This window comes from Myxocyprinus asiaticus, chromosome 14, assembly GCF_019703515.2.
Source record: "Myxocyprinus asiaticus isolate MX2 ecotype Aquarium Trade chromosome 14, UBuf_Myxa_2, whole genome shotgun sequence".
In the NCBI taxonomy this organism is placed as follows: Eukaryota; Metazoa; Chordata; class Actinopteri; order Cypriniformes; family Catostomidae; genus Myxocyprinus; species Myxocyprinus asiaticus.
The window spans coordinates 44,350,332-44,408,352 of record NC_059357.1 but is presented as its reverse complement, the minus strand read 5'-3'; the positions used below and the strand labels follow the sequence as shown (position 1 = coordinate 44,408,352).

The window sequence follows — 58,021 nt, the reverse complement described above, 5'->3', positions numbered from 1 at the left end:
ATAAGTGTCTTGATTAAAGGGATAGTTCACCCTAAAATGAAAATTCAATCATTGTTTACTCACTTCTCTGTTGTTATAACCCTTTATGACTTTCTTTCTTTTTCTCAACACAAAGGGAGAAATTGTGAAAATATGTTGTGCTCAGTGATGTCATACAATGGCAGTTTATAGTGACTACCTCTTCAAGCTTCAAAAGAACACAAAAGTATAATTCAGAAGTCTAATAAATTATTCCATGAGACTCATGATTGTTATGAAAGTATACAATAAGGTTTGGTGAGAAACAAACCAAAATCAAATGTATTATTTAGTGAAAATGTTCACTGACCGTTGATCTCCTGTGCGCATTCATGATAGGGCATGAGAGCAACAGTTCACGCAGCCTCCTCGCAACATTGGGCCGTTCAAGCGAAAACTTGTTTTGTTTATCTAAAAACAGGTTCACCACAGAGAAAGCGACAACAGAACACAACACAGTTGCACACAAAACAGAGAACAGAACTTACTTAACATGTCTGAAGAGTTTGTAGTCGAAGAATTGATGCATTTCTATGCCCAGCCTTATTTTTTTGAAAGTTTTTGGACCGCGTGATGACGAAAATGAAAACAAGTGATCGATAGAATGTACCGTCACTCATCACTGCTGGTTAGGACAAAAACTCTGATTAACATAGAAAAGATACCTTTTATCGCATGTCGTTTGCCGTCAGGTTAGTACACCGTGTGACTATAGCCTCATCTATGTTTCTGTTTGATTTCCAAGTACTCTGTTCCAAAAAAATAAGTATGGGCATAAAAATGCATCAATTGTTCAACTATAAACTCTTCAGATATGTTTGATAAGTCCTATTCTCTGTTTTGTGTGCAGCTATGTTGTGTTCTGTTGTCGCTATCACTGTGGAGGACCTGTTTTTAGATAAACAAAATGAGGTTTCACTTGAATGCCCTATTGGTTGCTCTTGTGCCCTATCATGAATGTGCACAGGAGATCAACGGTCAGTGAACATTTTACTAAATAATACATTTGATTTCAGTTTGTTTCTCACCAAATCTTATTGTATGCTTTCATAACAATCATGAGTCTCATGGAATAATTTATTAGACTTCTGAATTATACTTTTGTGTTCTTTTGAAGCTTGAAGAGGTAGTCACTATAAACTGCCATTGTATGACATCACTGAGCACAACATATTTTTCACAATTTCTCCCTTTGTGTTGAGAAAAAGAAAGAAAGTAATTTAGGGTTATAACAACACAGGGGTGAGTAAACAATGACTAAATTTTCATTTTAGGTTGAACTATCCCTTTAAGGAGACAGTGAAAGTTAAAGGATTAACTCTTGTAGTATTTGAATTATGGCTGGGCAATGCTGAATACTCACAAGATATTCATGGTAATTTTGCTGGCGATATAAAATTTAGCAACATTGTGAATAAAATCATGTATTTCATGTGCTTTTTGATGTTTAATAGAATCTCAGATTTACACTTTAGTAGCAAAAGAGTGTTGTTATAAGTTAAATTCATTTCCATGAATCCATTCAAACTGTCAATTTTAATGATTCGAGACAAAATTTGGGGTCAACAAAAAATGTCTCTGTGTGGTATTTTGCATATATTAAAATGTTTAAGCAAAAATATATGTAGGTAAATATTGCTGTTTATTACTACATAATTTATTGGTGCATATTACTATGTGTTATATTAGTGCATTTATCTTCCTTGTGTTCATTTAGTGAAAAACTGTGGAAAACATCCATCCATCCATTTTTGTTATAACAGTACAAGATGGTGAAATCGTATGAGTTGACCTATTCAAAGACTTTTACTCCTATAGAGAAAAATAAAACAAACAAATTAACTATTTTATTATGATTTTACCCAAACCTAAACCTAACCATAAAGTGTAACCCCTCACCCAAAGCCTAAACCTAATCATGATTTTAATAGGAAAACAGCTTTTGTGTACCAAAGATGAAAAAGAAACACCGAGGTTTGGAACAAGACAAGGGTAACATCATTTGTATTCAGTCATTTGTATTGCATAAATAAATATGGATTGAGTAACCAAATTTGTTCAGAGACGTTTCCTTCTTAAAATAAAATGTTGGATAGGAAGCTTGCTAAAATTTGATGACTATATTTGTATCGATTTGAAATTCGGATGTTCTTTGGCTGGTCTTTATGGGAATAAAGTCATAACTTTCTGAACTGGCCAAGTCGTATGAGACTATGGTAGGATCACGGGTGTGGAAAACATTTTTACATAGATTTTTACTGTATTTGACTTCTTGTTTTAAACATTTTGAATGTAATTGGCAACAATAGGTGTTTGATTGAATGATGGTTACTCTGTTTGAAAAAACAAAAACAATCATCAGAGTAAATACATAAATATGATGTATTTTAAATATTGTCAAAAGACTGAAAAATATCACAATATAATGTTTTGCTGTATTGCCCAGCCTTAATTTGACCCTACAACCTTTCAGCAGATTTTATGGCAATGCCACTCCACCTTAGATTCAATAATCACCATATCTGAATATATGATCTTTGGTCCTAGATCTGAGTTGGACTGAAAGCTAGAGAATGATTCAGGTTCATGATTTAGTGCAACTTTGAAATATTAACCTACGAAGCTGCTGGTGACATTTCAGTCTTAGACTGTGACTTGCAGCAGCAAACTGCAAGTATACATGTTTTAAAATATTACTATTTAGTACTTAGATTAGGTTTAATTTATTTAGTTTTTTTTTATTTTTTATTTTTTCATCTAAGATCGGGTGTTATGTCTACAGCCCATGTTTTTTTTATTTTGGGATAAATAAGAAAAGTGACTTAATTTATGTCTCCCAAGTTTTTTTTATTTTTTATTATTATTTTACTTTATTCCTAATGGATAGCATTGTTTGCCCATGGTCTTCCATAACTGAAGAGTATTTATGAACGTACTTCCTGAATTTCAGTCAGAATCTAAATGTACATTGTATAAGAAGTGCTTTGTCCATTCTAGCTTGCATAGTATGCTAAATATTAAAATTTGTATTCATATTTATTCTCATGGTTATACAGTATATTTCATTCAGTTTACCCAGCCTTTTGTCTCTACCTCAGCAAGGAAGTTCAAAGAATATTTATATATTTATAATGAGAAACAGGTTTTGAAAGTATAAAAAGAATGAAACATATTAATACTCAGACAGACAGATATACAGATAGGTACATTCTGTTGGTAGTGAGACAGACAGAAAAACAAAAAAGCCCGGTTACAATATGCCCGACAACACCTTGACACGCCTCACAGCTTCTGGCACACTGTAATTTGGAGTGACGAGACCAAAATAGAGCTTTATGGTCACAACCATAAGCGCTATGTTTGGAGAGGTATCAGTAAGTATTGTGCTCCTTGAAACAACCACACTGTCTTTTTCCAGAGCAGCCTGTGTTTCTCCTGAGGTTACCTGTGGGTTTTTCTTTGTATCCCGAACAATTCTTCTGGCAGTTGTGGCTGAAATCTTTCTTGGTCTACCTGACCTTGGCTTGGTATCAAGAGATCCCTGAATTTTCCACTTCTTAATAAGTGATTGAACAGTACTGACTGGCATTTTCAAGGCTTTGGATATCTTTTTATATCCTTTTCCATCTTTATAAAGTTCCATTACCTTGTTACGCAGGTCTTTTGACAGTTCTTTTCTGCTCCCCATAGCTCAGTATCTAGCCTGCTCAGTGCATCCACGTGAGAGCTAACAAACTCATTGACTATTTATATACAGACACTTATTCCAATTTTAAAAGCCACAGGTGTGGGAAATTAACCTTTAATTGCCATTTAAACCTGTGCGTGTCACCTTGTGTGTCTGTAACAAGGCCAAACATTCAAGGGTATGTAAACTTTTGATCAGGGCCATTTGGGTGATTTCTGTTATCATTATGATTTAAAAAGGAGCCAAACAACTTTGTGATAATAAATGGCTTCATATGATCACTATCCTTAAAAGACAGTTTTTTTGCATGATCAGTCATATTTTCAAAATCAATGCCAAAATTTCACAATTTCTGCCAGGGTATGCAAACTTTTGAGCACAGCTGTATATATGGACGCCAAAAATTCACATAGAGTGAAAATATGAGCAGTTAATCTGGAAAATAACCAAACCATCCTATCTGCAAAGATCTCTGCTCTCTAAGAGGCATGTGTTTATTCTTTACATTTGTTTACAAATATATATTTCGAGGTGTTGTGTTTATAGGCCCTATTTAAAATATGTAATTTTATTGCTGTAGTTACCTGATTTTCCCTGATGTTTTAACTTCTATTCACTTCTGCTTTTGTTTTCAATTATTTTGTTGCTCTAAATAAAAATTTACACTTATGTGGGTAGTTGAAATTGAATTTCAAGCATTGTCAGCAGTGTCATATACTATTAAAACTTTCTAAAACTATTTTATACAGCATTTTCTTATTTTATTTACTTTAATGGGTAACACCTGTGGTTGTATTTGTTAACATTAGTTAACTACATTAGTTAACATGAACTAACAATGAACAATACTTAATCTTAGTTAATGTTAATTTCTACATATACTAGTCCATTTGTAACATTAAAATTGTATAAATTAACATTAGTTAATACAATATGAACTAACACAAACAATAAACAATTGTATTTTTATAAGTTGACATTAACCAAGATTAATGAATGCTGTAAAATTGTGTTATAAATTGTTAATGATACCCAATGCAAACCTTGTAAAATGTTACCCAGTAATTATCATACTTGCAGTTTCCATGGCCTCATATTAACTGAGACATTAGTTTATTTGTACTTCTAGAAAAAGGTTGAAAGGTGATCAAAATAAGGTGATAATATGGTGACTTGTCACAGCACCTACACATATACCAAATACACATATTCACATATTATTATGCATGCATGCACATTTTAACCTAACATCTTAATGTTGGGAAAAAAAAATAAAAATCTATTGGACACGTTATTTGTCATCTGCCGAACTATACAGTATAGTGCTTCTTTTTTTAGTTCTTTCTATTAAAAAATCTGCTCATCACGTTTGCAGTGGTTCTATGGATGTTTTAAAGTTATGACAATTTTCACACCGTGGGGCCCATTTTCATGATTTCGCCTAGGGCCTCACAAACCCAAGGGCTGGTCCTGTTCAAAGCTCATTTTATACTGGATATATTGTTTTTAGTTTTCACCATCATTGTAATTTGTATGTTAAATGATCAGGTCTACGCACGTTGCAAGTTCTCCTGAGTGTGTGCGCAGTAGAAACCATTGGACTGTGGAGAATTTCAAAATAAAAGTCATAAATGTTTCTTAATCTTATGACTTGTTCATTTACTTTGCATGTGTTCGCACCTTTGCGGGCCCCCGGTATTCTTCTGTCATTTCATAGCATTGTTTACAGATCTCTGTCTCTGGTATCACTTGATGGGCCCCATATGAACTGTGATGGTGTGTGTTGTGGGAATGAATGAGTTCGAGTGTGTATTTGTATGTCCAAAAGTATTACATTTGTGTCATATGTGTTCAACATATTTATTGAAACACAAGCAACATAAACTCAGATTATATATACATGTAATATACAGTACAATGTGTAAGTTAAAAAAAATGTTGACTATGAAAGTGAGACATTTCCCCCAGTCCCTATAAAGTTTAAAGCAAGTATAAAACATTTTTGCATTTGAAGCATTTAGGCAGTGAATGTATTTCATGAATGCCAGTTAAATGTTTTGTATGTCAAAATTGTTCTTGTAACAGCAAGAGTAGACTGATATAATCTTGGATTTTGCTATGTACTTCATTTAATAGTTCTACTTTTATGTAGTCTTTATGACTTTGCACAACTCTGTGAAACTAAGTTTTTCCGTAAATTGTATCTCTTAGGTTTATGACATGTCATGTAAGATAAAACTGTGACTTAGACAAGTGTTCAACAGTTATAAATAAGATAATAAAATGTGCAGTGAATCCTCTTGGTCAGACTGCTATTAATTTCCTGATCTGTAGTGATCTACCTCATCTACATCTGCCAATCAACAAGGGTCCACACATCAATAAAAATAAAGCAGGACGTCATGTGAAAATGTTATTTTTTAAAACCATTTTAATTAAATCGTAAAGGTGCTGAAAGTGTTTTTTTAAATTATTTGTTTATTGTTTTTTTTTTTTTTTGTTTTGTTTTTTTTATAAATGACAGGTTCATGAAAACCTCAATTTCGAGCCCTGCACACCATTTAATGGTCTCCAGTTAAACCCCCTTTACTCTGTTACAAAAATCGTGAATTTTACTTATGTTGCCCATTGCTAATTACCATTAATACAGTTCAGCTGAACACATTGATGTGGAGTTTAAAGATATCTCCCCATTAAAATGTTGCAGTTTTTACTTAATACGCATTTTTTAATTTATTTTTTTATCTTGTTGCAAAAATCTACGAGCAACACTGTACATTTACCTTGCAAATCATGCTTATTTAGAACATACTGGTGGATGTGAAAACTTGTAGTCGTGCCACTCCTCTGAACAGGATTTAACATGTTTTGTGCCAATCAGTGTTTTGACTATTTGATTGAATGATTGAGTGTGGCGAGACATTTTATTTTATTTTAGCTGTACAAATTAAGGAATGGAACTTAATTTTATATTTTTTAAAACCCGCCAAAAATCATCCCAAGCCAGCCCAAATTTTGTCCACCTGCCAAAGAATATTTGCCTCCACCCAATTAAATTAAAACCAGCCCAACTGGGCAGAAACCAACCTTATCTGGCAACACTGAGGATGCTTTTAATGCTGTCCAGGTCAAATCTTTTATTTATTCTGTATAGTCAATTAATTTAAATGTTAAACACACATCTTTTTGTCTGAATAACTTTTGATGGCATATTAAAAAATTCTGGAGTGTGAATCAGCGTAATGTTAAAACCATGATTCAGTGTGAACAGACTAAACATGAGCTAGTAAAACACGCTCTGTACACATGACAAGGAACAATAGACACTCTGAACCAGCAACTCATTTTGACTGTTGACTGCCCCGTTCTTTTTGCCTTTTTAACATCTCTATATATGATTATAGTTTACAGGAATATCTGAATACATAGTTTAGCTGATTCAGTTTCTGAGTGCTTAAAAACCATCAGATCCTGCTAGAAGACGGTAATGGCAGGAGATAGGAGCTTACCCATACAGCAGGTGGTGGTGGGGGGTGAAAATAAACAATGGCATAACGAGAGATGGACAGCTGTGTGGAGCTTTTAAAAATTATGATTGGATGAGATGCCTGAATTGAATGAATGATGTAATGCTACTATGAGTCTTCCTGACAGAAGTACTGCTTACACTTTCATTTCTACCATAAATAATAAATAAGAATTATCATGAATATGTGATAGAATAGTTTCCTTTGGCGTAAGCTTTCAGATTATCACTCGAACGTCAAATCCTGGCAGAAGATGTTGACGGCAGGGGAGAGGAGTTTACCCCAAAGAAAACTGAACCTAATATAAAACATATACCTCAAAAAAACAAACAAAAAAAAAAAAAAATTAATTCAACTCAGAACAACAAATCATGGATTCAGAAGGAGAGGAACAAATCTGAAAGAAACAGAAATAAAATATGAATGATACAAACACAACCCTGTATATGACTGTACAAGCATATTACCCATTCAAAATGTGCACAGAAATGTGCCATACCATGCAGAAGGGTAGACTAGCTTTTGTGAAATGTTGAACCCTTGCTAAATTTGAGCATTTTTTGTGCAATATCTTTGCAGAGTGTAAACAATGCTTTGTAATGCATCCGGGCCCTTGCAGAAGGGTGAGCATCATTTGTGCAATACCCTTACAAAAAGATAAACAATGCTTAGTGATGTATGAAAACTTGTAGAAGGGTAAACATTGTTTGTGTAATACCCTTGCGGAAGGATAAACAATGCTATGCAATGCGTCCAGCCTTTGCAGAAGAGTGAGCATTGTTTGAATTATCTAAAAGGAAAAGAGCTTTCTCAATTTATGACACCTTTGACCCTTATCGGTTGACCAACTTGATGTTTTAAAAATATAATCTTTGAATGATTGCATACACGTATTTGAACAGAACACCGTGTTTGGATGTTTCTAGAATTATCTGTACTGTTCACCTATCAAAACTCTGAACTTGTGAGAGATGATGTCAATTAATTTGGATATGACTTTAATTACTTTTGTTTGAGTAATCTGAGTTAGTTTGAGGTTAGATCCTCACCTCATTTTCTGTTTCTCTCTTTTGCTTTTGGAAATACAGAGAAATTTGTCTTCAGTTAACTCTCAACTGATTGAAACTCAACTTTGACTCATTGTTCATACTGGTCTCTCTAATGGGTCAAGCTGTTTTTACTTACAAAACAAAGCAAAGGGAAAACTGAAGCCTGTCTGAGTTATTGCTGCAGCATGAAGATCAGGGTACACAAGACTCTCAGATTATATTGCAGAGTGAGTGTATCTGTGCTAAGAGCAGGATATTTAAGACCCTTTGACAAGATGAATATATCAATGCTCAAATAGGATTCAAGAGACCTCTGCTGGAGTGAGTATATCTGAGGGATGGAATGCCACCCACCTCTCAGTTAGAGTCCGAGTTGTAAGGTAACTGGGAAACTAGGATACCAGTGAAGGATTCATGTCAGATTTAGAATTTCTACCTCAGTGCCACCCCTTCTACATTCTGTGACTATTACTATTTATGGATTGTGCATTTAAATTCACATAGTTTTACAGAGTTTATATTTTATTTATTCAAATAAATGTGATATTATCACACTACTTTATCTCTTTGTCTGATTAAGAGTGAGCAGAACTCCAGATCTGATGATCCGTAGATAAACTTAACTGCTATTTTTATTCTTCTAGTCGAAATTTGCACTTAAAAAAAAAAAAAAAAATCAATGATTAAAATTATTAAAAAAATAACACACAGTTACATGAATGTCAAAACAAAGTGCTAAGAATTTGTGTGTGTCTGCCTTGTGACTTTAACTTTTAACTACGACTTGCTCTAGATGAACTACACACAAAGTCACATGGAAATTTCAAGCATAGTTTAATTAAGCGTTGAGGTAAGCTCGAACAGAAAATGTATAAATGTAGCAAATAATATTGCTCAAATACAAGAAACCTTGGTTTAGTAATTTTTTTTTTTTTTTTGCTGGCAAGTATACACTTATATACTTATAAGTAACAACTAGCCCCAGTCTCCCCTATTGCTAATATTTATTTCTCTTAACTGGCTATCTCATAATGAAATAAAGACAGAACATATTTAATGATTCATCCATCCAGCTTTATTTATTGGTTATTTTGTTTTAACAAAGAAAAATCATATTATTACATACACAGATCACTGATTTTCAAATAGGCAGTGGTCTAGGCTGTGGATTTTCTGAGGAAGAACCATGAAAATTCAGCACCAGTTATTATCAGATTATGCATTTCTTCACTAAGTATATTACATTTTATCATCTGCAGCCAATGATAGTAATAAATAATGTAGAAAACTATGAATGAACTCTGATTCCAGGGTAAAAAATATTTAAGTGTAGCCTAAACAATCAACACAGGACGGATGAGGTAACAAATTCAATTTGTACATTCACAAACCAATATAAAATAGGATATTTCTGTGATTGTTACAAATAATTGATTGTTTTACCAGTGAGATATTCTGATGATAATCATTTACTAAGATATTTGGACTGCATCTAAGACTGAAATTTTTCAGTTGACTTTTTCTTTTTTGTTTTATAAACACTGCTGAACTGAAACTTCAAAATTATGTTTTACCTTGAGCAAAAGAGCTATATTTTTCTGCCATACACTAATCTAACATTTGATCATGCACATTGTAGCCCTCTAACACAGCACTGGCCAAGAAGCACTTTTTCATTCTGCAAAAAAGGGCATAAAACAAAAAAAAGGAATTTATGCTGGAAAAACAAAAATGTTTAGCTCACGAATGGCTGTAATACAGTAGCACCGCTTACCTCAAAACTAAAGCAATAATATCAAAACACCATGATATACAGGTATTTTACCCCCCCACATCACGACCAACTGACATACCAACTATAACATTTTCCAATGGCAAATACTTTTTCTCTAACTTTCCCAAACATCTATGCAATACCTTGATCCAAAATTGTCTGCTTACTGTAATCTCCAACTCAAGGCATGAGCATTGAACAGCTTCAAAAACATTGAATTATGTTGTGGTTTTAAGTATAAAGTAGCACATGGTGTTTTATGAAATACAACAGTTATCGAACACTGAAACTGACAATAATTGTGTATTGTTAGATTAGCTGTTACACTACATTAACCAGAGAACTACTTACAAATTACATAACACATTTTAAAATGCTCTACATTGTGCTGTAACATTTAGATAACACAATACAAGCAACTCACTTCTAAGCAATAGTCATCTATCTTTAAACATAACACCTTAAGAACCAATCCAGTCAATATATTTTCAACACATAGAAATACATTTTTTCATGTCCATCAAGATATCATTAACATTCTAGTGCTGACCTAAACACAGCGGTGTAAAACTGAAAGAAAAAACAAACAGAATTTTGATACAGTGAATGAACACCAAATGAGAAAATAAAATAAATAAAATTTCTTTACATCATGGAATGAAAATAATAATAAAAAAATAAAAAACAAAACTGACCATAGGTCTGCCTAAAGTGCATAGTTTCACAGTTACATGAATGTCAAAACAAAGTGCTAAGAATTCGTGTGTGTCTGCCTCGTGATTTGAACGTTTAACTACGACTTGCTCTAGATGAACTATACACAAAGTCACATGGAAATTTCAAGCATAGTTTAATTAAGCGTTGAGGTAAGCTTGAACAGAAATGTATAAATGTAGCAAACAATATTGCTCAAATACAAGAAACCTTGGTTTAGTAATTTCTTCAAAATTACATGCAGCTTTGTCTTTTAAATCGAGCAAAAAAGCTTTTATATTGCTTCTGCAATTTCTAGACACTCAGAATATATGGCTACGCTATTGGCTACAAAGAACATACAGTCCTACTGAATTCCATAGTTAATTTTTTTTTTTCAGTCTTTTGTTTTTAAAGTTTATTAGGTGAGTATCACCCCCCGCTTCCTAAAAACAAACAAAAAAGTCATACAGGTATTTTGCATGAAGAAAATGAAGCATATTTTTAATACTATTAACATTTGATTGCATTTTCTCAGACAGAAAATACTGTACTTCACAATTTAAATAATATATTATTATTTATTTCACATTAAAAAGTCAAGAATAATTATTATTTTATTTGTATATTTGTTTTTCTTTTTTTTTTTTCATTACAATAATGAACATTTTGGGGAATGTGCTTAGTTGTCATGAAAACAACCACAAAATGCGAATGGTCCTAAAATAGGCTTCATTTCTTTGAGAATGGTTTTTTATTTATTTATTTATTTTTTTAAATGTGACCTGGACATGTTATAATTTATCAAGTTACTTCCTAAGCCGTGTAAGTTGTTAATAACAATAATTTAATCTACCCTCAGAGCAATAAATTTGACTTTTTTTCTCCTACAAACACTTGGTTCAATGGATTTAAGATGCAATCGTGTATGGCTATATCTTAAAGGCCCACACATTTCATATGTAGCAATCAAAAGAATAAGACCTATTAAAGTTCAGTACAAAATAATTAATTTCAGACCTACGGCCCGTTTACATTTGCATTAAGTGGTTTTGAATGTGGACGGTCTGGTGTTGCATAGGCAGAGGTGTTATAGTGCAATCAACACAAATAGCAGCACCTTTAAAATGTCTAATACGTCAGTCTTAGTCTTTCAGCATGTCCGTCATCCAATTACATTAGTAAAAGATCTAGACTGAATATGTATATTACTGCCATCCAAAATTCCAATGAGATTTAAAAGGAGTAGTTCACCAAACAAGAAAACTTTGTCATCATCCTCTCAATTTGTTCCAAACACATATGACATTCTCTCTCCCGTGGAACACAAATGGTGAAATTTTTAAGAATATCCGGTCTGCTTTTTTCCATTTAATGAAAATAAAAAAAACTCCTTTTGTACTCCATGGAAGAAAGAAAGACATACAGGGTTGGAATGACACCAGGGCAAATAAATGGTGACAGAATCTTCATTTTTGGATGATCTATTCCATTAAACTCAATGTGACTGATCCTGCCCAGCCCTGTTCTCACTCAGGTCCTCTTTGGTTTTCTGAATGCAGGTGAAGATCTCTTTAAACAGGGCTTTGTATTCTGGCTGATGGAGCTCATCTGCAGGGCAGATGGACTCGGTTGTTGTTGCTGTTGCGGTTGCGGTTGATATCAGACTCCGGCGGCGTTGCGCGTGGAAGGTGGCCGTCTGCACACCCTTGTGGCTGAGGCTGTCCGCCCCCAGCTGGCAGCGACGGAGCAGCTCGTTGTACTTCACTTGCAGCGCGCTATACTGCGCATCCACCTCATTCAGCAAGGAGATTCCACGCTGCTTCACCGCCTGAGCTCGCCGGATACATGTACGCTCATGTCCGCGCCTGATATCCTCTGCTCCAACTCCTCGTACATAGCTGTCGCTGCTGCAGCGACGCCTCCCCTGCGGAACCTCCGCCTCTAGCCCCTCCTCTTTCTCTGGCCCCACCCTTTCCTCTGCGGAAAAGAAAACGTTGTCGGGAAGCAGAGTGTCTGTTGGTCTTGCACTGGATGACTCGGAGCGCCAGAGCTGCCGTAGCTCCTCCACCTCGGCCTCCAGCTCCGCCTGCCGATGGCGCGCCACCTCCAGCAGAATCAGCCGCTGCTCCAGCGCACTGTTTTCTTGCACCGTCAGCTCCGTCTCCCGCTCTGCCTCCACACGTCGGGCACGTTCTGCCGACAGCTGTGCCTTCAGGGTGTGGAGGGTGTGTTGCAGGGTGGAGTTCTCCTCTTCCACCCATCTGTCATCCAGCGCAGGGCAGGACTTCTCCTCGCGCAGGTTCTCCAAGCTCAGATACCTACAAGAAAACAGAAGCTTGAGTTACAAGAAGGTTTAAAATACCTGGAAAGAGCATTAGCTTTCCATTCATCTCAATGGCAGTTTCTTAGCTGGCGCATGAAGCGCTGGAAAAATGTGACCTGCTAGTTCCGTGACTGATTGCAGGAGAATTTTGTGATTTATATGTTGCTTTCAAGAAAATACATTTTGTCAGAATAAACAGCTTCTTTTGAAAGCCCGTCAATAAAGATAATGCTGCGCACGTTCAGTGCTCGAGCACTCAGCTTATGTCGAGATTTGCGTCAGGCATCCTGTATGTGGATGCTCAGCATTTGCGTCTGATTGAAGTATACTTTGAGCTTTACTCATCGTCAGTGCTTGGCACACATCAAAAATTTGAATGCAAAGTTTTTTGCATTCAAATGTAAATTATCATATTTTCGACAAATACTCTTATTTTAATTTGACAGCCTTAAATGGCAGACAGTGGATATATTTGTGAAAGCAGTTTGAAAACAATTTTTATTTTTGCAATTCTGTTTGGTGACGTGAGTGACGCATACATTTCACACTTAAGCTTTCACTGCTTAAGATGACTAGCAAAACCTTGACCACCTGGTGTTTCAACAAACTGATTCTTAGTAAGTTGTTTAACATTCAAAGTGGCAAAACTTTATAATTAGATCAAATTGTGAGTAAACACTCCCATAATGCCTTGAACTTTAAACCTCAGATTTATTAGCTCAATCAACACTTAATTGTATTTGCCATCCAAACAGCTTTCTAGATCAGATCAGAATCAGAATGAGCTTTATTGCCAAGTATGCTTACACATACAAGGAATTTGTCTTGGTGACAGGAGCTTCCAGTGCACAACCATACAAAAACAGCAGCAAGACATAGATAATAAAAAAATATAAAAAATAATTATACACTTAGGTACAGACACACACATACATACACATGGGTAGTGCAAATATAATACAATCTGTTATGTACAGTGTAAATACAAATCTGTTATGTACAGTGTAAATACAAATCTGTTATGTACAGTGCAAATGTTTTTTTTTTTTTCTTTCCCTGAGGAATGAAATGGCAGAAGAGTTTGGATGTCTTGGATAAATATAAGAAAGACTAAACTGTGTATTGCACATAGTTACTGCTCAATGGGGCAATTTATCTGTTCATGAGATGGATAGCCTGAGGGAAAAAACTGTTCCTGTGCCTGACGGTTCTGGTGCTCAGGGCTCTGAAGCGTCGGCCAGAAGGCAACAGTTCAAAAAGGTAGTGGGCAGGGTGAGTGGGGTCTAGAGTGATTTTTCCAGCCCTTTTCCTCACTCTGGAAGTGTATAGTTCTTGAAGGGGGGCAGGGGGCAACCAATAATCCTCTCAGCAGTCTGAACTGTCCTTTGTAGTTTTCAGATGTCTGATTTCGTAGCTGAACCAAACCAGACAGTTATTGAAATGCAGAGGACAGACTCAATGACTGCTGAGTTAAACTGTATCAGCAGCGCCTGTGGCAGGTTGAAGTTCCACAGCTGGCGAAGGAAGTACAACCTCTGCTGGGCCTTTTTCCACAATGGAGTCAATGTGGGCCTCCCGCTTCAGGTCCTGTGAGATGGTAGTGCCCAGGAACCTGAATGACTCCACTGCTGCCACAGTGCTGTTTAGAATGGTGAGGGGGTTCAGTGATGGGGTGTTCCTCCTAAAGTCCACAATCATCTCCACCGTTTTGTGCGTGTTCAGCTCAAGGTTATTTTGACTGCACCAGACAGCCAGCTGTTTAGCCTCCCTTCTGTATGCAGACTCATCATCATCTCGGATGAGGCCGATGACAGTGGGGTCATCTGCAAACTTCAGGAGCTTGACAGAGGGGCCCATGGCGATGCAGTCATTGGTGTAGAGGGAGAAGAGTAGTGGGGAGAGCACACATCCCTGGGGAGCACCAGTGCTGATTGTACAGGTGCTGGAAGTGAGTTTCCCTGTCTCACAAGCTGCTGCCTGTCCGTCAGAAAGCTGGTAATCCACTGACAGATAGACTAGGGAACAGAGAGTTGGTGTAATTTATTCTGGAGTATAGCTGGGATGATGGTGTTGAAAGCCGAACTGAAGTCCACAAAAAGGATCCTTGCATATGTCCCTGGTCTGTCCAGATGTTGCAGGATATGATGCAATCCCATGTTGACTGCATCATCCACAGACCTGTTTGCTCAATAAGCAAATTGAAGGGGATCTAGAAAGGGTCCAGTGATGTTCTTCAGGTGGGCCAACACCAGTCTCTCAAATGATTTCATGACCACAGACATTAGGGCGACAGGTCTGTAGTCATTAAGTCCTGTGATGTTTGGTTTCTTTGGGAGGGGGATGATAGTGGAACATTTGAAGCAGCATGGGACTTCACACTGCTCCAGTGATCTATTGAAGATCTGTGTGAAGATGGGGGCCAGCTGGTTAGCACAGGATCTAAGTCATGCAGGTGAAACACCATCTGGGCCCTGTGCTTTCCTTATCCTTTGCTGTCGAAAGACGCGGCTCACATCATCTTCATAGATCTTAAGTGCAGGTTGAGTAGCAGGAGGGGGGAGGAGGGGGGTTGCAGGAGGTGTTGGTGTTTGTGTGAAGTGAAGGTCAGAGTGGGTGTGGGGTGTGAGATTGGGCCTTTCAAATCTACAGTAGAACACATTCAGGTTGTCAGCCAGTTGTTGGTCCACCACAGGGTTGGGGGCAGGAGTCCTGTAATTCGTAAGTTGTTTCATGCCACTCCACACTGATGCAGGGTCGTTAGCTGAAAACTTGTTTTTCAGCTTCTCAGAGTATCTTCTTTTAGTCACTCTGATTTCCCTGTTCAGTGTGTTCCTGGCCTGATTGTACAAGACATTATCCCCACCCCTGTAAGCATCCTCTTTGGCCTGAAGAAGCTGCCTGAGCTCTGCTGTAAACTATGGTTTGTCGTTGTTAAATAAGTCCTAGTAGGAATGCACATGTCCTCACAAAAACTGATACATGATGTAACAGTATCTGTGAGCTCGTCCAGATTGGTGTCTGCAGCCTCAAAAACACTCCAATCAATGCAGTCAAAGCAGGCTTGTAGTTCCAGCTCTGCTTCATTGGTCCATCTCTTTACAGTCCTTAATACAGGTTTAGCAGATTTTAATTTCTGTCTGTAGGTTGGATGCGAATTTAAATGTGTTTATATGTATGTTAATCTATGTAACTAACATCATACAACCAATACATTCATGATTTTGCATAAATGGGACAGCTAAATCATTTATTGGACTTAACAGTGAACCCACAACCTGTGAGAGTGTAAACTAATTTCACATTCAAAGAGGATATTTATATGGAAGTCTTATGGCTGAAAAATACTTTACGCAAGTACACTTCTAGCTACGCAAGCTCAATTTCCTGCATTGTTGCATTCCAAAATTTGTCAGACAGCTATTCATAACACAGCACAAGTATGCGTTGCATTCTCAACATTACCACAAAGAGCCCTATAGCAAACATTAGTATGAACTGTCCGCTTGCGGTGAGTTTTCTCTTTCAAGCCAGCTTTCATGCTGTTAGCTGTCATGGCGGAGCAACAGTTTGAAGAGAATATTGCAGAGTAAATAAGGTAAAGTCCATATTTTTATAACTTATCTGATTAATAAAGCATCCAGTTTAAAGGAAGTTTGAAGGAAACTCTATCACCCCCTTGAGTATTGGGGTTTGTTACCACCACAGTAGTGCATAAAACATGTTATGCATGTTCAACCAGACCGCACATTGGAAATGCACTGGCCAAGTTCTCGCATCTGCATATGCGTATCTGAGTAAAGTATGTTTCTGGCTTTAAATGCAGAGCAACAAAAAACAGTCCATTTCATTATAAGGGTCAGAGAGAAGTTTGATAATGGTCATGAAAAAATAAAATATGACAAAAACTAACATTATAAGTGGACATCAGGGAAAAATATCATATGAATACACTTTAAATACACTTTATTTGCTTTTCTGAGATGCATGCAAAGGACTATGTTGTATCATTAGGCCTGTTGCACACTGTTTACTTGTAGTTCCATGTTTGCCTCTCCAACAGAGATGGATTAGAGCCAGGATTATTGGATTATGGTTGAAAGGCCAAGGCAGATTATGATGTCTGGCTTTGAAGGACCACAAAATGTCCAGTCAACACGTACTGCAGGTGGGGCAAATACACAGATCAGAGAGGTCACCCACAAGCTGGACGTCATGGGGGATTCACTTAAATTAGTGCAGTCACAGACCTCTAACATAATCACTACTGCTAACTCAAAGTCCCTGAAAATGGTTTGACAAAAAACATCCCATCCTTTGTGAAAGTAGCACTGTATTTATACTCGAAATCCCTAACCCTAGGTATTAAACTTCTGCAATTAATTCAGCCCCAATGGCTTAACATAATACTGTACATTAAAACTTTGTTGTATTATAATGTTATACACATTTAGGTGGACCAAGTAATCGAACCAAGTGTGAAAACAGCCCAAAAGCCACAAAACCCAAAATTTGATTTCACAGGTCTTTAAAGACAACATGAAATGGCTTGACAAGTTCCTGTGTTAATGTATTTCCTACTTAAACCAAAGGTTTGAGTAGGACATCTCCAAGGGCTCATCCCTTTGTATTAAATAGCCAGAATACTTTCATTATACCACAGCTACGAACAATGATTTGCGAGCTGCTTGCAGGTGGTATTAGGGGGAGGGACATTCTCATTCTATAGAGCATTTGATTGGACAAAAACCTGTGTAGTGCAAGATGACTCATCGATTCATTTACTCTCCATATCTTGATTACAAACTTTTTCTAAAAGACCTTTTGCACAAAGTAGGTCAAACAAACAAGCATAAATCTGCAAAACAAGATGGTGGTTCTAGAAAGAAGCCCTTGCTCTTTCTGAGAAATAAATGAAAATACAACTTTCAAGAGTATCGAAACAACAAGAAGAAATGGAGGAAATCAAGAAATCCTTGAACTTTATGTCGGAGCAGAAAAGTAAAGTCGCCAAAAAACAGACCAAACTTATTGAACATTGTCAATAATACACTTCAATAGTAAAAGTCTTTATAGAACTTTTACAAGAATTAAGGACTATTTAAGACAATTCACTATGTTTAATGTAATTGCTATATCAGAGACTTGGCTCAGTAAAGAGAAGGGAGCTGATGTGGAACTTGAGGGCAATGAGCTATTTACAATCAATAGATCAAACAAAAAGGGAGGAGGAGTTGCCCTGTTTCTGAATAATAAGCTTAACTGCAAAAAAGTAGAATGTCAACAACAATAAAAAAATATCATGGAATGTGTTTCTGTAGAAATAAATGTGGAGAAATCTAAGAATATAATAATAAGTTGTGTATACAGGACTCCAGGATCCTGTCTTGACATATTCAATGATAAAATGGTTGATATGTATAAGATGAATAACAAAAAGATGGTCTTTGTATGTGGGGATTTTAACGCAGATTTGCTAAACCCAAATTAACACAAAAAGAAGAGACTTTATGGACACGATGTATAGTAGAAGTCTACTTCCCACTATCTTAAAATCAACCAGAATAAGTGCTACATTAATAGATAACATTTTTATCAATAAAAATGGGTAAGTGGACTGCTTCTTAATGACCACCTTCCTGTTTTTGCAACCTTACAAAACTTTATGACAAAAACTCATAGAAATTCTTATAAATCAATATGACACAGAACACCAGAAGCCATAGGGGCTCTTAAGGAGGACTTAAGGAAGCAAAGCTGGAATGAGGTTTATTTAAATAATGATCCAAACAAAGCTTATGATTAATTTCTGTCTACGTTTAATACCTTATACAACTATCACTGTCCTATATGAACACAAAGGAAACACAAATATGAAGACAAGCCCTGGATCACTAGTGGAATAGAAAATGCCTGTAAAAAAACAATTATATAAGCAGTACTTAAAATATAGAACAAAAGAAGCAGAACAAATATAAAAAATATAAAAATAAATAAGTATAATGGGTCACACTTTATAGTAGGTTGTCTACATACAAGACTATGTATTTACTGTGTAACTACACGCTGTTCTGCAAAATGCCCACATTTGCCGCTACTGAGGTTGAGGTATGGATAGGTTTAGGAGTACGGTTAGGGTTAGGGAATAGAGTTAGGTTTTGGGGTAAGGGTTAGGGGTAAAGTTAACAGTGTAACTACAAATGTAATTGAATGCAAGTACTTTAAATGTAATTACAATGTAACAACATGTATATACATAAGTACATTGTATCAAATGTTTAAGTACATAGTAGTTAAGGCCACCTAATAGGTTTTTTATATATATATACCATATAATGAGATTCAATAAGAAGGATCATTACAACAAACTATTGGAACAGCATAGAAGTAATACACAAGGTACATGGAAAGTGCTTAAAAGCATAATTAATAAGGGTACAGGAAAATTAGATTATCCAAATTATTTCATTAATGACAATCAACCTAACATAACCAAATCAAAAGAGATTACTAATGAATTTAATGATTACTTTGTGAATGTTGGTTATAATTTAGCAAATGATATTGTGGACCCAGTAATGAAGGAGGGTGTAGATGTCGATATTATTGATATGAATACCAACACCATCTTTCTGAAGAAAATTGTAGAGAAGGAACTAATTAATGTGGTAAATCACTTAATTTTCTAATCTTAATTTTCCAATAAAATGAAAACAGCAAAGGTCACTCCCATCTACAAAAATGGAGATAGGCACTCTTTTTCAAATTATAGACCAATTTCTCTCTTTTCTCAGGTCAAAAACTTTTTGTTCAAAGGCTAGATCAATTTATAGAAAAACAAAAACTTTTGAGTGATCATCAATATGGTTTTAGATGTAATCGATCCACTGCAAAGGCAGTAATGGAACTGACAGAGGAAATATCCACAGCCATAGAAAATAAGGAATATATTTTAGGGGTATTCATAGATTTAAAAAAAGGCATTCGACACTATTGATCATACATTATTAATGAGGAAACATGAAAGATATGGTATTAGACGGGTAGCATACTCATGGATTAGCAACTATCTTGATAACAGATATCAGTATGTGCAAATAAACAATGAACAATCTGAATTGCTGAGGGTCACATGTGGTGTACCACAAGGTTCAGTTTTGGGTCCAAAGTTGTTTATTTTGTACATGAATGATATTTGTAACTTGTCCAAGTTGCTAAATTTTGTTTTGTTTGCAGATGATACAAATTAATTTTGTTCTGGTAAAGATTTTGAGCAGCTTCTGGATACAGTGGAAACCAAATTAAAAACTTTAAAACAATAGTTTGATATTAACTAATTGTCAAACAAAATTTATCATATTTGGAAATTGAAAAAAATCAATAAGCAGGTACAAATTATGATAGAAAATGTTGAACTACAAAGAGTTTATGAAAATAAATTTTTGGGGGTTGTTATTGACCACAACTATGCTGGAAACCACATATAAATCATGTAAAGACAAAAATGTCCATTGCAATATTGTACAACAACAACAACAACAAAAAAAGACATTATAAATCCAAATTCGTTACATATAATGTACCATTCCTTAATAGTTTTTTGGGGACACACATACAAAACAAATCACAAATCCAATTTTTATACTACAGAAAAGAGCAATAAGAATTACAAATAGAGCTGATTATCATGAATCAACAATTTATTTATATACTCACATGCTCTCAAATTTAGAGATTTAATGGAGTTCAAAACTGCACAAATAATGTATAAAGTAAAAAATAAGATGCTTCCAGACTGTGTCCAGAGCAGTGGGGGCCGTGCATTTAAAGTCTAGGCCTTCAGTGTGATTCATGCCATTAAGAAAACACAGTTTCACAATGAGTAAGACACCCTATGCCTTTGGGCATCATACATTATGTCGCAGCTAACTAGTAATACCAACTGACATTTTAAAAACACGTCAACGCATAAAAGCCAGAACTTGAAACGACATTTAATGCTCAAGCAAGCCTAATTTTAACTGCAGCATGACTGTTTTGTGAAATGAACGTCTTCCGAACAGACATTCAAAAATCATAATTTTTTATATGAATCTACCAAGGAGGTCTATAATACACGGAAAAATCTATCTAATAATATTTGCGATTTAAATGTTGCTTGCAATACATTTTGTTTCGTCAGGGTACACGGTTATGCTGCGTTCCATTCAAGTTAGATGTGGGATATTCCATTTAACATTTAACTCTCATTAGAGATGTCTCCTAGCAACACAACTGATAAACAATGCTGCAGCGCTAGCATTTGTGCTTCAGGTGTACGATTATCAAAAGAGATTATAATGTTTTATACACAGGCGTTTGTTAAACAAGCTTTAATATCATTGATCGATATTACTTAATAAAGTGAATGTTTATCACTTACTTTGTATATCTCCCTGAATGTCGACATGTTTGTGCGACATCATGCCCCTGCATCTTGGCGAAATCGGAGTTGAGAATTTCTGCACAAGCCTACAAGTTGTAATTCTGACTTCAAGATTTTTCCTAGTAGGAAGTTGTAAAATCCGTCTTTCCGAGTTGAATGGAACACAGCAATACTTTTCAAAACTTTACTCTTAGAAAACTCCTGATGTTGCTATAACAATGCAAAAAGCACTTACCAATTTACTTGAAGTGAAAATCAGTCCTCCTTTCCTGTTTAATAAATTAAGCAATCACACAGTCATGCAAAACATCTCGTGTTTTTAAATCCATAAGGATCTCTTTCTCAATGGCGATAGAGGCAGTAATGACAGTCGACTCATCAGCAAGATCTCACGCTCTTCGCTCTTGAATTACGTACATCACTTAAAGCGTGATTATGTCACTCAAGACATATCCTAAAGATCACACCCACCAAGAACAAATCAATCAATCTGATTGGCTGATGAATCTGACAATCTGACTTTAGTTGCTCATTCATTTGCACTGTTGAGGGATTCTGAAGAAATTCTGTAGGCCTGAGGGGGTGGAGCTCAGACTCACGCACTGCTTTGGGCATGCGATTTGTGAAACAATTGTCACACTTTGCTTGTAAACATCAAGGAATAAATTCTGACTGGATAAACTTTTCGTTTTTTTCTCTATTTGTTTGTAGATTAATTAAGAGTGGAAAGTGATTAAAAATACATAGGCAAAAAGGTGATTGAGAATGAAAGGATGAAAAATATTTATTTATTTGGCATGATAGGCCAGCAGAAAAGGCTTTGCTGGCCCTGAGAATTCACCACTGGTCCAGAGGTTGTTTCAAATAAGAGTGAGTCAGTATGAACTAAGAGGAATTTGCATGTTTCAAAAACAAAGATCAGAACAAATGCAAAACAAAGATGTATATCAGTTAAAGGAGATAATTTGTGGAATAGCTTTGAAAAATAAATGAAAATGTTTAAAACAATAAACAGATTAAAAATATATATTTAAAAATAAGATGATTAACAAATATAAAACTGAGGTATGGTATTCGAGGAAGACTAAACTATTTTATTCTCTGTTGCTTCGCTTTATTTCCAGAAATTCCAGAGTTGTTGCGGAATTACGCTTCAATAGTGGGGTTTCCCTTTACGTAAAACTCCAGGATTCCCTCAATATATGAGCGCATATATGCGAACATGAGAGACCCTCTATATTTTACAGTAATGTTTATAAATGGGTATAGTTTATATAGTGTATGTACTTTTCCCACTGTACTCCCAGAAATGTTTTCTTGACTTGTTATTTGGCTCCGTTCTATGAGGTTTGTTATTCAGTCTGTTCCACGCATATGCGCACTCTTCAAAAACCTGTTAGAGCGTCGCGTATGCATTTACATGGCCACATAAGCAGCTTTCTCCGGGAGAAACCTAGGTGTGTTAAACTGCTTTCTCTTAATCCCTTAAACAGCGTAAGGAAATCAGCATTCTCGTTTACATGATGTTTCAGAATGCCGCTTTCATGACGTTTCAGAATGCCGCTTTCTGCAAAAACACTGGAATACCCTGGAATAGAAAGCGTTCTTAAGTGCATGTAAACGTGGTCATTGTTTACTCCAGACTCACTTGACTCGCTGAAGGTCATGTATTTCTTTCAGGCACGACATGCTCTGGGCTCCAAGACTGCGGCGTGCTTCTGCGAGATCTCTCATTGACTGGGACATCTTCAGATCGTCCACCTGCTTCTGCAGACCCTCCATATGAGTCTGTAATCCATCTACGGTCTCAGTCAGACTGCAGATCAAGATAAATAAAAAGATGCATGTTTCAACACGTTGTCCTTGCCAACAGCTCGCTTCTGTTGCATGGAAAACTGGACTTGGCCAAGGTTATTATAAAACCTCAAATTAAAGAGAACATGACTTTCGTTTTCGTATTTTAAATCATTGCGGGGACTTCTGACTTTGTGCATTCTGTCAAATGGAACCACACATTTAGACAGAATATTGACATGTAAACAACCATGCACTGTTTCCTTGTTGCATATTCTGATTAAATGTCACTATAGACAGACAGAACAATTTGTGATGATAAATCTAAAATACATAAAATAATAATAAAAACTAATGACATTTTCAAAAACCCCAGACTTAACCTCCTCACCTCTGGATTCTTTGCTGGGCTGTGCGGTTCTCCAGCACCAGTCTTTGGTTGCTTTTCTCCAGGTCTCGAGCGGCCAGGTCCAGCTGCTCATAAACTTTGGCATGCTGGTCATTCATCTGCCGCTGGAGATCCACCTGCTTTGTCAGGTACTAATAGAGGCAATACAGACAGCAATACAATGCATTCAGAAGCGATTACAATATATTCAAAGAAATAATTACCGTAACCACCATAGACATTGAGGAGGACATGTCCCCCTCCAGGGCTGGGTGCTAAAATATTCACAATGTTTTTTCTGGCAAGACGAAATTAAGCAACATTGTGAATACCGCAGTTTATTTTAAAAACGCTTTTTATCTGGTCTGTAATTTTCCATCCTAAAGGACTGTTTTTAGACTAATTTTGTAACACTTTCTTAGTCTAACATTCTAACATTGTTTTTTCATAAATGAACATTAACCAAGTTTAATAAATGCTGTATTAAAATATTGTTCATTGTTAGCTCATGACAGGGACTAAAAATGGTTCAAGGAATGAAAACGAACAAAAATGTTTTTTTGCAGAATGTAACCGAAAACAGGAACAAAGTGATTTTCAATTGTTCCGGAGTGAAAACTTTCTTTTTAAATGCTGGTAATCGGTTATAACTGGTTAATTTTATTCCTATAATTTTTCAGGAAACTAAAGGCCAAAGGGTTTATTCACAGTACATTTTTGGAACTACACCACTTCATGTTGGCCGAAAAAATGAAATAAATGCTTTGATCCTGAAGGAAACTGCTGCATCACACATTTCTTTGCCGAATTGTCCATTGTGGATGTCACATTCTGTGAATGAAGACCTTTTTATCAACTATGTATAATTACTACATATACATGCACAGCTAATCCAGATACAAGGAAAATATTATTAGAGGTATAAAGTACATTTCTCAGTTGTTTCCAAGTCTTCACTGAATTATTGTTAGATATGGTGCATTAATACAGATTTAATGCAGCCAAGTTTTGACTAAGAAGCAATTCTGTAAATAAAATTATACATAACTTAATGAACTGCTTATTATTATTTCTATGCCGATAAATCTACCACACACAAAAAAGTAATTGCTTATTTTCACTTATTTTGGTGAGGCAAGTGGCTCATTTTGGGCTTGTTTTTCCAGACCATGTTGCTTGTTTCCTCTTGCGAGATCTGGCAACAGTGCAATTGGTATTTCACCCACCCCCAGAGTACTGTCATTTTAAAAAGAACGTTATTAACCATTCTTTTATTTTGTTCTACCCAGTTACCATTTGGAAAGGAGGCTGCGGAACTTCTGAACCGGAACAAAAAATAGTTTTTGCTCAGAACAAAACTAAATAAAAACATTTCGTTTTTAAGTCCCTGGTTCATGATACCTAATGCATTAGGTTAACAAACAGAACCTTATTGTCAAGTGTTACCAAAACAATGTGGTTCTCTGACTTCTCTGAGTATCCCTGTTATAAAGTATATCACATATATCCTTTAGAGCTAGCCAAGAATGCCAGAAAAGCTCTTAAGATGTTTTACAAACAAACATTGGCCCAAATACTGTGTCACATTTCATAAGTTCTAAGGACATTTCACAACCAACTGTAACTGTGGTTGTGTCAACATAACTATGTTTAGTTAGTTAGTAAGTTCGTTTCAATACAAGCAGCAGAAATGTAACTACATCAAATCATCATGTTGCAATATAAAATAACTTCCTATTGCATTGTTTTTGACAAGACAACAAAGTAGAGACTATTTAAATAATGAAGTATCTTTAAAACCATTTGCATATCACAACATGCAAAGCAGTTATAAAGCCAGTATCTTTTCCATAAAGACACACAGTAAAGCTTCCTGTTAAATCGTAATGATCAAGATTGGATACTAGCTTACTTATTGCGCTCTGCACAGTATATACTGTGTACTGGCTGCAAAAGTTTGTCGAACAGTATGAAATCAACATTTGAAACAGAAGTATGCTACATTGTTGGTGCATGCCCTCAGCACATCGCATGCGAGTTGCATCCAAAACAATTAATAAAACAGTGAAGCTGGCATCTTCCGGAGTCGCTTACCTAGCTACAGGACTAAACAGCTGTCGCTAGTACTCGCAGTTGTACTCATGGTAATGAAGCCAACATACAATGTAATGGGGACAAAGGGAAGGGGGATGAAATTGAATTCGGGTTCAAGACCAATCAAACAAAGTCTTAGATAAAGAATTACATCAGACTGTATAGCTTGCCAGGCCATTAGCCAGTTGAGGCACCATAAACACGTTTAACGTGTTATCTCATGATTGGTCTGACGTCAGACACACGGAGTCAGAAATAGCAGCAGTACTTCTGTGTGGTGTTTTACCCGCCAGGAGGAAAGAGGATCAAACAGGAAATCTTTTTATGCATTTCCCGCCAACAGAAAGATTAGCCGAGTTCATATGAGCTCAGCAAGTGACAGCCAAATTTCTGATACAGTAACCACAGAAAGTATTTGAACACTGAAGTCTGAATGTCATTATATTACATTTGATAAAATATCCAACCAAGTGGTATCTGCTGACTGTTGCTAGATCTTTACTCAGACTTTTCTGAGCCATTTTTCCAATGACTTTTTTGTCGTGCCAACGGGAAAGTGTTCAACAAAACGATGTTTCTGTTGGTGTGTGTGTTGGATGTTTAGCAGCTACGGAGGAAATGTCACCTCAATCTCCTGCAGCTGCTCCTTATTGGTGGAGTACATCTGCTGAAGGCCCTGCTCCAACTCATGGTTCCTGTCCAACAGAGTCTTGCCCAGCTCAGCGGCCAAATGCAGATCTGTCTCAAACACATGCATACACAGAGGGAAGACAAAATGGTAAACATAGTCTAAGTGGGCGCATAGGAACATTCTCTCAACCCAGCGGTAGGAATGCTCAAGACCAGAACCACACGCCCAAACAGAGTCCACATGAGTGAGTAACAGCAGAGCTGCCCACATCAACAAAGTTTCTCACAATGGCCTCATTTTTAGGGAACATTCAAGTGGACTCACATGCAGTTCCTGTAGTTTGACTTGTGCTAGCAAGTAGCAATGCCACACTCATGGGTTCGATTTCAAGGGAAAAAAACATACTGATAAAATGTACTGCTTTAGGCCTCGTCCACACTTAAACGTTTTTCATTTGAAAACATCTTTTTCTCTACGTTTTGGCCTTCCGTCCACACTGAGATGGTGTTTTTATCAAGCAAAAACTGAGCTTTTTCGAAAACACTCCCTCAAGTGGACAAATTTGAAAACGCCATCTTCGCATTGTAGTGCGGACATATCAGCGAATGAGATATTCGAAAACGATGACATATTTTTTGTCATGTGACACATTCATGTAATCCATTCAACCCAAAACAGTCAAGATGGCGGCCAACGTTGTAGCAGCGTTGTTGTGCCTGTTATTCACTTTGATAGCATTGTTAAAGATAAATGTTACTTGGTACAACTTTCACAATACATTCATTGAAAGGCGACGGAACGAGGACAATTGCATTTCAGATGGTACATGGAAAAGGCGTAGGGCCACGCTTCTTCCGTTTTTTTCTTGCATGTGCAGTAAGGAGATTTAAGCTTTTTCAGACGTATCAGTGTGGATGAGCAACTTTTGGGAAACTTTTGAAAATGGCAGTGTGTACGGAGAGCTCTTTGAAAACTAAAACGCTGTTTTCAGTTGTATCCGGATTAATGTGGATGTAGCCTTGGAAAATTTCGATAAAAGCCACTGCCAAATGCAGAAAATTGCAGCCTAAATAAATAAAGTCGAAACTTATTAACTAACTAACTAACATGTAATCAAATTACAGTCAGTGAAGTACAAAAATAGCAAGATTTTTAAAAAATAAACAACAAAATCTAAAATACAGAAGTATGTTCACTATTAAAACAATTTTTTTTACCTACAATTCCAAATTAAAAAAGTTGTAATTCCCCTACATAAACTTCAGGCAGTTAATGACATTTCAAAAACTATAAGATGTTTTATATACTTTATTGGGAAACAATAATGTACATACAAAGGAAACACAGAACAAAGGCTCAGAGTAAATGGGGCCTGTCCATAAACATTAAAATACACACGGTTTCAAAAGTATAGCCACACGACATAAACATTTAACATGTGAATATGATTTTATTGTGATAAAACCCTGTTCTACATTATTTTAGTGTGATAAAAAAGGTTAGTAAATGATTTTATCACACTAATATCATGTTAACACGTATAATGTTTATGTCTTGTGACTGTACTTTTCAAACGGGTTATATTTGAACCTTTGTCTGGCCCCATTCACTTCCATTGTAAGTGCCTCAGTGGAACCGTGAACTGTTTTTATGTATTTATTTTTTAATAAAGGGACGAGTCGAAATTATTTTGAGTGGTAATCAACATTATGCCACAAATGCTGTCGATTGAGCTTAACTTGTACTGAACCAGTAATCTTCCTTTAAAAAACAAAACAAAAAAAAAAACAATAGCTTAATTAACCCAAACGTTAACAAATCAAACAAATAACATCCAATACATTGGAACATATCATAATTATATAACCCAAACAATACACCTTGTAAAGTAAAAAAGGTATCATCAGTTTGACGTCACAGTGCGCGTTTAAAGGGTTTATATGGGCGTGACCTTCAGTTAGACAGCACTGCTGCATTATCACCCTTATTAACATGTCATTTACATATCACTTAACATAATGAAACACTATCGTTTCCTCTTAATATTTCACCTGACCTTCGAGAATGTCACATTATATCCTGTTTAATGCTGGCCAATTTTAGTAAAGTATCTCCACGCCAACGGACTAGGAGTGCACAATATAAATGTATAATATGCTATTTCGTGTATTTGAAATATTATCAAAAGTACACGCATCTACTATCATTTCAGCATGATTATACTGTATATTCGAGCCGAGAGTCTTACCATGTTCCAAATCCTTCCTGCTGTACCACAGTTCATCCTCATTGTGATCAAATTCCTCCTCTACTATCACGTCCGTCAGCATCTTGACTCTAATGAAAGCTTTAGGCCGACAGAAATCGCCCGTTTGGTTTCTATTACCGTTTATCTTAAGACATTTGTCTTTTATCTGAAGGATAAATAATGCTAGTGAGCAGCCTTCCAGGGCGTGCAACGATACAATCCCTAGCGGAGCAAACCGGTGTCTACAGCAACGTGGCAGACTCCGCGCTATTGAGTAGACGGGAGAACAACAAGAACGGACCTCCCCGTTGACCAATGAGAGGAAGGGGGCGGGACTGTGGCAGCGTCTTGTCCAATGATAGCTCACTTGCCGGAATATTTGCGTACTAGTCGCGCCTACTTCGAAATAGCAGGAAGTGAATTTCAGGACGATGTGTATGGGGAAATGTGTTTATATTAATTCACAACTAAGTTTCTTTGTGAAGTGTCTCGCAATACTGTCTGACAAGATGCGGGAAACATTGTTGCTTCTACAAATATCTGCGATTGCATGAGTTTTTAGTTTTGATTATTTAGGTTCATATTGCTTCTATCGTTTGTGGAGAAAATTGTATTTCCAGCAGGTTAAACCTCCGTGTCAGCATCATGAGGCCCTTTGCTCATCCAGCAGCCTTGGCCTACTCCATGACAACACTTGGTGCTGGCATGATGAACAGCATGTTTAGTTTCTATTATGTGAAACTGTTCTTAAACAGGTACAGAATATCAGAAGTAGCCTTCCACCAGTCACAGGTGAGTATTTGCAGGTTTTAATAGATATTCTCACTGCGACAGGATTCATGTTGACATTTTTGACTAAATTAAAGATGCTGTACGTGATTTTTTGAATACTCACACTCATAGACTGTAACTACTACCTCTTATAAATAGTGCAACACACACAAAAAATTGCCAAAATTGCAATAAACAAATAAATAAATTATATAGAGAGTAGAGAGAGAGAGAGAGAGAGAGAGAGATATGACTTAAGTGCAGACTATGTTTATATATTTAAAATCACCACTTTTGCACTTTAATATGCACATTGGGCCATTTAAACATCAGCTTATCCGGTATGGAGGATCAAATGTGACAATAAATAAATAAATAAATAAATAATTTAGTCAAATTATTCATAAATAATATTGTATGTGTTTATAAAAACCTTTTTGTTGTTGTTCTAACTTTGTAAACATTTAATTCTGTTTCTGTTCACTCTACATCACTTTGAAAAGTCTTATTTTATTCCACTAGATGGCAGAAAGCACTAGATTTTTTTTCCGCTATCACATTCCATCACAATATACAGATCTGAAATGTAGGTGGCGCTCTAACGCATTTTAGCCCTCAAAGATGTGCTCGTCCATAGACATTCAGTCTAATTTTCAGTTCATGCACCACCCTCGTTATTTCTTTGAATATCTCGGCCTCTGAGTGGACTAGAAGCTCAATCTAGATGTCATTAGAAAGCTGAGATTCTCTCTTTTTTGATGATATATCAAAATTGATGATTTTATCATCAGTATTTGAAAACATATTTTTCTCATCATTTGTTTAGCATGCTTTTCCAGCTGGATGGCATATTTTGTTCTGGACATCTAAGATATAACATTAGATTATTCACACAAGCAAGCTCACAGACAAGTAAAAATGGCTCATTTTTTAGAAAATGTCCTAAGGTAAAAGCAGCTATAATGTTTTTAGCTATTTGGGGCTTACAGCAGCAGTTATCAATGTATAAAAGAGACGTTTTTATTTGATGACTTACAAAAATCATATTTCACTTTGTGATTCTTTTGAAAATCTTTCAAACTCTGGTATTAGGGCAACAAAATAATTCCTGAGAATGAGAACTTTCATATGATATATAAATTATCCATTTACGTGCTATGTGAAGGACTTTTATTTTCATATAAATATTTCTACCTCATTACCTCTAGAGGGAGCTAATTTTGTTTTGAGGCCTTTGTTATTTTAAGTAACATAAATGCAGAATTGATGGTTATCTCTGAAAAGTTCAGATTCTAAGCTTTCAAATGATACCTCATATGCCTGACTTACGAAGACTTTAACGATTTAAGCGTAAACCTTTTTTCGCGATATAGCGCCCCCCTTTGGACCCACCGGCGGATCCAATAGAGTTTAACATGGAATTCAGAAAAAACAAGATAGCTAAAACAAGATTTGGGAAAAAATAAAATGTTTCATAGGGCCCTACTTGGAAAAAAAAAAAAAAAAAACTTAAAGCAATGTTTAATTACTGTAATTGAAAAACACTTGAAGGAATCATGCAGTTGTTTTAATTTATTATTTACATTGATATTTAAATTGAGATATTCGAAAACGATGATATATTTGTTGTCATGTGACACAGCCATGTGATCCATTCAACTCAAAACATTCAAAGTGGTGGTCCACGTTCTAGCGCGTTGTTGGGCCTGTTCTTCACTTTTGATAGTGTTGTTAAAGATAAATGTTACTTTGTACAACCTTCACATTGCATTCCTTCAAAGGCGACGGGAAGTTTACTCGGAATTGCTGTCCGGCAACAGAACACGAGGACGGTTGAATTTCAGACTGTACATGGAATGGCGATTTTTTTTTTTTTTTTTTTTTTTTTTTTTATTTATTTTTTTTTAAAGAGTTTTCATACGTTTCAGTGTGGATGAGCAACTTTTGGAAAACGGCTGAAAACAGAAGTGTGGAAGTAGAGCGTTTCGAAAATGCAGTTTTCAGATGCATCCAGATTAATGTGGACAGACTTATGATATGCATACATTTTCATGGTAACTAAATAATAATATCACTAGTTAAAAAACATTAGAATCTATATTTTTACGTGAGCATCGATATTCTCAATACAGCGTCAGTATCGAAAGTATTGATACTTTAGGATCGATGCACCCATCCAAAACCTTTTAGATTCGAGATTGCTGCATTGAGAAACTGAAATTATATATGAATTCCTTTTTCTGGGTTTTGACAATATTTGAGTAGTGTTATATACAGGTGCATCTCAATAAATTAGAATGTCGTGGAAAAGTTCATTTATTTCAGTAATTCAATTCAAATTGTGAAACTCGTGTATTAAATAAATTCAATGCACACAGACTGAAGTAGTTTAAGTCTTTGGTTCTTTTAATTGTGATGATTTTGGCTCACATTTAACAAAAACCCACCAATTCACTATCATTTACAATGACAATTGTGCTAGAGTACTGACAGTTGTGTGAAGAGTTTTGTTAACAGTTTTGCAGAACCGGTATATGTTTCTGGCACATTAGCATGAGAAATTGATGAATTGGTGAATTGTTTCAGTTATAGTGTGTATCCAATTGAAGAAATTGTAAGGTATGACTGTGTAATTTGTGTTGTAGGAGTGTCTTCAAGTAATGTTAACCAAAGACCTTATTTTAAATTACTTGATGTAAGAAAGCTACTTAATGTTTAAAATTAAGTAATTAATATTAGTAAGTAACTACCTACTATTAAAGGGACAAATATTAAGTAACTATCTACTTTATACCTATCAAGGTACTATCTCGTTCTATTATTACTTATTTAAAAACTGCTCCTGAAATATTTGAGGGAACCCATAGCTGGAAAACGCTAACTCTCTTCCAGGTTTTAGGAATAAAAATTGAACGGCTATATACACGATATCTGGTGAAACTTGAAATGGTGTTGCGATGTGACATACATTATATGGCCAAAAGTTTGTGGACACCCCCTTCTAATTAATGAATGTGGTTACTCCATTAAATCCAGTAAAGAAAAATCTTAATGTTTCTTTATGTAATGGCTTGGGCTTTGTGTGCTTCCAAATTTGTGGCAACTGTTTGGGGATAGCCCTTTTCTGTTCCAGCATGACAATGCCCCTGTGAACAAAGTGAGGTCCATAAAGAAATGGTTTACTGTGTCTGGCGTGGAAGAAATTGACTGGCCTGCACAAAGCCCAGACCTGAACCCCACTGATCACTTTTGGGGTGAACCGGAACAGCAACTGTAAGTCAGGCCCCATCGACCAACATCAGTTCCTGACCTCACTGATAGCCTTGTGTCTGAATGAGAGCAAATCCCTGCAGCCATGTTACTACATACATTATAGTGGAAAGCCTTCCCAAAAGAGTGGAAGCTGTTATCACAGCAAAGGGGGAAAGTGATGCCTAAGGTTCTGAAATCAAATTTTCATCAGCACATGAAAATGGTGTCCACATACTTTTGGCCATATAGTGTAAAAATTCTCAGCTGCTGTTTGCTATGGTCCTGCACACTTTTATTCACAGAGAACAAGACTTTTAGTGTGAGGGGCTACAATTTCCCCATTGTTACAGTTTTATTTTTCAGCACCATTCTCAGACCGACCTAGTCAAAATTAGGGAAGTCGAATCGGGTCCGACACTGCACTCACATACTTGTACTCGTAAAATGCTCTGATACCAAAAAGCGATACCATCTGACGTATGAATGTTATTACGTAAACATTCAGCACACATATCACGATTTTAATATGTCCTAGTGAGATTATTAAATGACATGCAATTTAATGAAATAAATATACAGTCTTTATGTGCTGCATGCTTCAAAGTGAATGTGTGAAGCCGGCAGCTTAAACACAGAAAACACCACACCATGAGAAATCGCACACGCTCATGTGTAGTAGATGACAGAGTGCAGAGCGTGCATTGAGGGGGTGGCTCCAGAGCAGAGATGAGGTCGGGCAGCTCCAGAAAGCGCATGAGGTTGGGTCGCAGCGGGAAAAGGGGTGTCCAAGAAGGGGGAGCTGGAGTGGAGAGGGCGGGTGTCTCCCAGGAAGCAGCAGCGGAGAGAGCGGGCGCCTCCAGGGGGCTACAGCGGAAAGAGCAGGCGACTCCAGCGGGGCTGGGGCAGAGAGAGCGGGCGCCTCCAGGGGGGCTGCAGCAGTCTTCTTCCAGGATCGCTTGGCATTTGGAGAACCTGAGGGGAGACAGGGCACAGACAAAGATGAGTTGTCAGGTGTGGAGGTCCTTCCCCAGAGCAGGGCCTCCATCTCTATTGGCCGGCAAATGTGGTTCACTACCCCCCAACAGTGCCACAAAAATGACTTTCTGCTGGGTTCAAAGCTGGCTGGATTCTTCTGTCAGGTTTTGAACTAAAGAACCCAAGCGTAAACAGTCAAAAACTCTTCAAGTCTTTATTAAGAGAGAGAGAGAAAAAAAAACCGCACAGACAAAACCAAACAGAAAGTTAACCAAAACTGCCATGAGAGGGCAAAAATAGAAAAAAGAAACAAAAACTTGACCTGACCCAAAAAAAACAGTCTTGGCTATTATCATGTTTTTCTCTGTGAATTTTTAGGTATTTGACCATTTGAGAGCTAATTACTTACTGTTTTGATCATGTATTTTGGTTTCCAGTTGCTAAAAACATAATAAACACACTGTCCTCAAATCATCAGTCTCATGGTATTTTATTTGAAAACTGCAACATTACGAAAAAATAAAACAAAAAACAGGTTTCTTATTGACGAGTACCGACAAGAAAGTATCGGTACTTGTACTTGGTCTCCAAAAAAGGTTATCTGGACATCCCTACTCAGGTTTTCTCTGCCCATGCTAGAACCTCACAAACAAATTAAATGCATGTTGTCTGAAAATACAATTACCAATGTGTTTGGATATTTTTGTATATATTTTAATATCCTGTCATCATACACACTGAACTTTAATTTGAACCAATAAAGAGTCCACCGTTATTGTCTCCACAGGTGGTCTATATGATCTGGAACGCACTGAATGACCCCTTGTTTGGTTATTTGCAAGACAACTCACGTATGGAGTGTTGTTCAAGACGGCGGCTCTCAATTTTATACGGAGCCCCGCTGTACTGTCTGGCTTTCTTGCTGGCGTGGTTCCCATGGAGGGCGTACGAGCCAGGGGATTGGCTGAGTGGCCTACACCTCATGGTGACTCTGTGTGCTTTCGATGGCATGCTAACATTTGTGCTGTTAGCCCAGTGTGCACTATTTGCAGAAATCTCTGGGCAACATCAGAACAGACTGAGACTGATTAAATACAGTCAGGTGGCATCTCTGGTGGGATCTTCTAGTGTGCTCTTCAGCGGTCTCATCTCCAAGAACATGGACGACTTTGCTGCCTTGCAGGGATTCACAGTGCTGGTTGCGGTGCTGGCCTGTGGTTGTATGCTGTACACGGGCTTCCATAGTGAGAGTCGATTTGATAGTAAAAGTTCTGAACAGAGTTCCCCGGGTTCTCAGAAACCTCCGCTCTCCATGTCATCTGTGCTCTCCATGACCTGGCAGATCCTCACCAACCGAGACTTCCTGCTCTTTGTCATCATGAACTTCTTCCAGGTGTTCATGGTGGCTTTCTGCAATAACTTCACCATGATTTTTGCAGAGCACCTCATTCCTTCAAATGTCCTGCCATCGCTTGCCAAGAGCTTTATGTATGGAGCTGGATTCATCTGCCCGCAGGTGCATCATCATTATTACTAAGACATGCATCACTATCACTATTGCTCATACTTCTGGTTAGTGATTTGAACAAACCCCTAAACCTAAGTATTGAACTTCAGTGTGTTACCACCATTTCAATTCTCGGAATATGTTTTAAAGGATTATAATGGATATGACCTACTAGTTAGTAAGTTTGGTTTTGGAGTACTAGATCTGCTTACACTGATGCGTTTTGGTGTCTAATTTTCGGGGCTGTAGTGCATTATGTGTGCACTCCATATGAACTCGCCGACCCACACCATGGACTGCAGCTCTTGAAGACCGTGTGAAGATTAAACACTAGCTGTGATGCATGGTTCACACATCATCTGCGGTCCTGCAGAAGTTTAGCCAAGAATATTGATAGTAAACGCAATAGGATTCCCCCTTGAGCGTCTCGGCTCAATAAATAAAAAAATATGGGACAATAGGCGTATGATACAGAACACTGTCATTTCGGCCAAAATACAGGACGTCCGAGCTTTACAGGACAGTTGACAACCCTATGTGAACCCAGTTGAACATTTGAGCTTTTCGAGCATTTATTTTACAAACATTGAGAAAAGTGAATGGATTACCTCAAATTCACAGTCTATGTGGAAACATTGCAGAAAATATAGCAAATTGCAAGTTACCGTAAATAATTCAGAGTGGTTGAATTTGCATTACGATCGCAAAATCATGTCCAAGACCTTTAAGTATGCCAGACGATTGGCTAACAGATTACATGTCATATAAGCTTGTGTCATGTAGAGTTTCATGACTGAACTGAGTCATTTGTACTATGGACATGAATGATGTATCAATTCATGTGGCTTGTTGAGGTGAGATGTGCTATTACTTTTCTAAGAGACTTTGCAGATGAAGAAAAATCCCATAGTTATATTCAAAAAGCAACCCGAGCCATGTCTAGAGACCAGGATGTCATAGAGACTTTGGGTTAAGGTGTTTTGACTTGTTAAGAAACCACCTAAAACACCCTAGCAACCACCTAGCAAAGCACTAAAAACACTCAGAAAACATTACCAATACACCCTGGCAACCACCCAGAACAGCTTAGCAACTGCATAGCATTTTTATGATACTCGTGATGTAAAACCAACAGCAACATCAAAATTAAACCAATAAATAACACATAAAGGCCTTAAACAAAGTGTGCTCTATGTTTGCTCTACAGTTATTGGTATTGTGCAGCCAGGATCTTCTTCAGAAGTTTGGCTACTACAGGCTCATTCTGATCACCTTCTATGTGGAGGCGGGGGGTGCTGTCATCATGCTTCTGTTGGGTCCAAGAAACTACTATTTCCTTGCATTTTTCCTCACAGTCAACATGTAAGTAACTCAAACAGGAAAGCGCTAGTCAGTTTTTGTACTGGAATAAATACATAAAGATACAATCTACAGGAATAGAAACACTGAAGCAGATGATAGGCAGAACGTGCTCTTTTCCATACAACAAAAGTGAATGGTGACTTTATAGTGCAAAGCTCCAAAAAGACATTAAAGCATCATTGTAGTAGTCCAAGTTTTCTGAAGCCATGCGATAGCTTAGAGTGAGGAACAAAATGGCTACAGCTTTGCCATGTTAAGTGGAGGATACTATACATGTAGAAATGCAAATAGGTATTATAGTATAACCAGGTGAATAATTTTTTTAAAATGTAGGCCAGATCAGAGTATGCTTTCTGCTAAATAGTGTACATGGCAGTCTTTGATACTAGCTGTTCTTACATGTCTTGTTTCCCTGATGGTGAATTAGGGTCTTGGTTCAGGCAGCCTTCAGTCTTTTCAATTTGCCACTGGCTGACATCATTGACTCTGACCTACAGAAATACAAACGCAGGTAAAGCATTTGGACTGTTTTGTTATCTGCAGCATTCTGTTGAATCAGCCTCAGCGTTGTCTCTCCACTCTATTATTCGTCAAAAAAATGTCAAAAATTATATCTAGAAACGTCCAGATACCATTTTTTTTTTAAGAACGGGTACGAGTACCGATACTTCCTTTTCCTTATTTTTATCAAATGAAGTGCTTGTATACAGAACCTCACAGCACAAGCCGAAATACAACATTGGAGTTATTTTTGTCAGATAAAGTGCTGCATAACAGAACACCACAGATATGTGATATTGCTTAAATATAAGATCATTATTATTTATTTATTATTATTATTAGTAGTAGTAGTATTACAGTAAATATATTACATAACTACATACAGTAGTGATATATTTCGTCGTACTTTTTTTCCATTTAAATGGAGGTTTTTATTTTGCCGGAAGCTTTTATTTTGAAGCCCTTTCCGTTTCTGTGTGTTTTTGAGGTTAGCTTCTCATTTCTAGAAAAGCAGGTCGCTATGTGACCCAGTGTGATTTTTAAACCGCGTAAGACTGCTATTTAATAAATATTTAGTCTGTATGTGCTGCACGCTACATAGTGAATTAGCTACAAACAGAGTGTGCCATATTCATGATGGTGCTTTAGTCCTTGGTATCAACAGCCGGCTTCACATGTACATTCATACATCCTTAAAACAAGATCGATTTACTTTGAAGTGTACAACACATGCAAACTATATATTAATCTCATAAATTGCCTTTGCACTAAGACATAATGTGATTTTAATTTGGGCGCTGAATGTTCACGGAATGACATTAGTACGTCAGATGGTATCGGAGCATTTTTACTAGCACGAATTCAAATACGTGAACATCGGACAGAGATTATTTAGCAGAGATGAGCCACTTATGTTAAAATGAATGGGAGAAATTGGAACGCCCAACGGCAGCCAACGGTCAACGGATGTAGAAAGGAAGTCCCACCTTACTGGTAAAAGAGCCAATCACCTTTTAGATTCAGACATCACCTGTCAATCAACTCGACAATGCTCTTGCGCATTAGCTAAACAAGCCGAGAAAATAGTTTTTTAGTGTAATATGAGGTAAAGAAGCACAATTTATCATACAGGTGTTGTCAGATTTCACTGCTGATTTGAAATATGTGCTTTGATCATAATCTTGACCAACCGTTTAGGAGATTTCTGTCTTTTCCCATTCAAGTAGATCAGAGCTGCACTTTCATGACTGGAAATAGCCTCCTGAGAGCATTCCAAAGATGGCCAACAGTGGTCTGACTTGCAAGAAAGACTTTGTATCAGAACTGGGACATCAATAATTCAAAAATCTTTGAGCCTTTTAACATATTGAATTTGCATTTTGGTATTAAAAAAATATAATAATTCCAATCAGGAATCATCATCAGTTGTTGCCATTTGCCATACGGAAGACTTCTGTGAGCATTTTTATGTGACGCAAACAAATCATTGAATCAACGCAATTTTCATGATGTTGCATATTTTTACATCGCTATAAAAATCATTTTGAATATATCAAGAACACTCAATATATCGCTACGCCCTGGTCATGTATCGAAAAGTTTATAGCTATTCTGTTTTTTTATCTCTTAAATCCTGCTTCTTAAGTGGTCATAATCCTTTTAATTTGATTAAAATTACACAAAAAAAGCTTGTAATTTTAACGGAAAAGGAATGTGAATTGGTTGACTGGTACCCTTGTAACATGTTACCCTTGGTTACTGATAACCTTACCATGTACGATGAAAATTATATTTTGTTTAACAAGGCAATAATGTAATTTTATGGTAATATTGGAAGTAAAATGTGATTTATAGTTGAAAATCAATAATTGGGCGTTCCCAAAAGATCCTGCGTGACCCGTTAAATTTCATTACATTTTATTAAAATATTTAGTTTTATATTGATTTAACATTATATAATTTAATGATATTTATGGTAGCGCACTGTAAGATATACAGGCACCAAAATAAGATCCTGTAGTGACTGAAATATGGTCACTGTATTTGTTTTACGATGGATTTCTATTAATGACCATCAACTGAACAGGGTTTTTTTTTTTTTTTTACAATGTGTTTACATGACATTATTCACTGATTTTCTTAATGCCAGTTGGACTTGCACAGACATCACTGATTTTAGAGTTTAAAATATCAATGTTTCCAGCTCTCCTCTCTCGTCTATGGTTTTTGGGACCAATGCTCTTTTCACAAAGCCGGCGCAGTCTCTGGCCCCGATGCTGGTTGTGTCCGTCCTCAACCAGTATGGCTATGAGGAAATAAAAGAGTTTGGGAGAGATGCAGACTCAAGGTAATGCAAATGAAATACTCGAACACATTCATCCAAATTCTTTCATCATAACCTGCTATAAAGCCATAAAATGCTCATTGTTATTTCCAATGTGCTGTCTCCTCCTCGAGTGGTGGAAAAGCAGCATTGCATTCAAGAAAACATTTTCACTCTCTCTCTCTCATTCTAGTGCCCTTCAGTCTCTGCACAGCACCATGTTTTACCTGGTTTGTGTGATACCGATGTGTGTCACAGTCCTACAGGTGCTAGCATGGACACCGTTCTCCATACGGGACAGTCATACATTGGATTCCAAGTACATAGATGGATGAATTATAGCTCATTTTATTTTTTATGTGTGCATTCATGTGCAGCACTTTGTTTTCAGACTACAGAAAGAAAGGAAATATAAGTAAATCAAGTGTCAGGGATCTATTTTTATTGGGGAACAGGGAACATTTTTCATGGTGTTGGTGCTCAGGTAATGTGTATTGTTAAAGTACATATTTAAGTTACAGCAAGAAATCTGTAATAATCTTGGGGATTATTAAATGCTCAGATTTTCTGAAATGTTGGAAAATCGTAATACGGAATACAAAGAAGAGAGTGTTAACGACCGGCCGACTTTACATTTATTTTGCTTATTACAGGACTACCTCCCGAAAAATAAATCGATTAATGGACATGAAGTTTTGATTTGAGTTCAAATGATTTTATTTTATTATGTGAAAAAAAGAATACTGCTTCATATAAGTTTCTTTATATGTAACTCTCTGTACTGTAGCACAATAGTGCCACTTAGCTGTTCTTAAGCTGCTGGGATGATACATATTGATTTGAGATTTTTATAACATAATGTAAAGGACCTATAAAGAGCAGGAAAAGAAGTTGAAAATGGAGTTGATTAAATTAACTGTACATGTGTTTTTAGCAGTATAGTAGTAGTGTTTTACCAAAGAGGTAAATGCATAAATGTTTTGGGGATGTTGGATTTTTTTTTTTACATTAAAAAAAATTTCATATTTTGAATTGTGTGTGTGTGTGTGTGTGTATATATATATATATATATATATATATATATATATATATATATATATATATATATATATATATATATTAGTGTGTGTGTGTCTTTCCTGTTGTCTCCCCTCAGAACACTATTAGATTAGTTTTTAGGTGGTATTTGTTTATTGATTTTTCAGATTGTTATTAATTTTCTATATCAATAAATTTGGCCTTATGGTGAAACCCTGATATTACCGGAATGCATCATAATTATGTGGATTTTATATGTACATTATTTAAAAAATAATTGAATTTGTTTTAAGAAACATAAAGCGAGTGTACAAGGTTATTTAAACATGTCTTAAATTGCAAGCCCAGAATATATCCATGTCTCATCAACCCTAATTATTATTCATTTGTAAGCATGTGACATATGGCAAGGGGCTCTTCAAAACCACACACACCATCATTCATACCAGAGGCTTTCCAATTTTTCAACAAGGCAACTTAGGAGGAACGCACCCATACTGTGCCTATATCGGAAAGTTTAGCACGTAATAAAAACTAAAACTGTTTAAGAGTGAATCATATTTTATATGTGAAAAAAGGGATTTTTTGAAAAAATGTCAGTCTGTTTGAATTTTGATGTTAGTGTCATTTTATGTAATGAATGTTTTAATATATTCATATTATATGTTCACCAATTTTTATGCTCCACCAAAAATTGCCCCTTGGGCTTATAATAAAGCTTGACTTGATATAGACACTATATACACCGATCAGCAACAACATTAAAACCACCTGCCTAATATTGTGTAGATCCTCCTTGTGCCGCCAAAACAGCACCAACCCGTATCTCAGAACAGCATTCTGAGATTATATTCTTCTCACCACAATTGTACAGAGTGGTTACCTGAGTTACCATAGACATTGTTTCAGTGATATTTCGATTTTATTGATTAGCCTAGTTGTTGCAGCCCTCTGGAAAGCTAGCATGTTTTCCATCTAATTTTTCAAATGCTTGCTGTACATCCATAATAATGACTTTCAATGTATTAAATGAAGAAGAAAGGAAAAATGTGTGGCAAATGCAATTCATTTATATATATATATATATATATATAAATTTCACCTGTTAGCTCAACCATGAATCAAATTTGCCTACATTTCACAATAATAATAGTCCAACACATTCTTTGTTGGAAGTGCGTCAATCTCTGCAACAGTCATCGTGCATGCAGAACAGGCACATCTCCAGTGCTGTTAAATAATATAGCACTTACAGTTGAAAAGAACCGTCCGACTCATGGTTCACCGCCGTTCTTTTAAATACAGCATTTAAACGTGAAGTCCCCTCAGCCAAAAATAGTAGGTCATCTGGGTGCCAGATAGCAAGAACCTTTGGGCCAAATGTGGAATTTAGCTCTCACATCTGGCCTAGATCTGGCATGGCTAAACACATGTGGGCCAAACGTTTGCCATATATGTTTAAAGCTAAAGCTTTAGAATTGGAGGGAATTTTCTCTTGGGTTACAAGTGGCATTGAGGGATATGGCCCAGATGACAACACATAGCTGAGAGACTTGTGGCTTGGCTATGGCAAGCCATGGAAAACGTTAACTTGTGGTTAACATTTGGTTTATAAAAAACAGATGTTGGCAGGTGTGGCGGTCCATACCTCAGCCTGTTCAACAATGCCATTGGTTGCTATCGCTGTTGTAGCATCTTCTTTCAATTCCTATTGGTGGATTAGTGAAATTGTCACTGCAGCAGCAAATTAAATACTGGACAGTGGCCGTTTTCCCACTCTTTTCTCTCCTCACAACTGTCGTATACTGACACACCCTTAAATAGCTTCAAGTAAGTGAAGTTTTGGCATTTTAAAATCCTATTACTGATGTATTCAGTAAATTAAAATTAAAAAAAAGAAAATGATCTAATATTGTTTTTGTTTTTTAGCTTAGGACCAAAAGTGTTAGGTGTAGATGATGTGTGTAGTGTTTTTCAGGTTATAAAAAATGTCTGATATGTGCCTAATTCTATTTTCTCCTAACAGGTTGTGAGTGAAAAAGATATTGCCAATGGGTGATATGTTTCTAATATGACTACCAACTTTAATACACTTTTCATGTGCTATGTTTAACATTATCTTAAATGAAAAATAAAAATGATTGTAAGTACGCTCACATCCTGCATTAGACCATTCTAACCACTTCCAATGTTTCTACCAACATCAACACACTTCTGTAATGTTTAACATGTTATTTTCACTTCTAATAAAAAAGAAAATGGGCCACACAAGCTTTACTAATTTGGCTCTCTAGTGGTGGAGTTATGGCACTGTTTTGGTTCAGTTCTGGCAACAAAACAAAATCTGTACCAGATTTGGTTCATCAGACTCTTTCTGAGCTGCAGGGCCACATTTCAGCTATTTATTAGGGGCCAAAGCTGTGCCAAAGGAAATTTGCTGACGGGGGTATTTCTCGCTTATTGTTTTATGAATACTGAGGATTCTGACATACTAATCCATTGGCATACAGTTTTTGGCATACTATGTAGGGAAGTATGGATATTCGGATGCAGCATTCGACTGTCAGTCAACTGGAGAAGAGCATTGTCATTTGCTGGAAAAGCGCAACAATGCCCGCACACTTTTTCAGCTGTTTTGGTTCAGGAAATATTTTTCCCATGCATTTTTGCCTAAGCTTTTCATAAAATCCTCCATGAAAGAATTCTAAGCCACGAACCAAACCAACCAAAAGACAAAGGTACAAACTACAATCCCATGAAGCATTGCAAATAATGTTATTGAATCAAAAATTATGGAAATATATAAAACGAATGATTTTAGGTTGTTGATTATAAGTATAGAGACTATGTATTTTATTTTTATAGACCATGGATGATGTAGTTGTTCACGTGAAATTCTTCAATAAAAAACATTTTTTAAACAATGAAGTTGAAATAACGCAGACTGATGGCTTCAACAGAGGCACATACAATTGATTAACAACCTCTGAGCTCATGATGAATCTGTCTTTAAAGGTTTATAAGTTATCTTTGAAAATCAATTCGTCTTTGGACAAAATGAATGGGATTTTTACTTCCGGGATCATACTGTTGCGCTCTATAGCGTTTTTTAGTTTGATCTGAGCTAAAGAAGCACAATTTATGATACCATTGTTGTAATATTTAACTGCTGTTTTTAAATATGTTCTTTGATCGTAATCTTGAGGTTTCGGTCGTTATCCATCCATATAAAATAGCTGCCCGGGAGCGTTCCACAGGTGGCCGCTGAGTGGACTGACTTGCCTCGAAAGGGACTTGATTGTTTGCGCAAAGCTTTTATTTTGAAAACAGTTACATTGAGTGATGATTTCCGGTCGCCATGTTAACCGGATTCCCACTTCCGAATAAGAGAACTGTCTTGTCTTGCAGTCGCCAGTAATATTAATCTTTTATATAATTGATCCTTAAATGGTTTTTAGACCAAATAAATTTTTATAAGATATTCGTTCCTTTGATAATATGTTCAGTAACTCTGGATAGTTAAAGGACGCTTTATTTCTGTGGTAAGTGTTTTGTAGTTGTAGCTTTAGCTTCAGTGACAGTGAGTCAGCCTGGCTTGACTTCATCAATATCGATCAATAGATCGATCAAAACATGGCAGAATAAAGCTATTCAAATCAATATAAACGGCGTAACCTGCTGTTACAGTGGCTCAAATGGATTAATGCGTGTTCATATAGTGTTACTTCCTGCTGGGTTTGTGTTGAAATCAGTATAATACATTATACATTTGTGAGAAACGCTTGATACACATTTTTTCCTCTTAGTTTGTCAGTATAATTTAAAAAAGATAAATGTATTTGTATTTTCATAATATTTGTCTTTTTTTTATTTTTATTTTTTTTTTGTGATTTTAAAAAATGTTGATAAACACTGTTTACATTTTGGTTGAATCTGGAGAAACCTGTCAAGAACATGTCCGGGTCATATTTCAACCCCTTCCCCCCAACAAGAAAATTAAGAACCTTTTTGAACAATTATGAATTTTTTTTTTTTTTTTTTTTTTTTTTTTACATTTTCAGGACAGTTAAGCAAATTTTTCCCATTACTGTAATAATAATAATAATAAAAAACTTATTCTCAATACAGTTGTGCAGAAATGAAAATAAATCCTGTAAAAATTAAATTCAGTACAACAAATAATTCTGTGATGTATAAATGCTATCCAATTCAAATATTAATTTATACTGTACTATTAGAATATTGAGAATGGGATTTTTTTTTTTTTTAAACAATAATATAAACAAATAATAATAATAATAATAGTACAAATAACTTTAGAAAAAAAAGTACTTAAATTGTTAGCATGCATAATGCATGATATTTATTTATGATGATTGAAAAAATATTAAGAGTATTAAAGTACTCTATTACACTAGTAAGAATCTACTGAGAATCACTATTGAGAGAAAAAAAAAAAAAAAACTAAAAATGAAACCTGTACTGTAATGAGTGCTTTGGGTGAAATGTTCTTAAAGGGATAATTCACCCAAATACTGTGTAATCATTTATTCAGCCTCTTGTTCCTAACCTTCCTTCCTTTTTTTCTTTTTTTTTTTTTTGTTGTTGTAACACAAAAGGAGATGTTAGTCAGAATGTTAGGGGCTAAAAGCCTCAAGGGGGTCGCACAACGGATGCGTCTGGTGGACGACATGGCGCACTCTAAAATTAGAAACAGTTGTTTTCTAAGAATGTACGTACACCGCCGCTTGCCGTCTCTCTACGGGGTCCACCTATGACACCAGAGGCTGCTCTGTTTTCTGCCATGCCTCAGTGCGCAACTTGCATATTTTCCATTAAATTCAGCCCAAATCATTATCAAAGGTTGTGGATTATTTACTCTAGCCTTGTTCATTCTTGAAGAAAGGAAAAACTTTGGTAACTTTTGTGTATACTCTCTGCCACCTGAACTGCATCGACGTGCCCTATGTTTGATACCTGTGCAGTGTTCTAGCCGCAATGCGACATAGCATGGCGCTTCTTGTCCGGTGTGCGACCTTTTTAAAACTGTTAACATATTGTAATATTCCAGAAGATTTAAAGTACCAAGCTGGCCTGTCAGGTCCTCTTATTGACTTGTTAAAATCTTGGTTCTTTCAGTTATGGACCCTCCAAACCAGGTCAGTGTCATGCACCTTCAGGACTCTCATTCATCAGCTCTGGATCTGTCAGTGGGTTGCAGACAGAGTCCTTTAAAGACAAACAACATGGAGGCATTGAACTTGGTCAGGAAGCCCAACTGGTTTGGCATTACCTCAGGGAACAAAGCTGTTAACATGTCAGATTCGCGATCAGGTAGGTACATCACTCAGCCTTGCCAACCGAATCCACCTGCTCACCCAGAACCAGCATCAAAGCATTATGGGACAAGGGCTTGTGGCATGTCCTCCCATGGCCCCTACTCTGTACCTTTACCCCAGATCAATGGACTGCCATCTGTGGCTCAGATACTGTCTCAATGCCCACCTGCAGGCCGGCTGTTTGATGATGATTACCATGTGGAAATAGACGACGTGTTGAGGCGAACGAAAAAACATAAAGCAGATTCCTTGTTGGAAAACAGAATATTAGGAGATAGGATAGCACACAATGGATTTGAGACACTTTCAAAAGAAACATATTTGAGTGACTCTCTGTCGGTCATGTCACAGACTGAGGGCTCAGCCTGTTTACATCAGGACGCCAATGCTGCTGCATACACACTATGTTCCACCAGCTCTGCAGCTGAGCAAACTGTGGTTGAAACTCTTGCATCAGGATGTACCGAAGCCAACGAAACATCTCCACGCTCAGATGAATACATCTCTAGTGACAATGAGAGTGACATTGTTGAGGTGCCGATAACCAACTCCAAATGCAAGACGCCTCCACATTGTCGCTCCCAATCTAGGAGTGTTATAGTTCATGAGATAAGCAACGAAGCAGGAAGTTCTTCCTCCGCAAGGCAGGAAGTTGACTGGGATAGTCAAATGGGCCCCTCTCCTGAAAATGTGAATAATTTCCATGTCCTAGATGAACCTTCTTTTGAAGCCCATGATGTTAGTAATGATTCTAAATCCAAATCCTTGCTGTCATGGATGGAATCGGTCTCAATACCACTTCTTCCGCAAGACAGTGATCAAGACACAAATTCTGCATTTCCTAAAATCTTCCCATCTACCTCAGATGCAGACAACACAAGCGCCTTGAAGTCTAGACCAAGTGGGACGTTGTGTTTAATGCCCAGCCATCCACAGAAGACTCCGGCCTCAAAAAGCAGAAAACGAACCAAACCGAGGGCCAAAACGAGGACCCCAAGGAAGCGGGTGAGAGCTTCACCAAGGAGCAAATCGAAAGCAAGCACAACCAAGAGAAGACGTAGAAAACCTTGGCCATCTAGGGCTGGGTCATCCATGTTTTCTCCTCCAGAGCCTGAGATCAACCTAAGATATGCAAACCACAAAGATGACAAGAAAGATGTCAAATCAGACAGCTTTGCCCCATACATTCACATGGAGTTATCATCATGCACCATCATGAACTTTAAGGAAGAGGATGATGTTGTGATGAAGAAAGGGTCACAGCATCAGACAGTCTCTGGTGTTATCCCAAAGACTTCATGTTTGCTACTGGGCCGTGTTGGGTCCAATGCCAGGTTTCAGGTCAAGCATCTCTGTTGTTTGTGTGGAAGGACTGCAAACGGTGAAGGTCTCGGGGACTTGCATGGACCATACCACCCTAGTAGAGCTCAGCCCGTCTGTAAGAGTGACAATAGCCCACCTGCCCAGAGGCAAGACTGCAGTGACTTGGACTCTGTCTACAGTTTGGAAGATGTTGGAAGCCAGTCCATCAAAGAAGCAGATCGATTTGAAATCGGAGCTAAACGGCAGAGGAAAGAGAACTGTGTGGAGAGGGTTGAGGAGTCTGGTGTCTGTAGTGAACGCTGGATACATGAGGATTGTAGCATTTGGACGGGAGGTGTCTTTTTAGTTAAAGGGAGACTCTACGGATTGGAGGAAGCCATCCGGCTTGCGCAAGAAACGGTAAGGAACACTTTGCTTTTATATTTCCTGTCTGGTTGAATCTGACAGCGAAATGTCTATGTCTTATTTCACCATAAGATCAAAAGAAAGAAGTAATAAAAATATTCATTACACAGCTCTCTGGAATACTTATGATTGGTCAATTGTGCGATCTAGTGGTCTGGAATTTCTGAATAACATACGCACATCCGGGTATTAAGTGATATCAGAGCAGTCATCCTGGTATTGCGAGTCATCTCAGATCACTGTATGATCTCTAAGTTAGCTAATAAAATAGTCTCAATGAGCTGTCAGATGGTAATTTTCACAAAATAATCACCAACAGAACTCCGAAGCAAACTGGAGGTGAAATTCAGCTTTTTCTAGAGACTCTGTGATTTCTTTATTCTCACATAATTACATTATTTCAATGCAAATCAATATTTCATATTAATTAGGCAGATAGCTGTGTAATAAGCAGGATAATGTAAAGTCTGCTTCACATTGGGGTCCTGATCAAATTGTTAGGGTTTGTTTTGCAGTAAAGACTGGCTGACTCTACATTATCCCTTACATATGGGTTTCTTCAACTTAATGTCAATTTCATGTCCCAGGGGTTAATTTTAAGTAAAACAAACAAATGTCAACTTTTTTCTTTTTATTATATGAAGGTCACATAACATTTTTTACCAGGCCTTCATCATTTATTTCAGGTACTTTTCAAATGCCTTATATGTATAGATTTGACTGTTTTAGCCTTGTCCCAGACCCAGACTTTACATATTAAACTATTTAAAATGATTAATTATGGTTAGAAATGAAAAATTATTACGTTTAAAACTATGATTATTTAAACAAATAATAAAATACACAAACCTTTTTTAATACTTATTGTGTGAAAATAATTTCTATCAGTTTTTCACAAATTACGACTGTCCCACAGTTGTGGCATCATTTCCGCGACACCAAGCAATTTTACCCCTAATAAAGTTTTTTCAAGTTGGTGTACTTGTTAACCAGTTTGACGGAAGTGTCAGTGCAGAGCATGCTTGAAATGAAATATGAGACAAGTGATTTTTGTAGAAAACAAAGAAAATTCAAGGTAAATAACACTTGTGAGCAGAGTGTTTTTATTTGGCAGCTGATTAATTATGATTAAACATGCGATTAATGTAAAATTCTTAACGATTGACACATTTACCAATTTTGACATGAGGTAGTTCTCCCATTTAAGGTCTGTCGATGCTCCGGTCAAAGTTCAATCTATTTAAATTTTGACCCAGTTGCCGCTGATTTTTCGAAGCGTCAGCTAATGATTACATGACAATTCGGATAAAGTATCATTGCGTGGGCAGTGCCAGTGCTAAAAGCAGAACAAGACGTTGGCCTTGTTTGAAATGGCATACTACTACCATACTACTTGTATTATTTCTGCCAAGTTAGAAATGGCAGGAGCAGCAAGAGTAGTATGGGTAGTATGCCATTCCAAACACTGCTGTTGTCTGCAGCACTTTTCATTAGATCAAACTTCAAAATGGCGCTTGACGCTGGCGTTGAACAGTGCGTTGCTGCCCTGACACAAATCATGTTACTAAGGCTTCATGATTGCTGTAGCAAAATGGATAGCCACAGCCTGCTGGAGAAATAAAGTAATAGTTCACCCAAAAAATGAAAATTCTCTCATCCTTTATTCACCCATATGTCATCTCAAACCCATATGACTTTCTTTCTCGTGCTGAACACAATCAAAGATATTTTGATGGAGACATGTGAATATATCCATACAATGTATGTAGTTAAAGTGAATGGGAACCAAACTTTCAAGGGACGAAAAGGATATAAAGGTAATCCATAAGACTCCAGTGGTTTAATTCATTTCTTCTGAAGTGAGCCAATTGGTTTTGGGTGAGAACAGACCAAAATATAAGTCCTTTTTAACTATAAATCTTGACATTTGCAGTTTCCTTGGCAATCATGATTTCAAGCTCGATTACACTTCCTGTAGTGCCATCTAGTGCTCTGCGCATGCATCAAGCACTAGGAAGTGTAATCGAGCTTGAAATCATGATCAAAATCATGAGACTGCAATGGCAATATGTACAGTGAAAAAGGAGTTACATTTTGGTCTGTTCTCATCCAAAATTAACTGGATCACTTCAGAAGAAGACATGATTTCAACCACTGGAGTCATATTGATAACTTTTATGCTGCCTTTTTTTTTGCTTTAAAGTTTTGGCTACCATTCACTTGCATTGCATGGACCTACAGATCTGAGATATTCTTCTAAAAATCTTCATTTGAGTTCAGCAAAAGAAAGAAAGTCAAACACATCTGGGATGGCATGAGGGTTAGTAAATGATGAGAGAATTTTCATTTTTGGGTGAACTATTCCTTTAATAATGCATTAATATGGCATGATATATGTTCTTGACAGGTTTCATGAGATTAAACCGTCTACATTTTCATATAAATACATACAAATTCTGTGACTTTGAATATCCCAAAGTTGTAAGGGGTTGATCTGTTTGGTTGTTACAGGTGTGCTCGTACTGTCACAGAGTTGGTGCCACTTTGGGATGTTTTTTCAAAGACTGCCCCAATAAATACCACTTTCCCTGTGCCCTGCAGTCTGGTAAGAGTCATGAGTTTGCCTGTACAGCAAACTGAAACCAAATGTACCGGTAATGCCAGTACGGGTCGATGTATACATATCACATATTAACAGTGTATTCAGTATTATTTTGTTGGCAATCTAAAATGTACTAAAATTATGATGAATTTATTGACCTTATTTGGCAAGTAAGTTTCCTTAAGACTTGTTTTGCATTCATCCCTTGTGTATTATTTACAAGTATGTGAACGCTAAGACAGAGATGTTTTAATAGCATTTTTTGACAGTTGAAAAAAAATTGGGATTTATATTGTTATAAAGGTGCATATAAATGAAAATGATTAAATAGAATTCTTCCTTGTGTTCATTAAGTGGAAAAACTGTGGAAAACAAAGGCAATAATGTTTGGTCTGATGGTTCCTCTGATTGAAAAACAATCAGCCTTTTAAGTCATTTCAATACACAAACAAATACATTAATAATGAGACATATTAAATTTCATCAAAACACAGAGAAATATTTATATATAGGCCCTAATTGTTTTAGCTATATCACCCAGATCCACCAATACTTATGTACTAATAGTGCATTGTTATCTGATTTGACCTATAGCCATAATATTTAAAAAGAAAATGTGATTTAAATGTTTAGAGGAAAGTTCAATCTCCCATAAAGTACCCGTTTGCTTCCCATTTTTTGTATTTATCCCTATTTTGTTACACTGATTCATTTGTCTTCATTTTGAATTGTTAATTGGCTCTTTTTTTTAATCTCCACAGACAGTTCGCTCAATGAGGAGAACTTCACGATAAGGTGCCCAAAGCACAAGGTGACTCAGAGAAATAGCATTAACTTGTCGTTCACAGAAAGTTATGAAGGCAGATGAGATGCGTTTGGAGTGTAATAGAGAGCAGCACTGACTCAGATATATTGTCTTCCTCTGGCATCATCTTCACTGATGATAATCATTACTTTTGTGTTTGTCTTCTCAGAATAAAGCATCCAGAATGAGTGTTAGCAGGCTGAAGAACAGATGATGGTAAATTACAGCAGTGCCTCTTTATCACGGCATAGAAATTTACTTTAATGAAAATGAAAAATAATGTCACAATGGTACTAAAATAGGCTTAATTTTCTTTCAAGGTAAAGTGTGTCATTTCTGCACCTAGTGTTTCCTGCACTGCTTACCAGCAGCAGTGCTCTACCACTACTTAATCTAAAGCTAAATAAATGATTTTGTAAAGAGCTTTTACTTGAGTTGTAATCTTGCAGACTAAATTGAATGCAATAACAGGGCTTGATAACAGGGACTAAAATGGTCGCAAATGCAACCAAAAATAATTGATTGCGACAATAATTTAAAATCTAGTCGCCACTGGCGACAGTCGGGTTGTGTGCGTTTATATGTGGTTTCGTCAGATATCATCTTGTGAGATATTGAATATATTTTTAGAACACGCACAACCAGTGTGTCTCGTGCCGCTTTTCACCCGTTCTGTTTTTGGCGAGCTCACTGCACCGCACGCAACAACAAACCCAGCGCGAGCGAGTCGTGAACAAATTACTCTTTTCAATCGGATCTTTTTCATGAATCACCTGAAAAGAACTGAGGGTTTGAACTCAGGAGCTCCGGTTAGCAGTTTGAATCAGATTCACTTTCTCAGCAAATCAGCCATCAGCTCACAACTGGGAGCGCAGACATTTATATTCAAAATAATAGTCCCATGTGTATTTCGGGCTTCTTTATAATTAAAAGTCCTGTATTTTGACACCGACTACCACACCTGGAGTCTCGAGTTCGAATCCAGGGCGTGCTGAGTGACTTCAGCCAGGTCTCCTAAGCAACCAAATTGAACCGGTTGCTAGGGAGGGTAGAGTCACATGGGGTAACCTCCTCGTGGTCGCTATAATGTGTGGTTCTCGCTCTTGGTTGGGCGTGTGGTGAGTTGTGCGTGGATGCCGCGGAGAATAGCGTGAAGCCTCAACACGCTCTATGTCTCCGCGGTAACGCGCTAAACAAGCCACGTGATAAGATGCGCGGATTGATGGTCTCAGACGCGGAGGCAACTGAGATTCTTCCTCCGCCACCCGGATTGAGGCGATTCACTACGTCACCACGAGGACTTAGAGCGCATCGGGAATTGGGAATTCCAAATTGGGGAGAAAAAGAAAAACAAAGTCCTGTATTGTGTACCACTTTTTTTCTTCTGGTAATTATTGATTAGGATTGGAGTAGCTCAATAAACTGCATCTGGGATTTCTTTCAGTGTCTGGGCCATACGGTAACAGTAAAGAAAGACTAAGGCAATATTTAAAACAATTTTAATTATTTTTATATATATATATATATATATATAATCAAACTTTTGACACTTAGGACAGTAGACATTTTTCACAGACTGTGATGACAAGTTTCCACCTTATTTAGCAGTGTAAATCTAGCAAACTTTTTATATGATCATTTTTTTAAATATTGAGTGTAGGTTTATAACATTATGCTTTGTGTTATATTACCCTGGAATTAGTTTTAAAAAATGAATTACCACAGCTTCGAGGGGGTTTCTGTTATAGCTGCTGAGAGAGTGACAGTAAATCTGGCATCTTCTCCCATCTGACTGTCTTAATCCACTGTCTTAAAGAGACTGTGTGTCGCAAAATAACAGCAAAAAACTCCACTTATTTCAATTGAGTTGTCTTCACTGACTGCATGCAAAACAGCAGAACCAGTGTAGTCCAATTCACGAGCAAATGATTCTTTTGAACTGGTTCTTTTAATTAATACAGGGATGCAAACTCCTCACCTTTTGGCGAAATTTGCCATTTTGAAACCTAAATTGGTCGCTTTTTTGATTCTTGCAGTTTTTGTTTTGTGGTGTCTCCCGTGTGATTGATTACAGCTGCCAGCAGTCGCATGCTTGGCTACAGCAATGCATGCAGAGTGATTCTGCATCTGACGGGAGCGTTGAGGGCTCGGAACAAGCGGCACTCGTGAAACTTCTTATTTTAAAAACAAACTGAAGGGGCATGTTGTCCGTTCACTTCGGCATCGGCATGTGAGTCTACTTTGTTCATCAAGGAGAGAAAGTGGTGGAAGAGCTATTAATGTGTAAAAGTGACTGATGTTTATACACATTAAGGAGCTTTCACTCGACTCGCGTCAGCGCTGCTGAATACATTGTCTATGAAGTGACGCCACTTTACACCAAAGTGTTTTTCACACACACTTGTGCCTCACAAATGATGTCTTTGAGAATTCAAAGCAACAAAAAATATTTACAGTCTGTCCAAATTTATGAAGAGATATTGAATGTGCATTAACTTTTTTAAATTAATTATTACCTTATCATTTCCGAGTATCCAGAGACCCCAGTTATTGAATACAGTAATTACATTCACCAATAAAATGCTAAGACCTTAACATAAACGAGTCCTCATTACTTTCTGCAATCAAAGCAACTGCCAGTGATTCTCTCTTGTAAATACACGTTTTCAATGTTTATTGTGCACATCTCCTGCTTTCTTGCATGGCAAACTTGTAAAATCACTCCTTCATGACGCTTTCTGCAACGCGCCGCTTGACGTTAGCATTGACATGTGAAAGGTGCTTGAATAAAGGACATTATTGAAACTCATAATAATTATTATAGGCTATTATTGTTGTCTTTTCTGATCAAATTCATGCTAAACAGTTTAAATACTGTAGAAAAATAATAGATTTGCTTTGTTCTTATAAGGCTTAAACATTCTTTTGAAGTCTAGTTTTGTAGACATGCAAATTTTAATAAAGTAAAAGGTAGGGGCCTGGGTAGCTCAGTGGTAAAATACACTGGCTACCACCCCTGGAGTTCACTAGTTCGAATCCCAGGGCGTGCTGAGTGACTCCAGCCAGGTCTCCTAAGCAACCAAATTGGCCCGGTTGCGAGGGAGGGTAGAGTCACATGGGGTAACCACCTCGTGGTCGCTATAATGTGGTTTGTTCTCGGTGGGGCACATGGTGAATTGAGCGTGGTTGCCGCGGTGGATGGCGTGAAGCCTCCACACGCGCTATGTCTCCATGGCAGCGCGCTCAACAAGCCACATGATAAGATGCACGGGTTGACTGTCTCAGACGCGGAGGCAACTGGGATTTGTCCTCCGCCACCCGGACTGAGGCGAATCACTATGCAACCACGAGGACTTAGAGCGCATTGGGAATTGGGCATTCCAAATTGGGAGAAAAGGGGGGAAAATCCCCCCCCAAAAAATAAAATAAAAAATAAAGTAAAAGGTAAGGGTGATATTGAAATTCATTATTATTATTAGACTATTATTGTTGTCTTTTTGGATGAAAAGTCATGCTCAGCCATTCAGAAACTGAAGGAAAATTATAGATCTGCTTTGTTCTTATAATGCTTAAACACTATAAAGTCTCTTGGTAGATTTCGGTCATGAATGACTCAAAATGATTCAGTGACTCACTCATTGCACATAAGATGCTCATTTAACCACTTAGTTTATTTAGCTCACTGAACTAATCAGTAAATGAAACTGAACAAATTTGTGAAACAGAAGCAAGCCACACCAAAATACCCTTTGTTTTTGCAACTAATTGTGCACAATTGAATCATTAAAATACTTGAATCATTAAAATAGCTGGAATTGGTGCTTTTAGCTTAAAAAAAAATAAAAAAATCCCCGGAAAACATGTTCGTGGACCAGTGATTGTCTCACCTTTTTCATGAGTTTGCATCCCTGTTAATATTTCAAAAGATTCACAAACTCATGAGTTACTGGTTTGAATCAGTCTGATGAAATCTTCACTGAATCAGTTAAAGTGGTTACTGAATCAACATTTGATTCACAAAATTATCATTACAGTAAAATTACTGACAGGTTGTTCATATGATAACATGTAGTTTAAAAAGAAATATATAGGGGAAAATCTTATATGTTATCAATATTTTACAGCTGTTACAAGTACATTCCAAAATTGGGAAAAAATAAATACAAAATTATCAAATGTAAAATATAACTACTTAAATAATTGTATTATATTACAAAAGGTACAAAAGAGATTTGGAGATTGGAGATTACCATTGTTATTTTAATAGGTGTACAAATATAAATATTTTTTCTTTTTTTTTTTTTTTACTAATTGCTGTCAATTCAGATATGCAAATGTATGCTTAAAACTATTATTAACACTCACTAAAAAAAGCTGGGGTTTACAGTGAAATAATTGATTTTGTTTTTTGTTTTTTTTCCCCATCTTTTGCAGGTAGAATTCATTAATGAGTGGTATCTGGCAGTGGAGTTGATCGCTTATGTGTTTACAGATTATTCCATTTGGCGTATTTGAGTGTTTACATTTCCTCTCAGGCAGATAATTGTTCAGAGCTGGATGGGCTGTTTGTGTACTGTCCACAGCCACTGCCTTTTTAGCTGTCAGATACGAGTAGTACCCTCTGACAGTGCTGGATGAATTTCATTGCATTCCTCTCAGCACTTAATAACCACTTCTGATTTTTTATATGATTAATTATTTCCTCTTCACAGAAGTTTACAGAAAGATCAATTATCTCCTTTATCTGCTTCACGTTGAATCATATAAAACCCTTTTACAAAGTTGCACAGAATGAAATGGCTTCACCTAACCAGCAGTGTAGACACATAAGTTAATGAGAGTGTTATTTAATTTGAAGTAACAATGTAACCATCATATAGAGCTTTCTCCTTCATTTTCACTCTTTCATGAACTCCAGCAAGTCATTTTTAAGTAAAGAAATAGTTCACCCAAAACTGAAAATTCTGTAATTTTCTCACCCTCATCTTTCTTCCGTGGAACACAAAATGAGTTGTAGAATAAACAAATACCCTTTCAAATATATAATACAAACTGTCCTTTCTGAAACAAAGGTGTCCTTATGACATAGAACTGAAATGCTGGTATGGAACAGTATGCACTATTATGTGAACATATTTATTTCTATTTATGTTTAATGCATATGTGTATATTTATGAATGAACAGCCTCTTTTGAGAAGACCGAGTGTGTTTTAGCACCTTGTATAAATGCCGTGAAGTTTTCATTTGATGTAGTTGATGAGTTAAATATGGATCTGATTTCAGTTTTCAATTTTAATTTGTGGCCTGAGAATCAAGTAGCCACCATGTCTGTAGGATTCTCCATTTCACATGCTGCCTTGTGCTGTCTCAAGTTCTGTTTTAATAAATGTTTTTACTTTACATTCCAACCATGCAATTGTGTGACTGGTCTTTTATTTTGACAAGTGTTACTGCAAATTTGGCCTGATGGAGGTGCTAAGAGCAACTTTAAAGAACCAGGCAATCATAATCACATCATAATACAAACCTAACTGTGTAAGTGTACTAATTTAAACCAGAGTTCCATTTTTTTTTTTTTTTTTTTTTGTGGGAATTCCTCCATCAATGTAAGTCTAAGTAACAAAATCATAACAAGTCTCAGCAGGCCACATGATTTGAGGTATCATTCATTTCCATAGCACAAATGGTGCTGTATGTTATGTGCCAAAGTTTAATATTTAATATTTGTTTAAATCATTAACCCTAAATATGAAATATGTAATAATAATACAGTTCTTGCCTTAGCAAATTACCAAAAATAATACTCAAGTGTTCATGTAACAGCGTCACTTCTTGTTGAATGTGAGTTTTCAGAACACAGGGCTTATAAGGGATCCATAGTCCTAATAGATCATGATATGTCCTCATTTTTCCTCTGTACCACTGCATGTAAATTCCAGACATATCTTATGACTCATGGACCACCTCAGACATCACCCAGTCAGATCACTAACTCTACTAGACTGCCAAAGTCCTTGCTGACATCTGCTTTGTGGTGGAAATAGTGTTTGTCTTTTAGCAGTGTGTGAATGCACTGATACAATTATAGCGCTGGTGTCACTCAGACCTCTGCCTGCACCTGCCAGCTTGGTTTTGATCTAATTTTCATGTTCAAGTCAGAACATTTGAAAATAAAGTGAGGTTTGCAGGCTACATCATCTGTTAGTTCCTGTGTGCTACACACTAAGCAATATACAGTATTCTTAACCCTTTAAGCTCTGAGTTTTGTTTTTAAAAGATTTCCTGTTTCAGTGGCATACCTAAAATTAAAGGCTTGTAACATGACAAAAAAACAACAACAAAAAAATATAGCTTCAAGCAGCGACGATGGGCCCAAACACAACTGGTCCATTTCCACCCATTGGCTTTCGAAAAACAAGTCAAGGTGGACACATGCATTTGCTATTATTCTAAACAATTTTGAAGCAATTTGGGTAAATAAAAGAAGACTATTTTAAAGTCTGTTTTAGGAGCCACACTTCCTGCTGCCAGGTGGTGGCACTATGACCGTGACCCAAAATAGTCAAATCTTTGTGATTATCCCCCAAGACTAAACATACATCTCAGTTTTGATCAAAATCACACATTGCACACAGAAGATATGAGACTTCCTGTTTCCTATTTTCGCCATTAATTTAATGCCTTGTCATGGCAACACTGTTCGATATATCAAAATCTGTTCACAATTTAGCATCTTCAGTGTCTTGGCATTATGTTGTCTAAATGTGGTGACAGTCTCATAAATCACCTAGGAGGAGTATTTAAAAGTTCAGAGACTGCAATATTCATATAATCCAAAATGGCAGACTTCCTGTCGGGCGGACCTAATGACTATAATTATGAAATTTGTCTGGATTGATGTTAACTATATATGTACCAATTTTGGTGAATGTAAGTGAAAATGGGAGTGCTACTAAGGCCGTCTTACACACCCATTTTAAAGGGGGACCTACAGAGCCCCCCCACATGGCCATGCGTTAATTTTTGCCCAGAACTAATGGCCAATGACTCTGAAGTGTGTGCAAAATTTCCTGAAATTTTAAGCATGCCAAGTGCTTCAAAAACACCCAAATATAGGAAGAAAGGAATAATAATAATTAATGCGTTGCCATGGCAACAGTATTTA

General features: G+C 36.7%; 3 protein-coding genes across 4 annotated transcripts; 2 read left to right on the top strand and 1 right to left on the bottom strand.

Moving 5' to 3' along the window:
• Positions 1-11,496: 11,496 nt before the first annotated feature.
• On the bottom strand, positions 11,497-28,908 carry LOC127452304 (cerebellar degeneration-related protein 2-like). The gene is made up of 5 exons (XM_051717686.1): positions 28,653-28,908; positions 26,399-26,511; positions 23,683-23,831; positions 23,146-23,313; positions 11,497-13,070 (listed from the first exon to the last, which is right to left on the bottom strand). The coding sequence occupies exons 1-5, from the start codon at positions 28,732-28,734 to the stop codon at positions 12,248-12,250; spliced, it is 1,335 nt and encodes a 444-aa protein (XP_051573646.1). The 5' UTR covers positions 28,735-28,908; the 3' UTR covers positions 11,497-12,247.
• Positions 28,909-29,073: 165 nt separating this feature from the next.
• On the top strand, positions 29,074-40,035 carry LOC127452300 (transmembrane protein 180-like). Its single transcript, XM_051717683.1, has 6 exons — positions 29,074-29,444; positions 34,438-35,166; positions 36,365-36,519; positions 36,947-37,030; positions 39,224-39,367; positions 39,537-40,035. Exons 1-6 carry the CDS (start codon positions 29,298-29,300, stop codon positions 39,676-39,678), a joined length of 1,401 nt encoding a protein of 466 aa, XP_051573643.1. The 5' UTR covers positions 29,074-29,297; the 3' UTR covers positions 39,679-40,035.
• A 3,711-nt stretch (positions 40,036-43,746) lies between these two features.
• LOC127452299 (uncharacterized) lies at positions 43,747-56,267 on the top strand. 2 transcript variants are annotated; one of them, XM_051717682.1, is made up of 6 exons: positions 43,747-43,923; positions 45,521-47,442; positions 49,960-50,053; positions 50,812-50,861; positions 51,025-51,071; positions 55,294-56,267. In XM_051717682.1, the coding sequence occupies exons 2-5, from the start codon at positions 45,523-45,525 to the stop codon at positions 51,067-51,069; spliced, it is 2,109 nt and encodes a 702-aa protein (XP_051573642.1). In that variant the 5' UTR covers positions 43,747-43,923; positions 45,521-45,522; the 3' UTR covers positions 51,070-51,071; positions 55,294-56,267. The 2 variants fall into 2 exon arrangements, with proteins under 2 accessions (XP_051573642.1, XP_051573641.1); XM_051717681.1 differs by having other exon boundaries at positions 55,290-56,267.
• The last annotated feature ends 1,754 nt before the right edge of the window (positions 56,268-58,021 follow it).

Coding starts and splice junctions, on each gene's coding strand:
- LOC127452304 (XM_051717686.1), bottom strand. CDS start 28,734: ATGCTGACGGACGTGATAGTAGAGGAGGAATTTGATCACAATGAGGAT. Junction 23,314..23,682: donor GCCCAGCAAAGAATCCAGAG/GTGAGGAGGTTA, acceptor CTTGATCTGCAG/TCTGACTGAGACCGTAGATG. Junction 13,071..23,145: donor CATGACCTTCAGCGAGTCAA/GTGAGTCTGGAG, acceptor GTTTTCTTGTAG/GTATCTGAGCTTGGAGAACC.
- LOC127452300 (XM_051717683.1), top strand. CDS start 29,298: ATGAGGCCCTTTGCTCATCCAGCAGCCTTGGCCTACTCCATGACAACA. Junction 29,445..34,437: donor TAGCCTTCCACCAGTCACAG/GTGAGTATTTGC, acceptor TTGTCTCCACAG/GTGGTCTATATGATCTGGAA. Junction 35,167..36,364: donor CTGGATTCATCTGCCCGCAG/GTGCATCATCAT, acceptor TTTGCTCTACAG/TTATTGGTATTGTGCAGCCA.
- LOC127452299 (XM_051717682.1), top strand. CDS start 45,523: ATGGACCCTCCAAACCAGGTCAGTGTCATGCACCTTCAGGACTCTCAT. Junction 50,054..50,811: donor TCCCTGTGCCCTGCAGTCTG/GTAAGAGTCATG, acceptor TAATCTCCACAG/ACAGTTCGCTCAATGAGGAG. Junction 50,862..51,024: donor TAAGGTGCCCAAAGCACAAG/GTGACTCAGAGA, acceptor TTGTCTTCTCAG/AATAAAGCATCCAGAATGAG.